This window comes from Zophobas morio, unplaced genomic scaffold (assembly GCF_036711695.1).
Source record: "Zophobas morio isolate AGI-343-1 ecotype UQ-CSIRO unplaced genomic scaffold, CSIRO_AGI_Zmor_V1 ptg000030l, whole genome shotgun sequence".
NCBI classification, from domain to species: Eukaryota; Metazoa; Arthropoda; class Insecta; order Coleoptera; family Tenebrionidae; genus Zophobas; species Zophobas morio.
The window spans coordinates 14,954,186-15,015,133 of NW_026972135.1; the positions used below are offsets into that span (position 1 = coordinate 14,954,186).

A 60,948-nucleotide genomic window follows, 5' to 3' on the forward strand; every position below is an offset into this window, starting at 1 on the left:
CGAACGACCGGAGTCGCTAAATACGATAAAAAAGTGAATGCAAGGTAAGAAAGACATTAGTGAACAAATTACTTAAACAATTAGAACAAAATTGCCTTTAGCAATTTGTAAGGAACTATTAGTTATTACCCAAATTACAGGAAGGTAAACTATTTATATCACACCTTTCTATTCGTTAAAAAACGTTATTATAGTTTGTCGCAATGAGTGACATAAACAACGAAAATTTACTCCCTAACAGAATTGTTGATCTTTTTGGTAAAAAGACAATTCTGGTAACGGGAGGTTCAGGATTTGTAGGGAAAGTACTCATCGAGAAATTATTACGATCTTGTACGAGCCTCGAAAAAATATACGTGATTATTCGTCCTAAGAAAGGAAAAACTGCCGAAGAACGGTTGCAGACGGTTCTTAACGGATCGGTAAGTATGCAGTTTTAATTTGCTTAATTTTTCAATAATTATCTTTAAGCTCTTTGATTGCGTGAAAAAACGGTATGGTCCTGATATCGTCAAAAAAGTCCAAGCTGTTCCAGGAGACGTAAGTACTCCCAATTTAGGACTCTCTCTTGTAAACAGAAGAAAAGTAACTGAAGAGACTGAAATTATTTACCATTCTGCGGCAACTGTCAAGTTTGAAGAACCTTTAAAATCTACCGTTTTACTGAACGTTAGAGGAACGAAGTTGATGTTAGAGTTGGCGAAGGAATGCAAAAAGTTAATGGTAAGCTAAGAAATATACTTTTTTTTGCAAGCTTGGTAGTTATGAAAACTACATTTTTTAAAGGTTTTTTCTTATATATCGACTGCATATTGTCATGAAGATCAGGATATTGTTTTTGAAAAAATATATACACCACCAGCAGACCCCCATCAAATCATTGCTTTATGTGAATGGCTAGACGACGAAAGCTTAAGTGTTCTTACGAAACGGTAAGTAAATCTGAGATTCACGGGAGTAGATAGCAGGAATTTGATAATTTCATCATGAATGACGAAATTATTTTATAATATTTTTTGTTTTTGAAGTTTACGAGGTCGCAGTGTTAATAATTACACATTTAGTAAAGCACTCGCAGAAACTTTGGTGGCAGAGGAAATGGACAATTTGCCAGTAATTATTCAGAGACCTTCAGCAAGTAACATCTTCAAAAATTTACAAAATTAGTCAAAGTATAGTTTTTAATTTTAGTTTTACCCATCTGGAAGGAACCAATTCCTGGCTGGACTGATAATGTTAACGGCCCTGCGGGACTCTTCATAGGTGCTGGGAAAGGAGTCATCAGAACAATGTACGCACGACCTGATATTTTTATCGATTGCTTACCGGTTGATGTTGTTGCTAATGCCCTAATTCTCTCGACCGCTTGTTTCTGCATTTACAAGTAAGAAAGTTTGTTTAATAGAATTTCCCTTTCATCAATCATTTATAACCAGAAAGCAGAGAGTCTTCAACTTAACGGCGTCTGAAGAAACTGAACGCATGGGAGTTACAACCGAGAAGGTTTTAGAAATGGGAAGAGACATCATTAACAACAAGGTAGCTTTCAACACAGTTCTTTGGTATCCAAATGGATCTTTAAAACAATGTAGAATTCATCACTATTTTGACTTCTTCTTCTTCCAACTTATTCCGGCGTTAATGGTTGATGCTATTATGTTCATCATCGGATCAAGACCTTTGTATGTTTGATTATTATAGTCGTAGATTAATAGAAGGACCTTGTGAGTTTTGTGTTTTCAGTTTGTTTAAAATACAGAAGAGAATTTGGAGAGGTTATCAAGTTTTGGAATATTATGCAAATCGAAAGTGGAATTTTGATAATGAGTGTTCTAAAACCGCCAGAAATCTTTTAGAGCCGGCTGAAAAGAAAATGTTTAAAGTGGATCCAGAAGGGTTTGATAGTTATGATTATTTTATTCAATGCACCCTAGCATGTCGTCGTTACATTATGAAAGAACCAGATGAAGATATTCCAGCTGCATTAAGAAGAATGAAAATGTATGTTAACACATTTCACTTTATCCATAAATGATTTTTATAAACTAATTTCCATAATTTATTTACTATTTAAGTATTATTATTTAAATTACAAGCAAATAATTTGAACGTTTTTGATTAATCTTTGTATTTTTCAGGTTACGTTATCTTGATATGTTTTGCAAGACTATATTTATCGTTGGGCTATTTTATTATCTCTGTAGATGGGTGTTAGGGTAAAATGTTATAACACAGGCTTATGTAGATAGTGAATTTATTTTAATAGGCAGAATCGCTTTTATTCTCATGAAAAAATATTCATTTTACTTATTTTGTTAAGTTAGGGTTCAATAAATACATATTACAGGCAAATGTGGCAATACTGGTGTGCTAATTTTACTATAAAATAAAGTTTTAGTTAAAGTTAAGCAGTTTATTTATTTTCTTTATCCGTTCCTGAAATTTAATAGTAGTTAACGACGATATCTAGATGAATTCCTAGAAAAAGAGCCCAATTTTGGGTTTAGGGCATGACAATGTGTGTGTGCAAATATTGAAAAACACTGGTTTACTTTCCATCCGCCGAATGGCCACTTTCATGTTTTCTCAACGTTTCATGAGGTCTTACGTTTCCGTCTGCCTAGTGGGCCGATTGTTGTCAAATTGTGTATGTAGGTATGTTAGCAATATCATGTAGATGGTACAATTCGAACCAAAATTTGTCTAACCAACAATGTAATGACGCCACCTCAAAATTTTGCATGATAAATGCTACATCAGTTTTATCAAATTACATACTAGTGCATAAATCCGCCTTGATTTTTTACTCAAAGTATCCAGAGTTTCACAAAAAATCAAAATTGAATAACAACATTTTAGACTAATATAAGAGCATGTAGCCCTTCGCTCCCATTTAAAAGTTCTAAATATCTAAAATCAATTATTTTTGTTCCACATGCTAAAGTTTGATGGACAATCATCGAAAGTGACATTAATTACAACAATGCCACATTTTGATAACAAATCTAAACTAAAGATAAAAGAACAACCAAGCGGAAATTTTCACTGCTAGTTGTTTGCAATTAGCATACAGACAAGAACCTGTTGTTCGATACTTTATAATGTCAATGTCAACACAACCATATTTTTTTCCATTAAACTCTAAATGTTGACGAACTGCCATTACATCGAATGAAAGCGAACATACAAGTTTTCGTGTAAGCGTTGACATTTTACCGAGAGTAACGTAAAAAGTTTATCGGTGAATCCGAAAGAACCTTCAATGCGCTCACGAACGAAAAGTATTTTTTTGTATGACCATTGCTTTTTCGATCATTTACCGTACAGGTTTCCATAGTAGTAAGTTCAGTTTACGGGTTGCTACGACTAACAACCAAGAGGCGAACAGTAAGCAAATTACTTAGTGTTCAGCTGAACGGTGAGTAATCACGCATTCAAGATTTTTTAAATTTTAAATTCCATGCTTGTTCGACTTCGATATTTTCGCTTTCAGAATCACTCATGATTGATATTTTAAGCAAATAAATCACTCACTAATAGTCGCGGAACGAAAATTAACTCGAAATCAAGCCAGATCAAATCTAAATCGACAGCGGTCAAAATGGAAACTGATTTTTAAAATTGTTGTTTATATTAATCGAAACCATAGCAACAAATTTTAAATAAAAAAAAAGACCTCGTTGATGTTTGATATACATAAATTCTTTCAATTTAAGAATTTGATAAAAAGACGCAAATCTTTTGATGGTCGTACAAAAAATAGTATAAGCATCACGAACGTTAAGGGGGTTTACTGGTCTCAGACAAATTGGAGACGTCGCTTCGCTCCGTCTCCAAACTTTTGTCTTCGACCAGTAAACACCCCTTACCGTTCTTAATACTTAATATACTATTTTGATTACACTAACGTTAGAGCGCATTGTATTTGCCTCATAAATTACGAATAACTTACTCTTTCAAAATAGCTGAAACATATAGTAGGCATGGAATTTGGCTGCAAAACACGTTTCTTAATGAATGTCTGTCAAAGCAACTTTCTTAAAAATGCCTTACGCATAAAATTATTCTTCCACTATTGCTATTAACATAAACTAATATATATATCGCTTTTATTCATTATAAGCAAGCTTATGATTCTGTGCTTTTCTCAATTATTGAATGGAATTTTGGAAACCCACCCTTCAAGTAACCTTAAATAATCAAACGATTCCATTAAATCCAATAATGATCAAAAGAGGAATTTTTCAAGGCGATTCCCCGTTTAGCAATAAATCCCCTTTCCGACATCTTGAAGAACTGCAGTTATAATAACAAATCTAATGAATCTAACAGAACAGTTTTCCGGTGATATTGGAATGAGCTTCGGTGTTGAGAAATGTAGGACTCAAACAACCAGAAGAGGTGTTCAACAACAAATACTAAGTATATACAGCACAGAATATCGAAATAATCGAACAAATATCTGGAATTTCATCAGTCTTCCCATACTGATCATACCAAAATTAAAACAAAACCCAAAGTTAGACAGAAAGAATTTAATGAAAGCAGTAAATACACACTGTGTTCCACTGCTAATATATTTTTTTGGAATAATTAAATGATCAAAAACTGATTTGGAAAATTTAAACACCTCAACCAGAAAATCATTCATACAATATATGTAGAGGACATCAACCGAAGTCATCAGTTGAGAGATTTTCATTACCGAGACAGAATGGAGGAAGGGGATTCCAGAACTTTGAAAATTTAAACAAGAGATAAGTTTCGGAATTGAAAAAATATTTCCTGAGATGCGAAGAAAGAAATGAAGTATTTCGCACCATAGGAAGAGCAGACTTGCACCACACACCCTTAAATACATCCAATAATGAAAAAATCCCCACACTCCACAAACAACATAATAAGTAGGCTAAAACAAAAACAACAGCTTGGAAAATTTTTCAAAGAGCTAGACGAAATTCAAATCAACAAGGAAATGTCATTGATTCGGGTCGAAAAATCAAGTGTATATACCTAGTGTCGCCCATTTCCGGGTCAGTGGTGATTTTATGCTTATACATATTAATTAATAATTATATTTATTTAAAAAACCTCTTTTTAATTTTACTTTATATATTAATCTTCTTGCAGGTCATTTAGGCCCATAGCTTTGAGATGCGTCTCCATTCCCTTCGGTCTTTTATGTTCTTCCTCCAGCCCTGCATTTATTTTTCTCCTAGGTCTTCCTCTATCGCTATTTTCACTTCTTCCTTGGTGTGCCTCTTTTCCTTTTGCCCTCCTGAATTTTCCACGCCATCATCTTAACTTCTCTTTCTTGGGTCATTCTTTCTAGGTGTCCTAACCATTGCAATCTTTTTATTTTTATGAAATTGCTTACAACTTACTGTGTCATTATATAAATTATATATTTTTACTTCCCGAGCGTAAGCAAAGGAAGTATTGTAATCGAGTCCGTCGGCCGACTCTCTACTTTTACGTTTTCTCGATCTTTCATGACCCCTAGAAGACGAAGAAATAGGTCTCCCATTTCCGTCTGTCTGTCCGTCTGTCCGTCTGTCCGTCCGTCTGTCCGTCCGTCTGTCCGTCTGTCCGTCTGCCCCCGGATTTTTATTAGACAGATAATCTCCGAAAGTACTCGACCGATTGTTGTGAAATTTTGTACTTATATTAAGAATATCACGTAGATGGTAAAACGCTAACCAAAATTTGTCTAATCATCCCCACCACTAATGCGATGACGTCACTTCAAAATTGTACATAGTAAATGGGTTTTCAATTGTATAAAATAACATAGTCCTACACATGTAGTTTACAACTCTGAATCGACTTTTCACCCGAAACGTCCAGATTTTTGGAAAAAAAATCAAAATTATAAAACAACATTTTGAAATTTAATTTTTAATCTGCTAACCAGAATGATTTGAAATGTTGCAGATGTTTTAAGGCTATAAAGAGCATCATAAATCTTTAGTCAAAAAATATTTGCTTATCCCCTCCAAAAACTTGATGACGTCAGCTCAAAAGTTTGTGGAATAAATCATATCTAAAATGTACAAAATATGATGAGTCTGTACTTGTGATCTATCACTCCATTCATATTTTTTGGATTTGCATATACAGGGTGACTCAAAAAAATTAATGAATGCGTAAATTTATTTTACTGATTTACTCAGAAAGTACAAAACCGAATGCTTTGAAATCTTGCAGATGTTTTAAGCTTATAAAGAGCATAATAAATGTTTGGTCAAAATATATTTGCTTATCCCCTCCAAAAACTTGATGACGTTAGCTCGAAAGTTTGCCGAATAAATCATATCTAAAATGTACAAAATATGATGAGTATGTACTTGTCATTTATCACTCCATTCATATTTTTTGGATTTGCATATACAGGGTGATTCAAGAAAATAAATGAAAGCGTAAATTTATTTTACTGATTTACTCAGGAACTACAAAACCGAATGCTTCGAAATCTTGAAGATATTTTAAAATTATCATAAGCATGGTAAATGTTTGATCAAAATGTATTTGGTCGTCCCCCCTAAAAAATTTATGACGTCACCACAAAATTTTGCTGAATAAATCCTATCTAAAATGCAAAAAATATTTGTATTTGTACTTGTGATTTATCATTCCATTCATATTTTTTAGATTTTCTTAAGAGGTGGTTCAAAAAAATTAATGAAGTCAATTTATTTTATAGATTAAATTAAAGGCAACACTTATTATTAGTATTACACCCCAACCAACCCAATTTGGTAAACACAAAATTTGTTAAAGGAAAAACTCGGTTGAAACATAAGGGTAGCACGCTTATTTACATCGACTTTAACATTACAGACCTGCATTTGTTTTATGCGTTCACTTGGTTCCGCGAATGTGAAATATACATGTTTATAATCAACCAATTGTGAATTTCACCGTCAAGAATTAAAATAAAACCCAATGTTTTATATAATAAGCGGAAGTCGAAGCAATAAAACCGATGGTCGTTTTGTTTACAGTTTCTCTGTTTGACTCTCACGTATGCTGTTACGCCTGTCATCTTAAATTAAGAATGTTTATACATACACGATTTTCAGTTGCCTCTGATACGTATACGTGAGTAAATTGTTTCGTTATTTTATTGATTATTACAAATCAATATTCAAAACGACCCAATTCATTTTCCCGAAAATTTGAGAATATAATAATTTGATTCTTAGTATTGCACTACATCTATCCCAACTGATATACGTGTCCTTGCAAAAATGTTGATGACGTCATCGCATTTTTTTTTAAATTCCCACTACAAAAATGTAATGAGAAAAAAAACACAATAGGCATGCAGTCGTCAAGTTTCCGACAGCGAGGGAAGTACTGTCTAAACTCTTTAGACCAATTTTTTCATTAGTTCTTCTTTCCCATCCTCCTTTTGTAAATCTTATATATTATATTATATATTATATATTATATATCTTCCTTTTCCAAATTTCCAGTCTTTGTTTCATTTTATTTGTCATAATCCATGTCTCGGACACGTATGTTAGGGTTGGTCTCACTATGGTTTTATATATTTTTAGTTTTGTTAGCCTTAATATTTCTTCAATTTTCATAATTTTTCTTAATCCTCCTGCACAGTTGTTACTTTTAGCAATTCTCAGTTATATTTCTTTGTCTTCTTGGCATTTGCTGGTTATCAACACCCTTAAGTACATCTTCAAATTCTACTTTTATTCCTTCTTGTCTGTATATTTGTAGATTGTTTTTGTTTCCATTCCCACAATTATTCTTTAGTTTCATATATTTTGTTTTTTGTTTAAATTCTAAGCCTACCTCTTCTGCCTGTCTCATTAGCTTTGCTGTTATCCTTTCTAATTCCTTTCTGTTCCTAGCTAGTAGGACTAAATCGTCTGCATAGGCTAGACATCGATGGCTTCTGTTAAATAGTAGACCCTTGCTGTTTACATCACTTTTCCTTATAATACTTCCTGGTATCATGCATTATAATGATTACACATTATCAACACCTGAAACTATTGTTGATAGCTTTATAATCAGTACTTTTGTAGTGTATTTACTGACTCGAATAGCACAGGTTTAAACTCTGTGTCTGCCGATTGTAACGTCAATTTCTCAATAGATATAGATCATATTTCTAGAGACGAAATTCTGGTCACCTTAAATCATTGTAAACATTTATTTACCGCAGGAAGTGCGGCATCCCTAGCTTTTTCCTGAAAGATACTGGCTCAGTATTAGTTGAACCGCTATTTTGTATATTCAATCTTATCCTTAAAACATCATCTTTCCCTTCTATCTGGAAAAAATCCATTATTTGTTCCATATTTCAAAAAGGAGACGTTAGGTTGATTTAAAATTATCGTCCAATATCTCTTCTGAAACCATTTTATATAAACGGATATATACCTCTGTTAGGCAGTCAATTTCGCCCTTTCATCATGTCTTTATGGAAAAAAGGTCAATAACAACTAACCTTACGTGTTTTACGCAAGATGTCTCTGAAATATTGAATGATAATGGTCAAGTGGACGTAACTTTTACTGATTTTCAGAACGTCTTCGATAAAATTGATCACTTCATTTTACTAAAAAAATTGCGCTTGATGGGATTTTCTAACTCTATGGTACAATTATTTTCTTCTTATTTGATTGGTCGTGAGCAGCGTGTACGGTGCCAACATCTGGGGTTCCACAAAAATTTAATTTGGGTCCGTTATTATTTTTAACATTTGCCTAATGTATTACTAAATCGAAAATTACTATTCGCTGATGACTTAAAGATTTACCCCAAAATCACAAGCATTGATGATTGTCTTCAACTCCAAAAAAATACCAATATATTAATTAACTGGTGCTTAAGGAATCGACTCACTCTTAGTATTCTAAAGTATATTGTCATGTCCTTCACACGAAAATTAAAACCTATCGTCTTCACATACGCTATGGGAACTTCGGAGCTTAAAAGAACAGATATCTATAAGGATCTCGGTGTCGTATACGATATGAAACTTAGCTTTGTAAACCATATACAGGATACCGTTGCCAAAGCATTCAAAACCTATTGATTCATCCATAGAAATTGCAAAGAGTTCACGAGTTTAAGTTATATTGTTGATGGGACATATCCCCCAGGTGGCACTGATCATGCCTTGTTACTTCAAAGATTTCAGTTCACATCACTCAAAATCCGTAGAATACCATGCGGCATATTGTTTTTACGGAAACTTTTGAACAAGCATCATGCTCGTCAAGTTTTTAAGTCACCATTGAGTGTAATATGCAATAATTTCAATAAACCTTAAACCTGCGACATCCATCACGACGTTATTACAAAAATTAGACACCACATCGTAGCTTATTTGGACAATGGAGGTTAACTTAATTTATGTTTTTTTTTCTCTTGTTTTTATTTTTATTTTAAATAATTTCAACGTGTTATTTACCTAGAATGAATAATGCATATTTTCTGTAATTGGGTTTATTTATTTATTTAGAACCGCATTGAATAGTGTTGTTGACATCGGATCACCTTGTCTGAGTCCTTATTGTTTAACATTGAAACTAGTTTTTGCTTTTATTTTTATTCTGCTGATTGTGTTTTTCAATATCATTTTTATTAGTATTTATTAGTTTTTCTTGTTTTCTTTTTTATTGTTTATTAACTTCGTCCTGTTCACAGTATCGTAAGCTCTTTTGAAGTCCACGAAGAGTAAATGAGTTGGAATTCCATATTCGTAGTTTCCTACCATGATTTGCTTCAACATAAATATTTGATCGATTGTCCCTCTTTCTTTTCTAAAAGCCTCCTTGATATTCTCCTAGAGCTTTTTATTATCGATGCCAGTAGTTTGTATGTAACGTCTAATATCCGGCGTTTCTTTCATTTCCCAAATTTGCTTTATTACCGGCTGGATATCGTCTTTCAGTTTTTAACCATATCTTAAGTTTTCTTTTGTAATTCCATTTCTCCCTCGGCTTTTGTTGTTCCTTGTTGTTGTTTACGAAATGTCTTTGTTACTTGAGAGGTTTTCAATTATCAGTATTTCCGATAAACACAAAATTTCTACTATAGTATTCCTAAAATTTTAAATTCTAAAATTTACTTTCCTGAATTATTATGTCAAATTAATTTCAATATTAGTAAGTGTCTTATTTTACCCAGAAATCAACAATTCTTTTATGTGCACATATATATTTTTTAGCCTTTTCACCATTGTATAAGATTCTAAAATTTGGTAACACAGCACAAAAAGGTTGATTTATTTAGTTCAAATTCCAAAGTGATAATATTAATAAATTGATGTGCGTGATTTATAAAACAAGTTTCTGAAGAATTACTAGCATGTACGCATGTTCCGTAATTGGGTTCTCACCTGTGGAACATCGCAACTTATAACAATAATAATAATAATAATAATTCATCATCTGGTTTATGATCTCCTCTATCTCTTCTCTTGTTGACACTGCTATATTTTCATTATTTAAAGTTCTTTTTTTTGGTACTTGTTTTTGCTCTTCTCTCTGACTTCCTCTGATTTCGCTGATTAATATTTGTGCGAAATACTCTTTCCATCTTAATTTTCCTTCATCGTCGCCTATTAAGCTACCTTCTATATCTTTTAAATATTGCGTAGATTCGTGTTTTGTTGACTTTACGTTTTGTATGTCTTTATAAAAGTTTCTTACCTATTTCTTCTGATATGCTTCCTCTATAGTCTTTATTTCTCTCGTTTCTTCTCTGCAGCATTTTTATTCTGAGACTAAATATTCTTTCCTTTCTCTTGCTTTTCTTTTACTCACATATCTTTTTGTCGCTTCTGTAACTATTCGTGATTCCTCTTGTGTTCTTTGTCTTCCCCTTTCCATTGCTTTAGCTTTGCTTTAACCAAAAAGTGGTCTGAATCTGCGTCGATCCCTCGACAGGTTTTCACTGATGTTATTAATCTAGAGTGTTTTTCTTGGATCAGCACGTGATCAATCTGGTTTGTTTCTTGTCTTCCTGGAATTATCCATGTTCCCCTGTGTATATCTTTTCGTCGGAATTGCGTACTTACTATTTTCATATTTCTTTCTAGAGCAAATTCGATTAATCTTAGACCATTGTTGTTTGATTCTCCATGCTTGCTGTGCTACTATTTCTTTATATACTTCTTCTCCCCCTAATTTCGCATTTACGTCTGCCATTATAATTATGATATCTCTTTTTGGTATTTTGTCGATAACTCTTCATCATTTTCTTTTTCTTCTGTCGGTGCGTGTGTATTTAGAACGAATCGATTTTGTTTTGTCCTTTTACCCTTATCCCACAGATCCCATCTGATATCTGCATAAAGTCTATTATTTTTACTTCCCGAGCTTAAGCAAAGGAAGTATTGTAATCGAGTCCGTCGGTCGACTCTCTACTTTTACGTTTTCTCGATCTTTCATGACCCCTAGAAGACGAAGAAATAGGTCTCTCATTTCCGTCTCTCTGTCCGTCTGTCCGTCTGTCCGTCTGTCCGTCCGTCTGTGCGTCTGTCTGCCGTCCCAGATTTTTATTAGACAGATAATCTCTAAGTACTGGACCAATTGTTGTGAAATTTTGTACTTATATTAGGAATATCATATAGATGGTAAAACGCTAACCAAAATTTGTCTAATCATCCCCACCACTAATGCGATGACGTCACTTCAAAATTGTACATAGTAAATGGGTCTTAAATTGTATAAAATAACATAGCCCTACACATGTAGTTTACGACTCCGAATTGAGTTTTTACCCGAAACGTCCAGATTTTTGGAACAAAATCAAAATTATAAAACAACATTTTGCAATTTAATTTTGAATCTGCTAACCTGAATGTTTTGAAATGTTGCAGATGTTTCCAGGCTGTAAAGAGCATCATAAATCTTTAGTCAAAATATATTTGGTTATCCCCTCCAAAAACTTGATGATGTCAGCTCAAAAGTTTGCCGAATAAATCCTATCTAAAATGTACAAAATATAATGCTTCTGTACTTGTGATATATCACTCCATTCATATTTTTTGGATTTGCATATACAGGGTGACTCAAAAAAATTAATGAATGCGCAAAATTTATTTTACTGATTTACTAAGGAACTACAAAACTGAATGCTTCGAAATCTTGAAGATGTTTTAAAATTATTATGAGCATGGTAAATTTTTGATCAAAATGTATTTGGTCGTCCCCTCCAAAAAAATTTATGACGTCACCACAAAATTTTGCTGAATAAATCCTATCTAAAATGTACAAAATATGGTGAGTCTCTTGTTGTGATTTATCATTCCATTCAAATTTTTTCGATTTGCATATACAGGGTGACTCAAAAAAATTAATGAATGCGTCAATTTATTTTATTGATTTAATCAGGAATTACAGAACCGAATGCTTTGAAATCTTGGAGATGTTTTAAAGTTATCATAAGCATGGTAAATTTTTTATCAAAATGTATTTGCTCATCCCCCCTAAAAAATTGATGACGCCACTCCAAAATTTTGCGGAATAAATCCTATCTAAAATGTACAAAATATGATGAGTCTGTACTTGTGATTTATCATTCCATTCAAATTTTTTCGATTTGCATATACAGAGTGACTCAAAAAATTAATGAATGCGTGAATTTATTTTATTGAGTTAATCAGGAACTACAAAACCGAATGCTTTGAAACATAGGAGATGTATTAAAGTTATCATAAGCACGCTAACTTTTTTATCAAAATGTATTTGCTAATCCCCCCTCAAAAAATTTGATGACGTCAGCTCGAAAGTTTGCCGACTAAATCCTATCTAAAGCGTAAAAATATGATGAGTCTGTACTTGTGATTTATCACTTCATTCATATTTTTTAGATTTTCTTAAGATGTGGCTCAAAAAAATTAATGAAGTCAATTTATTTTATTGATTAAATTAAAGGCAACACTTATTATTAGTATTACATTGGACCAACCCAATTTGGTAGACACAAAATTTTTTAAAGTAAAAACTCGGTTGAAACATAAGGGTAGCACGCTTATTTACGTCGACTTTAACATTACAGACGTGTGCGCTGTCTAGGTTCCGCGAATGTGGAATAGACATGTTTATAATCCACCAATTGTGAATTCCACCGTCAAAAATTAAAATAAAACGCAATGTTTTATATAATAAGCGGAAGTCGAAGCAATAAAACCGATGGTCGTTTTGTTTACAGTTTCTCTGTTTGACTCTCACGTATGCTGTTACGCTTGTCATCTTAAATTAAGAATGTTTATACATAAACGATTTTCAGTTGCCTCTCATATTACTAGACAGCGGATTTCTGTCGGGCTACGTCACGATTATAGGTGGGGACGCGCCGGATCGCCGGGACTCAATAGCGGGTGATAGATAATCACTGAATTTAATCGGTACTAATTCCATAAATATAATTAACGATTTATTAATCAAACGGCTAAGTAAATGAGAACGGGAATTAACAGCAGAGTGCAACGAAACAGCGTTATTCTAATCTCAAATAAACGAAGTGCAGTCCGTAACCGCAATGAATTCGCATCCCGTACGAGCCGTACCGAGTTTGGCCTTGCCTAGCCTGACAGAAATCCCAACTGATATACTTGTCCTTGCAAAAATGTTGATGACGTCATCGCATTTTTTTTTTAAATTCCCACTACAAAAATGTAATGAGAAAAAAACACAATAGGCATGCAGTCGTCAAGTTTCCGACAGCGAGGGAAGTACTGTCTAAACTCTTTAGACCAATTTTTTTTTTTTATTTCAGTGTTACCCATGCTTTGTATCGTTTTCATTAACTCTTCTATGTTATCTTCTAGTTTACGTTGATTCCTTAATGGCGATTTCCCCGGACATCCACAGTTAAATAATAATAATTAAATAATGACATGCAGTTAAAAAATAAAAAAAAAAAGTAATAATAAAAGTACCAACTGTTAAAAGCCGGCCACACACACAGAGGGAAGACTGTGCAGTTAAAAGTGTGCACGCTTGTCGTAAGTTAAACCCGTACTCTCTAATTGCACACACACACAGAGGGAAGACTGCGCAATCAAAAGTGTGCACGCTTGTCGTAAGTTATTACAGTGGCGTGCATTTGTATTATATAAAAAAAAAAAATTGTAAAATAAGTCAGACGTCATTTAAAAATACGACGCTAATGAATTAAAACTCAAGCGTGCAGCGACTTGTCTCCACACACAGTGCGTTTTCCCCGCGCAGTTATAACTGTGCACGCTAGTAACAGACTTGAATGCACATGCCAGATTCTTCCCCACACACTAGGAGTTTTAACTGTACCCCGTGGCACGTACATTCAAGTCTTGACTCTTCCCTCTGTGTGTGTGGCTGGCTTTAACCATTTTCATTTACATTTAATTTGTTTTAAATGTATATGGCAAATTGTCAAATAAATTAATTGAATAATTATTGAATTAAAATTAAAATGATTTAAAACATTAAATTCATTTCTGAAATATCTGAAAACGCTTAGATGCTAAATTACACAAAAAACGCATTTATATTGTAGCAAAGTTATGTACGAAGAATACAATTTTTGATAATTTAATGTAATTTTTTTCGTTTATTATTCATACACAGGAAAATGTATTAAATCAACAATTATTATTTAAAAAAAAAAATAGTTAGCACTGAAGAACATCGAAGCCGTTATTGTTTTGTAATTTTGTTAGCTATATTAATAAGCGTTTTAAAAACTAAATCGCATTGCTGGGTACGGCGAAGGACGATCTCGCCGGACCTGGCGCAACATACGTTCCGCTGGTAAACAGTGTAGTAGACAAAGAGAACGATGAAACCGTAAGCTGCTACTAAGTCAAAACATCGAGCATTATGCGTTCCTGGATACGGCGTGCCGAAATCTCGCCGGCAAAGCGTGTTTATCAGCATTTAAAATTAGCAACAAATGCTTTATTTTGTACCTATAATATAATAAAATATATTTTTTAATATATATGTTCTATCCTAACGTACATTCAAACTTCATTTCTTTTTTCGTGGTTCTTAATGTTGTTTGAGTTGAAGGCCCTTTCCGTGTATTCTCTCTCACTTTACTAACACGACTATGTTTACCGATTGTTTTACTTGCTCATAATTTTCCATAAATTTGAAATTTTTTACTACTGTTTACCAACAGGATTTACTAAAGCTTATTCATAAGATTGAGTTACCAAATAATCCAAATTATTTGGTAACTCAATAGTAGTATCTTGTATAAATACAGAGTTAGTCACGAGAGAATTACTTCTGAAAATTATTTTTACGCAACCCAAAATACTAATACCCTGTATCACTTGATATTATCTAAATTTAAAATGAAATGCCTAATCCATGATTGCTTTGACTTTGGCAGTGTCACTTTGACGTTAATTAATTTTTAACATTTTTTTTCATCGTTGACTCGCCTCTAGAGCCCCATTGGATCGACGACATACAGTCAGATCAATCTGGGCTATACTGAAGCCGTAAGTGCTCTACCAATGTTGTTCGCCGCTAATGTGCATGTGTTAATTCGCCATCTCTGCGTCACCTAGAGCCTCTTTGAAGTGCAAATCTGCAACCTCTGGATTTCTTCAGCCATCCAATAACAAAAAAGCCGTAGCATCCCCCCAAAATGCCCAACATTTTCAACAGATTAGTAGTTAAATTATTTACTTACTTGTTTGAGTTTGTGTTGTAACCTTTGCATAAAATGCCGTAAACGGAATTTTTAGAAATAATGTTCTCGTGATTAATCGGTTGTAAAAGATCAAGAGGCACACTAACAAATTTATTAGCGGCACCGGAGGAGATTTCCGACTGGCTGCGGTACCACCGTGGACACTCGCGTACCCTCATTTTCCACAATTGTTAAAATGAGATTGCCAAACTCAAAGCAATCATGGATTAAGCATTTCATTTTAAATTGAGTTAGTATCAAATGGTACATGGTATTATTATTTTGAGTTGCGTAAAAATAATTTTCAGAAGTAATTCTCTCGTGACTAACCCTGTATATAAATAAAAAATAGTCACAATACAAAAAATCTTTGTACATCAGGCGATTTAAATTTTCAACAAGCAAACAAAATAAATGTTTTCTAATATTCACCTATAACAATAAAGTAGCTTTCTATTTGGTATTTACAGTGGCCTTCTTGTAATATAGAGCAAAAATTGTACAACAATATTTGTAGTGACAACAAAGTAAAACTATTAATTTTAGTACAGTCCGCCGTAATGTTGCTACGACATTTTGTTGAAACATATTTGCTACTTTCCCCTACATGTCTGTCTACAAAGGTGCAGCAGTTTTACAAGAAACTGCATTTACATTTCTGGGAGTCAAAAAAAACATTCGATGCAAGAAGGAAGGGTATAACACTGCAATACCGAAACCGAGATCAGTTCTTGTCCAACATGTTGCACCCAAGCAAAAACCTCTTTCCTAACAGAGTCGCCGAGTTATTTCAAGACAAAACAATTCTTATAACTGGTGGCACAGGATTTTTAGGAAAAGTGCTCATCGAAAAGTTACTGCGGACGTGCTCTTCACTCAAAAAAATTTACGTAATCATACGGGAGAAAAATGAAAAAAATGCTACCAAGCGTTTACAGGAAATTTGTGACGGACCAGTGAGTGCTCTTTTTTTTACATTAATAATGGTGGTAAATTCTATGACCACTATTCACAGCTTTTTGAAAAACTTCGCCAACAAAAAGGAGCAACTATATTTGATAAAATCGAGGCGATTGATGGTGATGTAATTGCACCAGATTTGGGTCTATCAGAAACCGATAGACAGAAGTTGATCCAAGAAACGGAAATTATTTATCACTCAGCTGCTTCGATTAAATTCGATGAGCCGCTAAAGTCCGCAGTTTTGCTCAACGTTAGAGGAACCAAATCGATGCTGGAACTAGCTGAAGAATGCAAAAATCTTGTGGTGAGTTTTAGAAAATTTTCTCTTTTATTATTTTAATTATAATTGTTTGGATTAAATTTAGAGGTATTCACGTAATATCGTGTGTCAGAAAACGGTGAAAGCGACTACGTTCTAATTACAAATAGTTTATAATTATAACTAATATTATTAAAATTAATTTTGGTGCACATTTTTTAAAACACGAATGCACGCAAGCACGCGTGAAGAATTTTTAAGAGTTGAGCGGGAAAATTTCATAAAAGTTTACACTTTCTCTTTTAGGTCTTTTGTCACTTATCCACTGCCTATTGTCACGAAAAGCAAGAAGTCCTTCTGGACACTTTGTATCCACCACCGGCGGATCCTCACTGCATGATAAAATTATGCGAATGTATGAATGAAGAAACATTAAGTGCCATTGACAGCACGTGAGTTTTGATTTTCTGAATGAAGACACAAATAATTAACAAAAAAGTCCGTTAAAATATTTAACAACTGTTTAGCATTCGCAACGACAAAATATGTTTTTGTATTTTCTAATTAATTTATTTTGAGTGCAAATTCTAACTGATTATTGCAAAAGTGCAACGATGCAATAGATTGTTACGTAAAATAACGTGAAAACACAATTTTAGATATATCTTGAAGCTGTAAAGCAATATTCAGAAAATAATTGCGTGTTAACCTATAATTGGTTGCTAAACATAATGGTTCCATCTACATAAATAACTGCATTGCGTTACTTTTTGTTATAGATGTGGTTATTCATGTGCAATTCCAATTAGTGTCGTATTATTAACATTTAGTAGTAAAATTTATGTTAAAAACTCAATAGATTGGTTTTAATTAAGAAAAAATATAAAACTTTTCTGTATTTTGATTTCGCATTACCAGTATCTGAGAATTTATTGAACGAATCATCGACTTGGACGTTTCATAATATTTTCTCCTACGGTGGTACAGGATACTGGCGATTGGACGTGTGTCGAAATACTAACTAGAAAATATCTAGTAAACCACTCTCACGTAATACATACCCATGTCTTAGATTCATAAATTGTAACATTCGTTTTTGGTTCATGCCCCAAACTTTCATATCTGTCGCTACTCAAAATGAGTCCTTCACCATTGAGTAATAGTAAATTATACCGTTATAGTTAATATCATTTTTGTAAAAAACCGGAATTATATACACAAAGCTTTTTAGATTTATTTTGAAGTTTTGTTGCTAGATATGTTAATCCATCAAGAATTTTCGATTCGATGATATCTGAGGGTAAAAGTTCCATAATATATTATAATCACAATTTTTTTACGAGTGTTTGGAAAATTTCTACGTTCCTAGGTAACACTATTAGCACGCAACCTAGGAGAGGCCAGAGTACTCCTACGCTGGGTAACCGGTAATAAAAGCAACACACACACACACACACACACACACACACACACACTATTTTACTAGAGCGGCAAAAATATTTCCTCACTAAAAATTTTAAAATTTTTTAATATTTTTTGGATTTGCATGTACAGGGTGACTCAAAAAATTAATGAATGTGTGAATTTATTTTATTGATTTAATCAAGAACTGCAAAACCGAATGTTTTGAAGTCTTGGAGATGTTTTAAAGTTATCATAAGCAAGGTAAATTATTACTGATGACGCCACCCCAAAATTTTGCTGAAAAAAATCCTGTCTAAAATGTACAAAATAGGATGAGTCTGTGGTCTGTATCTATGATTTATCATTGCATTTATATTTTGTAGATTTGCTCATACAGGATGACTCAAAAAATTAACGAATCAATCAATTTATTATTGATCAAATTAAGAACGAACCACCCCATTTTCTGGAAAATGTGAGAAGACGCTGGTTTTTATAACAATAAAATCATCTGTTTCGAGGCGATAAACTCATTCAAATCAAACAAATGTCTACGTGACATTCTTCCGATGTATAAACATAACATTTTTAATACTAGGCATATTGCGCAGGTAGCTTTAGTCCCGTTGATAATGTGGTGTAAATAAATTTTTTGCACTCATGACCTTGGCGCATTCACCAGTATGCGGGAAGTCGAACTTGCCGCACACGTGATTTTTCTTTTCCGTAACGTAAATAGGGCGGAAACGTCAAATTACTAAGTGTTTACGGTACCGTCAACGTCGCTGTTTATAAATAAAGCTGGGTGGTCGAAATTTATTCATCCTCACTACCCGTCAGCAGTGCCGGTGCAACCTTGCCTTACTCGCTTCTCGCTTTCCAACTATGCATTATTTTTGATAATTTATACGAATAGTTTTATTTTCAGCGAGACCGACACTTGAAAATTATTAAATATATTAAGGAGAACATACGCAGCACATAAATTCCAACTGCCTAGCCCTATAATTATAAATAACAAGACGTTCGTGAAGCCTGCTTCTCATTTAGATTTGTTCAAACAAGTAGCTCAAAAAAAATTAATGAATGAGACAATTTATTTTATCCATTAAATCAGGAACGGCTCACTCGATTTTCCTAGAAAAATTTCGGAATACAGTACTGTTATTTTTAGTATTAGACTGCACCAATCCAAGTTGATATACGTGTCCTTGCAAAAATGTTGATGACGTCATCACAAAATTGTGTAAAGCAAAAACTTAACTCGAAAATGTTGGATATGTGTCATTGTACGTCAGGAGCGAGGGAAGTTCTGTCGAAACAACTTTTACATTAAAATCACGAGAGGGTTATTTTTAACCTAAGTGTTATAATATAATATTTCATGTAGAAATAAACAAAGCTGCATTGTGGTACATATTTATTAAAAACTTTAAAACATTACAATTTTCAAGTATCGATATTTCAGTTTTTTAAATCTTTCTTTCAATTTATCTTTAATTTCAAATATTTTTTTCCAGACATTGGTGCCACTTAGGAACTATTGTGTTCTGTGCATCACAGGTTTAAAACTCAATAACAAGACGTCAGATTATTGTAGGTTTATTCCGCCGCCATGATGCCACCGTCTGTGCATGTGTGTGGTGGGGTTATGCAACCTCTTATACACAAATGCTTACACATATGCTACATATCTCCTCCCTTATGTTCGAAACTAATTCTAAATATCCTTGTTAATACAAAATAAGAATAATAACCTTAACTAACAATAAAAATCAATAAATACAACTATACATATGAATATTCGATACTAGCGCTCGTCCATAACAAAGTCTGTGAATTTGTTAGGCAGTTTTACAATTCTGATAGGTCTATTATGATTTGTTCTCGGATTGCTGGCTGGCTCAACGTGTGCATCCGGCAAACTTCGATCTGGAACATGGTGTGAAATTTCAGGCTCTATTCCAGATTCTGCAGAGGGACCCGGAGAGGCTGAGCTACCTGGAGGAATATCAGGAGTGGTGGGAATTGGTGAAGGATTATGGTACTTTATTGGAATACCGACCCTGGTCGTTGGTGCATTTGTTTTGATACTGACGTTTTCGTCCGCTTTATTGCTGACTGCCTCTATCCTCCCTTTAATTTGATTTGGGTGTCTTTTCCAAATCATTCCAATCTTAGTTTTGCACATATACGTCGCATTTGCTATCTTCTTAACTATCGTAGCTTCCATCCATTTATTTGTTGACCTGTAGTCTCTAACGATTACTTTATCATTGACCTTGTAACTCCGTACTGCGCGCTCGGCCCGTGTTTTGTTAGTGTTTGTCAAATAGGGTTTCTTCTCTTTCAACATGCTCACTCTGGTGTGCAACTTTCTACCAAACATGGCTTCAGCTGGCGAAATGCCTGTTGTCGTATGTGGAGTATTTCTGTTAATCATTAGAAATCGTGCCAACAATGTAGATATTGGCACGTCTTTATTTTTTTCGTCTACTAGTGCGGCCTTTAATTTGTTTTTCACGGTTTTTACAGCATTTTCTGCGAGACCATTGCTTTGTGGATTATAGGGTGAGATTGTCAAATGCTTGATGCCGTTTCTATGAAAGAACACTTCAACTTCTTCAGACACGAAGGTTGGACCGTTATCTGATACTATTGTTCGTGGTAGTCCGAACCTCGAAAAACAATCGCGTAACATTTCGACGGTAGTTTTGGAGGTTATGTTTTTCATTGAGTAAACCTCAATCCATTTTGTACAGCTGTCAATAATTACCAAATAATCCCTTGCTTTGAATGAGAAGAAATCTATGTGTACAACTGAAAATGGGATGCTAGCTTCAGGCCATGGAATGTTTGTTTTTGGGGGATGTGCTGCTACAGACAAGCATGGTGCACATGCTTTGCACATAGTCTCTATTCGCTTATCTATACCTGGGAACCACAAGTAAGATCTAGCCATTGACTTCGTCCGCACTATCCCTTCGTGCGTGGCGTGTAGCTCTGTTAATACTATGTCTTGCATGCTGGATGGTATTACAATGCGGTCACCATAATACAAACAATCATTTTCCACATACAAATCTAACTTACGATTGTGATATGCCTTTATTTCCTCATCAATTCTATTAGGCCACTGTGTTTGAACGAAACGTGCTATCTTTTTTAGGACAGGGTCGTTTATAGTTTCTTCACGAACCATCATGTTATCTAGAGGTACTTCAAGATTCGCAAAATAAATATTACTATCGATATGCTCTTCATGGTCCACAACTTCCTGTAATGGCAATCGTGACAGGCAGTCTGCCACTACGTTATCGCTTCCTTTTATATGTTCAATTACGAAGTCGAAATTGGAGAAATACAAAGCATATCTTTTGATTCGATTTGCATAAGTTTGGTTGATTTCTTTCCGCTTGCCAAAGAGGGAAATTAACGATTTTTGGTCACTTCTTAACACGAATTTATGCCCAAATAGGTATTCTTGGAACTTCGATACCGCAAAATAACATGCTAAACTTTCCTTATGGACGGTCGAGTAATTTTGTTCAGATTTGCTGTAAGTTCTCGAGATACAACAAACTGTTCTTTCTGTGTTGTCAGGCATTTTGTGGGAAAGAACTCCAGCTATGCCCCTCTCTGATGCGTCGCATGTCACAATTATCGGAAGGTCAGGATTAAAGTAGGTCAAAACTTCTTCTGACGCAATAATCAGTTTAATCTGTTCGAACGTGCTTTCGCATTCTTGATTCCACACAAACTTTACTCCTTTCTTGAGTAAATTGTACAGCGGTGACAATTTGTCCGCTAGATTATTCACAAATTTGCTGTAATAGTTTACCATACCGATGAACGACTTCAATTCGGTGACTGTGGTGGGTCTCGGAGCTGCCACTATCGCCTTCACCTTGTCTTTACTTTTGCTAAGTCCATCTTCGGATAAATCATACCCCAAATATGATACTTTACTCTGTAGAAACTGGCACTTCTGGAGATTGACGGTAAGACCCGCCTTTTTCAATATGGACATTACGTTTCTTAGGGTATTTAGATGGTCTTCTCCACGTTTGTGTCCAACTAAAATGTTGTCTTGAAAGGTAAATACATTATCTATACCCTGAAATAATTGGTCTATGTGCTTCTGAAAGTAGAAACTAGCGCATTTAATTCCGAATGGCATTCTATTGACTGTGAATAAACCTTTGTGCGTTGAAATAGTTACTAATTTCTTTGATTCATCATCCAATTCAAATTGCATATATGCATCACTGAGATCGATTTTTGAAAAGAGATAGTTACCATTCAAACTGGCATAAATTTGTTCAATGCGTGGTAATGGATAAAAGACGTCAATTAAGTTCTTGTTCAGACTTACATAGCTTCCACAGATACGTATCGTTCCGTTTTTTCTCATTACTGGAACTATATATGAACTCCAATCGGTTGTTATTGTGGGCGTTATAATTCCCCGTTGTTGCATTCTTTCGAGTTCATATTCGACTTTTGCTTTTAAGGCTAAAGGTACGGGTTTGGGTGGATGATGTGTAGGAATAGCATTAGGTTTCAACTTTAACGAAATTTTCCCGTGTTGGTAGCATCCCAAGGTCTCACTGCAAACCTCTGGGAATTCTGCCTGTAATGTTGCCTTCACATCCATTGAGTCCACCGCGTTTATTCCTGCTGGAGTGAAAATAATGTTAAAATTATTGATGAAATCCCTGCCTAACAATCCTGTCATAGCATTTTCAATTACAAATAGTTTTAACTCACTTGCCATATCTCCATATTCTACTATAACATTTATGAATCCTAATGGTACAATTGATTCACCTGTGTAACCTTTAAACGACATTACTGTTGGATGAATTTGGTAAGTGTTCAATTTATTTACATAAAACTTGTTGCTTATTGCAGATATGCCGGAACCTGAATCTAACTGCATGCAATATTTTTTGCCATCTATTAACACGGAGAGTTCGATTGGCTTAAGAGTGTTGTTAATGTTATATATAGAGTTTAGATAATGTCCTTCGTCATATATACTAACCTCGCTTCCGCTTCCTTGTTCACTTTGTAGGGTCTCCACTGCGTTGATCTGCCTTGCCCTGCAGACACTCTGTAAGTGTCCCTTTTTGCCACATGCATTGCAGGTATAATTCTGGAACTTGCACGTTCCAGCATGTGTTTTGCCACAGCACTTACATTTCACAGTGGTTCTGCTTTGGTTCTTCACTCTTCCCATGTCATAACTTTCTTTATACTCTTCATTTGCATCTGGTTTTCTGGGTTTGTGTTGGTTTCTTCCCCGGAAGTTGCCTAGTTTACTGTGACCACTGTATACTGCCTGAATTCTGTCCTCGCTTCCTTTACCAGTGGTGTATGCTAACGCCAACTCCTTGCTGTTGGCAATTTCGATTAACTTCTCGAGACTTTGACTGACTGGTTCTTCCACTAGTCGGTCCATAACGGGTCCCTCTCGCATTCCCGACACGAACCGATCAACCAGTGTCTCTTGGAGGTGCTCAAACTTACAGTTGACCGCGAGATTTTTTAATCTTGCATACCATTCATTAGAACTTTCTTCGGTGGTTTGGTGGGCTCGGAAGAACTGAATTCGTTCCCTAAACACGTTTACTTTTGGACTGAAATGCTTTTGGAGCTCCTTTTTCAGCTCTTCTAAAGACTTGTCCTTGGGTGGAATTGGAAATGATAAATCGCGAAGTATCTTGTATACATCCGTTTCCATCTGACTTAGCAACAGGGCAACTTTGCATTTTTCGTCCACGATTTTGTTAACGAGGCAGAACTGTTCGAACCTTTCTTCGAAAATCGTGAAGTCACTGTCCGGTGTGAACGTAGGGATAATGCCGATGTAACTAGCCATGCTTGAGAGTGCTTTTCAGAACGGTTAGACTTTCTCACCTTTTCCTCCCGTTCTTGCGTTGAACGTTACTCCCTTGTATTCATAATTTGCTCGTCGCCATATATTGTGTTCTGTGCATCACAGGTTTAAAACTCAATAACAAGACGTCAGATTATTGTAGGTTTATTCCGCCGCCATGATGCCACCGTCTGTGCATGTGTGTGGTGGGGTTATGCAACCTCTTATACACAAATGCTTACACATATGCTACAGGAACGTGAAATTTACATAGAACCATAAACTTATTGTGAGCTGTTCCTCATTTTTTTTGTACATGTTTCGCAATTACCCTGTATAATTTTAAAGTAAATGTGCAACTCGTATGTTTCAAATGAGTTTTTACTTTATAGTTTCTCCAGTTCTAATTCGGTTTTATGTTAGTACTCCATTGTGTAAAAATTAACTTGCTTAATAATAGATTACTACTGCCGGTGCTGGAAGAATCATAAATAAGGGTTTAACCATAGCGTTACCATTATACTGTATAATGGTTAAATCCTTAATTATGACTGTCCCATCACTGGCAGTCGTAATCTGTTGTTAAGGAAGTTAACTTTCACACATCGTAAAACCGAATTAGAACTTGGGAAACTATACACAATTTTGTGATGACATCATCAACATTTTCACAAGGACATCTATATCAATTTGGATTATCGCAGTATAACACTAATAATAACAGTATCTTATTTCCAAATTTTGAGCAGATCGAATGAGCCGCTCCTGATTAATCAATAAAATAAATTAACTCATTCATTAATGTTTTGAGCCACCTGTATAAGCCAATCTAAAAAAATATGAATGCAATGATAAATCACACATTTTGGGTAGAATTTATTTTACAAAATTTTGAGATGACGTCATCAATTTTTTGGGTGGAATAAACAGACACATTTTGATTAAAAAGTTACCATGTTTATAATAACTTCAAAACATGTCCAAGATTTCAAAGCATTCGGTTTTGCAGTTCCTAATTAAATCAATAAAATTAATTCACGCAATGGAAAATCACAAGTATAGACTCATGATATTTTGGACATTTTAGATAGGTTTTATGCGGCAAAATTTTGAGCTGATGTCATCATTTTTTTGAAGGGGATAAGCAATATATTTTGATTAAAAAATTATTATGCTTATCACAATGTATTTTTTTCCAGAATTCGAGGCTGGAGTGCTAATAACTACACTTTCAGTAAAGCTCTGACTGAAGCTTTAGTCGAAGAAAAAATGGACAAACTTCCCGTCGTCATCCAGCGACCAACTGCAAGTATTTTGCTTTGAATAAGTATCGAACACTAACACTTTTTTAGTTATTCCTACGTGGAAAGAGCCAATTCCTGGATGGACTGATAACATAAATGGACCCATGGGACTTCTAATTGGTGCAGGAAAAGGAGTGATAAGAACAATGTACGCAAAAGACGACGCCATTCTGGACTGTTTACCCGTGGATAGTGTGATAAATCTTCTAATCTGCAGTACTTACGATTACGTCACTTACAGGTAAAAACATAATGAATAGATGACATTATGTTAAACTTACGTCACAAGAAGTTGTTAATAATTATAAATTATAATTATGAGAATATAATTCATGGATCACATGACCCCATTTCTTCCAATAGAACCGAAGCAGCACATTCAACTCGTGCTTCGCACTCGTTGAATCTGCAGCTCGGTTTCACTCGAAATATTATCGATAATAATCATATCACTTGTTATATTATAATTGAGAATATAATTCATGTATCACATGACCTCATTTCGTCCAATAGAATTTGTTAATGCCCTTAGTTACATGTCTATCACAGCCATAATAATTTTTTTCACTAGCAGCCATGAAGCATGCAAATGTCGACTCATTTAGAGGTAGCAAATTCAACTTTTGCGACCACGGGTTAAAAAAGAAGATTGAGGTTATGTACGCAATACTTGATGTGATTATTTCTTAAAAAATGAATAAATGTGTGCTACTAACATTACTTGAGTATACGCATGGTAGTTGCAGACGGTAGAAGATAAAATGATTAATTCAGCGACAAGTGTAAACGGTTTACTCTGTGTTGAAGATTTAGATTAAGTTTGATTAGAAATCCAAACAAAATCATGTTGCGTCAAAAAATTGAACGTTTATTTTTTCAATTTATTGTCTTATGGTTTCTACTAGTGAAAAAAATAGTACATTACCCACGGTTACAAAGCCGACGCTGCGCGTCTCGGGTTCTAATTTGCGCTCGGTCTAGAATGCTTGGCTTTGCAACCTTGGCTAATAATATACTATTATTGCCTTATTGTGGTCTGTTGCTACCTAAATTTAAAAACTGTCAAAGTTGACAAACTTTGGAATTTCATAATTTTTTTTGTCTATTATGGCTTGCCAACGTTGGGGGCAAGCCCAAAACGACGAAATCAATTCTGTTATCAAAAAATGTGTTCATTTATTATATTCTCATGTTGAATATAACTCGTGATATGATTAATAATCGAAGATATGGCTCGTGAAACCGAAGCAGCACATTCAACTCATGCTTCGCACTCGTTGAATCTGCAGCTCGGTTTCACTCGAAATATTATCGATAATAATCATATCACTTGTTATATTATAATTGATAATATCGCGAGACACGACCGTGAATTTTTTATACCGACTGGCGTAATCTTGAAAGAATGCAATACAATTATAGGTAATAGAACTCATTTATTTCCTTTCGCCAGAATTTCGACTAGACGCTTTCAGTACACCGAACTTATTTAACTTGTTTTTTTTGTGTGTATGTAATTGAGATCTTTAACGTCAGCAGAGATCAGTTTAAATTATTAGCAAACGCCACAGTAACAGTTTGCGGTAAATAAAAATGTCAGACGGTGAAAGTTTTATTGCTAAAACATTTCGATAATTTTTCCAACCTCAAAAGTTTTTAATACACTTTACATAAGGCAGCTTAAAATTAATCATAAAAACGCGTACATTCTTAGCAACTTTTATATTCACAATAATTTCTGTTCTAGAAGTCGCAGAGTGTACAATCTAACCATTTCCAGAGAAGTCAAAGTAACAGCCAACAAACTTTTGGAAACAGGCAGACAAGTTATAAACACAAAAATACCTTTCGATATGGTTATTTGGTATCCAAATGGGTCTTTGAAAAGTTCTCGTCTGTCACACTATATCCATTTCTTGTTGTTTCAGTTATTACCCGCATTCTTTATCGACGCAATTTTTTTACTAATCGGTGTAAAACCCTTGTAAGTCGCCATAAAATAATGTTTTCCCAATGACCTAAATTTGTCTTTTTTAGCTTGATTAGAGTTCAAAAAAAAGTTTTGAAAGGCTACCAAATTTTTGAATACTACGTTAACAGAGAATGGGATTTTCGACACGATAATATGAGCATTTTTAGAGATTACTTAAATCCGAGGGAAAGAGAAGAATTTATAATGGATCCCGAAGGTTTTGATTTTCACACATACATAACAGATTGTATGTTGGGAGCTAGACGTTATATACTGAAAGAACCAGACGATGGTATTTCATCAGCTCTGAAACGAATGAAAATGTGAGTATTGTGTAACAGTAATAGTCAATAACCTCTCAACACATACTTAGTACAAATTTTCACAAAACTTTACAAACGCAATTTTTCTTTGTGTTTAATATTTTATTATTTTTTACTATCATCAGTATTAAATCAAAGCGATCGAGCAGAGGTAAAACCTGTTATGTCCACCCTATAGCAATTGACTTTGAATTCCACTTGTCAATAATTCTGTGTTCACGCAACCCAAAATACACGTTTCACAGTTAACTCGACAATTTTCATGTGTGTTAAACAATTTTGAATCAAAGTATGCTTTACAAAAAAAATTAAACGTTAACATTGACATTTTCTTGTAGGATTTGTATGCATGTCTTTTTTTCTGTTTCAGGTTGTGGCTCTTGGATAAAGTTTGTAAAATCGTTTTTACTACAGGAATTTTGTATTATATGTGCAAATTTTTTCTATTTATATATTCCAACAAGGTTAATTAATTTTCTATTCAACACAATTTTAGATGGTATATACTCTGTCCACTTCACTTGTACCTCATAAAATTATCTAGAGGTTTGAAAATTTCATTCTACCCTATAAAATGTTATGGCAATAAGGAGACGGACAGTAGTACAATAGCAAGAGATATTTACATAAAGTTGTCGCTTGCCGGTAATCCCCAGATGTTAGAAACAGAATAATTCATGTCCGGACAGCGCCCATCGTTACTCATGAGTACAACTACCTTACCATTGTACCATTGTCCATCTCGTTATCGTCAATAAAATTTTATAAGGTAGAATGATAAACGTTGAATTTGAATGAGGTGAAGACGTCAGTCATAAAAATGTGTAACTTTAAAATTAAATTTGCATCATTTTTTGTACCATATTAGCTTCACAACCAGAGCATTATCAACTATAAAATTTTATAAGCAACAAATAAAATGGACAGAATATACATAGTTAACAATAAACGTAAAATAGCAAAATATGTAACGTATTTCCCACAATAAAATATGTGTAACTATTTTCTTAAAATTGTTTTTTCAGTACTTACCTTATTAATTACATTAAAGGAGACAACAACATAACAAAGTACCCGAATTTCTTGTAGTATAATAACTATAAAAACATATGTACAGTCGGGTTTTATTTCTCTTTATCTACTTACAATACAAATATTTGACTAACCAATTTCACCAATTCTATACTACATAAAGTTACATATAGAATTACCCCTGTATACAGAGTGCCCAAAAGATTATGTCGATTTGTGTAATTTACTAAAACATAATTAGATACATTTCTAGAAAACTCCTTTAGGTTTATAATCTAAAATTATGTTTTACTATGCATGGTGTTGCATCTATAACCTAGACATCAAATTTTACATTTTTTAAATAAAACGCTTATATTATTGCACACCACCAAGGAAAAAATGAAAATTTGACCTTCGTAACTTCAGTGTTATTAAAAAAATGTTAGTACTCTATTGGATGAGTACTTTTCAGTGACAATTTTTTTGACTAAATTATGAAAAATTGGATACATTCTCTACCGGTAGTACACTCTTATAAAATGTTGGCGAAACTGGATTAAAATATTACTCCAAAGAAGGTATGTTTCACAAGTGCAGTGACTAATATTAAAACTAGCCAACAATAATAATGAACAACAATAAGTTAACCTAACAACTTTTCACCTGCATTTTTCTAGATTTACGTATATTTACATTTCCTAATATCAAACAGGCTTTAAACGAAGGGCATTATAAACATTTTAAATAACACATACAATATTCCAGCCACTAATATACATTTATACATTTTATCAATGGCCCACAGTCTAAAAGCAAAACACAATATAAATACTTCTCAAAAATCGTAAAATGATCAAATACTTACACTTTCAGGCGTCTTTTTGCCACAGGAATGTTTTCATCCTTTTCTTTCAGGAGATACCTGCGCGACCCCAGAATGCACGTATAAATATAATCGCGAAGAACGAATCCTTCAGGATCTATCTTAAAAATCTGATTTTCTTTTTTGTTCATTAAACTTCGTGTAACCGCTATGTTATCTTTTCTAAAGTCCCATTTTCTATTAGAGTAATATTCGAATATTTTATATCCTCGTAAAATTTTCTTTTGGACTCGTACCATGCTATAGTATAATTTTCTTTGAAAGAGTAGTTAAGTATGCAATCACTACTTACATAGGTTTGAATCCAAAAACAAAAAGGATAGCGTCTATAAATATAGCTGGAACTAACTGGAAGAAAAAAAATACCAATGCATGGCGAATTCTACTGTGTGTGATGCCTCCTCCTGGATACCACAAGGTCCAATCAAATGGTAGTTCATTAGTCACGATTCGTCGACCAACATCTATAAGTTCCTTAAATGTTACCTTTACTTCGTCTGATGCAGTAAAGTTGTAAACACGTCGTTTTCTGAAATTAAAAGTTCAGCATTCCAAAAATTTCATTAGGGCAAAATAAGTACTTACTTGTATGTTGCGTAATCATAAGTGGAGCAAATTAAACAATTGGCAGTGCTATCTACGGGGCAATAATCAGCAAAATAATCACTTCGACCGTACATTGTTCTTATGACGCCTTTTCCAGCCCCAAGTAAAAGACCAGTAGGTCCATTCAAATTGTCTGTCCATCCAGGAAGTGGTTCAATCCATATAGGTATCACTACAACCGTGTAAAAATCGTGATTGTATAGAAAAGCAAATTGTGGATAAATCTTAAAAGTTTGTTATGATCTGATTTTGACATTTTGAAAATAATTTTTCCGGTGATCGTTTATTAATAAATAATGCATGATTTTATGTAACCAGATATACAAGTCTGTACATGAAATTTCATGTTTCTGAGTGTCAAAAATTTCCCAAATCAACATTCAAAATGGAAAATTACATAGAAATGGATTCTTTAACTCTTCCGGAAGTAGAAAACGCAAGTGTGGGGTCACTAAATTTACTTTCAGAAAGAAGCAAAATGCTTTACCAAAAAACCTACGATGAGTCTGTTGCTTGGTGCGCCGAAAAGCTGGTTGTAAGGTATTCGGAATCCGTATTACTTGCATCCTTCTCCGAAATTTCCCAAAAAGGCTCAATAACACGCTTGTGGCCAAAGTATTATATGCTTCGATCCACTTTATACATTCGTCATGATTTCGACATGTCCAACTAATGTTTATTCATAAATATGTTCACTTGTATGTTTGGTTGCATAACTCATATTTTGAATTTTCAGTAATTTTTTTTAAATTACGGTCACCGGAAAAGTATTGTAACTACCTTGACTGTTCAGCGCGCGTTAAAATATCTCGATTATTAATCGCCTTTATTAACAAACTTGTTCGTTAAATAGCTATTAATGTATGGTGTTCAGAAAACGTACAACCTTGATCTTCATCTTTTTTGTTTTTATTTCTAGTAATATGTAATTAATCAGATATAGAAGAGCCCGCTCTTGGTGACTCACTGTATACATATATTTTTTTAAAGCATTTATTTATTAACAAAAATTAAATTTTTACTTCATTTGACACTATTTAAAAAAATTAATTATGATTAAATGACGATAATAAGTTTAAAATAGGGATAAAATATGTACTAAAAAAATTATTCAATTTGATTTTTCCACATTTTATCTGTGATACTCTCTATACATAAAAATATGGATAATATCAGTAACAGTATAAGAAAAAACATTTTCTCAATATGCATGCGTAACTTCAACTGTTTATGTTTATATTGCGTTGAAACGAAAGGAAATTGATTTTGTCTCCACACAGCAGAGTGGTAATTAATTAAGTTGTATTCTTATATTTTCGAGACAATGTGGTGAACGCGGACCTTGGATCTGTGAAGCTAGTGGGCTACCCATGAGTCACACTAGCTATTATATTGCTTCGTACAATGTATCTTAAGAAAGACGGATTAAACAATACACAAATATGATAATAAAAATAAAACAAAATCAAGGTAGATTCGTAAACGACAAGTATAGGAGTATTATTTCATAAAATTTATATAATGTTAAATATGCAATGTAATGAGCGGACGTCATTGAATTGTTGACAAGGATGATTAGCCAAATGTTGGTTAGCATTTTATTATCTACATGATATTCCGAATATACATGCAATGTTTAACAACAATCTGTCTAATAGAGACATACGACATACAGACGAAAACAGGAGACCACTTTTTCTTATTCTGGTGGTCATGAAACGCCGAGAAAACACGAAAATAGCAAGTCGCCGACTACACTACTTTATTCGCTTACGCCTGTGAGGTAAAAATGCTTTGACAAAAAAAAACTGAATAAGAAACTTTGCTAAATTTCATATTCAAAGTAAACAAGGTAGTTACCATACTTTACAAAATAAAAACGTTCTTTTCTAAGAAACCCGAACATATTCTTATATAATATTTTATTTTTTTATAATTTGAAGTGAAATAAGAGGATATGAGAAATTTGGTTTACGAATTTTAATAACTAGTATAATGGTATATGTATTGTAGACTTAAAATATAGATAAAGAAGCATGTTATTCAGTGGCATAAATAAAATCCCCACAGTCACTGCGTCAGGAAGTGCGCACTCCGCACAGGCACCGAGAATATTAAATATATTTAAGGCAGATAACCAACGATAAAAAATATTATCAATACATGCTTAACTTCGAATGTTTATGTTTATGTTGAAGAATTTAAATTATTTTCGCTTCTCAGAACAGAGGGGGCGACTAAAATCATTAATTGTGATAAATAAATACAATATTTTGTTATTATTATTCTTGCTATGATCAGTTGTTTCGACTGAACTTCTCTCGCTCCGGAAGTACAAGTACAGCATTTTCGAATGGGCGCATCCTCAGAGGAGTCCGTCATCGTTTCTCTGCCGTCGTGATTTTTTCTATCTGCGATGGATGGGTACCTGTACCTGTTTAGATCATTGCCTAGTAGATTCATCCGCATTCGCGCTAGCGTGTTAACCAGTTCACTTAAGTTTATGTTTCCGCGTGTTATTGTTTGCAATTTAAAAAAATAAATTTAAAAACCACCCCCTTCTGAAGTGTGCATGTTACGCTACTGACGGACAGTCCGTTGTCAAATTCTGATGACTCACCATGTTGAAGTTAAAATAATCCAGCTCTTAAGAACCCTTGACCTTCAACACTAGGGAATAGCGATCTGACACTCAAGTGTTTATTTATGTTTATACATTGAAAGAATGTCACGTAGAAACTAGTTTGATTTGAATGAGTTTGTTTTGTCAAAATACAGGACTAAAATTACTTATTAATTAAACCAGAATCGAACAAAATGTTCTGAATATTATAATTCTTATTATATCATTATTATATAAAGACATTTTCGAGAAAATGGACTCGTTCGTAATTTGACCAATAAAAAATTGTGACGACGTTATCAACATGGATACTACTAGTCACAGCGCAAGAGAAAAGTAAAAATAACAGTATTGTTTTTCCAAAATTTTCAGAGAAAATGGAGTGAGCCGTTTCTGAATTAATTAATAAAATAAATTGACTCATTCATTAATTTTTTTGACCCATCCGTTTAAGCAAAACCAAAAAATACGAACACAATGATAAATCACAAGTAAAAACTCTTTTTGGGGGGAATAAACAGATATGTTTTGATTAATAATTTACCAGACTTACAATCAAAGTATTGATTTATTCAATAAAATAAGTTGACTGATTCATTAATTTTTTTTGAGTCAACCTGTATAAGCAAGTGTAAAAAATATGAATGCCGTGATAAATTACAAGTACAGACTGATCATATTTTGCAATTTTACCACTTTTTTCGTACTCTGGGGGTCATGAAACGTCCAGAAAACACGGAAGTAACAACATGGACTCGATTACAGTACTTTCCCCGCCTACGCCTGTGAAATCAAAATGCTTTTGATGAAAAAAAAACTGAATAAGAAACGTTGCCAAATTCCATGTTTAATGTTAACATGTCTCAGAGGTAGTACCATACTCTATGAAGTAAAAACGTTCTTTGCTAAGAAAGCCGAACATATTTTTCGTCTTCCTGGTTTAGTAATGTCTTATTTTCTCTAAAATTTCCAAAAATAATATTTTATTATGGTTTACAATTATTTTATGAATTTAATTTTGCGAATTTTAATAACTAAAAGTAAGATATGTGTGGACTGTTAAAAGTAGAGTAAAGTTTAAAGTAGTGTACCATTTGAAATGAGACATATTTAAAAAGAAATTGGTTCAAAATTATTTTATTAATTAATTTTGCGAATTTTAATAACTAAAATAATGATATGTGTAGACTGTTAAAATATAGATAAAGAACCGTGTTATGCAGTGGCATAAATAAGCGACGATAAAAAGTATTATCAGTACATGCTTAGCTTCGAATGTTTATGTTTATACATCGAAAGAATGCAACCATTAAGCACGTATCAAGCTGTCTGACTAGAACATGAGGAAGAATTTAAATAATTTTCGCAGAACAGAGGAGGCGATAAAATTATCAATTGTGATAGATAAATAAATACATAATTTTATTATTATTAAATATAGGCGGGCGCAACATTGCTGTATTCTCAAATTTTCGAGAAAAAAGAATGAATCATTCTTGCTATAATCAGTTAGAAAAATTGTGAGTCAATTGAATCATCGATCTTTTCGTTAGTAATTCAATATTTTTAAAGAGTTCTCCACGTCATTGTTCTGAAACAATTTGGATTTTTTTTAGAATAATTTAGATGCCAAAGATAAAAATTCAAGGCGGATTCATAAACCGTAAGTATAGGAACATATTATTTAATAAAATTTACTGAAAAAAAACTGAAGGATTTTTTCAATTTTTAATAGACGCACGAAAATATCAAAAGGAATAAAATAAAAATCCGAGTAAAATGCAATAGTAAGGTACACAGTATTCTACTGAGATATGTATATGACTATTTGAAAATTACAATATTTTACATTTTTGTTCCTATATATAAAATATTGCAACACAGATGGAGTGGTAAAAATATCAGGTCATATGCAAGGTATAGGGTGTTTCATTAAAAAAGCAATTTTAATTTATTCTGTCGCTACGGCCCTGCAGGTTTGGTCCTTGACTTCTTAGTCCTCTCATAACTAATGGGATATATATAATTGTGAGCGCCTAATAACTCAAGCTGTATATATATCTAGTGGACAGTATTTTTTGTCTTCTATTTTATATAAACAGAATATCATTTTAAAAAAACTAATTATAATGTAATTAAAAAAATTTATATTATTTTTCTGTGGTGTTTGAAAATAACAAATTCCAAATTTAATATGTTATAATAGTGTTCTTAGATCATTTCCATGTTTCATGTAATTTCCATTCATTTAAATATTTAAATCTAAGTTTTTATCTTGTAAACATTTTTTTGCGACCATTCAATCAGTTAAAATCTATTGCCTATAATTAGCATAGACGGAACAACAATAATCCAGCTAAATCGTCATTCTAAAATTTTATAGAATTACATTTATTACAATAATAAATACGAAGGACTGTAGACATTGTGAGGTATCGATCCAGAACTAATAACATTTCATTGTGGAACATGTAACAATAAATTGAATGTGACTTGCATTTGATTATATGTTGCACACTTGTCAATGTCGTTCAAATGCAATTCGCAATTACAGCAATAATTTTTTCTGTATAATGTACGTTAATGAACATTGTATCTGAACCTGAACACCGAAAAAGTTAAGGTAACGATAAAGCTACTACTGCTACGTTAAATAAAACCAAAAGTTTTATGTACATTGAGCTTCAGACATCACACTCACACTTTATAACAGCAGTCGCAGAATGAATATGTAACAAAAAATGAGATTTCGCAAAAAAAGTCCGAAAATCTTTTTTTTCTCGTTAGCAGAATGTGAAAGATACTTTGGTGTCTGTTTTCCTTCATTTAGATAAAAGTCACACGATTTATGCATGTAATTTAATTTTAAGACATTTCGAAACTTGTAACAGTTGTAAAACAACTTTAACACGAGAAAAAAAAATAAACGAATACTTGTCAGTTGCTCAATTTGAAAGTGAATGTAACGTACGGGTAATTAAGGGCATAAAATTTTGTATATCGTTGGTACTAGGGTTCAGATTGGTATGATAATGACCACTTTTATTTTTATGTCGTAATAGGGCTATTCTGAGAGTAAATAATTTTTCCACGAGAGTCGATCATCATTTATACAATTTTTTGCTTAAAGCACCCCTTGAAAGGAGAATATGAATTTAGTAAAATAGTAATTTTGCTAGTTGTACATAGTCCGATATTGTAATTTTTTTTTGCTAAAATTACTTAAGTATGTAGGATAACTTTCACGTTTCTTTTATCAATTACCTAAGATTACAATTAACATAGCAGAGAACAACGATTTCCATTTGTAAGCAATAAAAATTACTTATACTCAAAATTCCAACGCATTAAGTTGTTTACCAAAACGCTTATATGTTTTTTGCTTTAAGGTTTTTTTTAATACAATTTACCATATTTTATAACATTTTTTTTTATTTGAATTTTTGGTTATTTTAGAAACTGTTGCCTTCAGGCTAAGGCAAGAGAATGTCGAATTATTTTGTTATATAGACATTTTTTTCTGAGAGAAGTCAATTAATAGTCTATGTCCATAATTAATTTATAATGTGATTTCTAATAATTGGTGCCACGTTATTAGCTTACTGGGTTTAGTAGATGATGAGACAGACATTTTGACTGTACGGCCATTTTGTTCATCGCTTAATGAGCTACAACGGAAATGAAAAAAAAAGTTATTTATTAGACTTAACTTTCCTGGTCCCAAAACTACAACCAATTCTGCAGTCATATTTTAAGACAAACTGTGCTTTACCATTCTACAACTTTTATTATTAAAAGCCAGATAAAATAAGCTGTCACGATTATATTTCAAACAAGTTTTTCCAATCAAAATTTTGGGATGACGTCATTAGATTTTTGATGAGGAAATATAAAAAAAAATCATAAAGTACAAAATTTTACAAAAATCAGTGGTGGTGATTTTTATAAAATTTTCATATTAAACAAGCATGTTTAAGTTCAAAGATTCAATGTCGAAACGAAAGTGATCGTTATGTTGATAAACACAAATTTAGAATGTTCTTACTAGAACAGTGAAGCTGCGTAAAAAAAAAAACAAAAAAAGATGTGGTTTTTGAAAACCAGTATCTGAACACGAAATTACTACTGGAGTAGTAGTTTCTTTTAAAAATAAACATGAAACTAGGTTACTAAAAAGTTACGTTAACAAATTATTTTCTTTTTTTTTATTATTATTATCTTCTCAGTTGATAAAGTGCTAGTTCCTATTGATCTTTCATTCTACGCCGTCCACCCATCGTCGTTTACCAACTTTCATCAAATATTAAATAGAAAAGGGACGACAATTATATAATTCAGTTGCCAAATATTTATGCTGACGATGTAATTTCAGTGCTCAAGTTAAAGAATGAGTTGTTGGACGCATTATGAAACGCATGTAAGGTGCAGCTAAAAACTGACCTTAACATAAATAGCAGAAATAATTATATAATTGTATGAAATAACAGAAAACACAAAAATATAGATGTTAAGTTCAAAACTGACTCACAAATGGACTAAAGACTAATCTTCAGTATGGCGAAATTGGACGAACACAGCAGGGGAACGGACATGCAGCACCGAAAAAGTCGATGTTTTGCATAGATTACAAAAAACTGGAAGCATCACATCTCTTATGTAAATTGCATTAAAATGCAATCTTTCAACTCGTTATAATGTTAAAATTTACCTTGATCTCCAGCACAAAAATGCAGTTCACCAAATTTATTGCCTTGCATAGAATGAAATGCGACATTGACTTGATTTTTTTTAAATAGCGCTACCGTATAATTAATGCAGTTTTGAATAGAGCTTTTTTTTCTGAATTCATTGATCTATCACAATTATACTTTCCTTCCGATTGAAATGACACAATACATTATTTTAAATAAGAATAAATAAAAAAGAAAGATGACATAGTTACCTTCGTAAGTAATTTGAATTTGAATTTTGTTTTCTGACGAACCTACGTTTTGTTTAAATGGTCATGTGGTCTGACCCAAATCCATGTTGGATACAGCAGATCCACACATAGCGTCCAGAAAAATTGAATGTTTGATGAGGTATTATTGGTTACCATGTAATTGGTCCTTTTTTTTATTAATGAGAATTTAAATTCTCAGGGATACTTAAGGCTGTTGCGGGAATGTATAGTAGTATAATGTAGGACTTACAGAATTGTTTCCCAATTGCCATAATCCGTAGCTACCAGCAGAGACTATTTGGTTTCAACAAGACGGTACTACAATTATGACGCATTCACGATTTTTTTAGACCGCAGCAAGCATGGAAATCTGGTACCTTGGATGGTATACAACATTAGTTAGTTAATGTTTCTGGGTTGATACCTATTTAAACTTATGAGTTGTGTCAGAAACCTAACCATTGTTCGATAATTTTCTAGTCTAATTTTCTAATTCCAAAAATTATGTGCTTGTTATGGCAGGATTTACAAGACCCCACACCATTTCTATAGAGGTGTATTGAAAGTGGTATGGGAGTAATTTAGGGATCTCATGACCACTTTCCCGTAATGTCTCGTCTGTCAAAAATTATTTTTTCCGATTGGTTCTAAAAGATTGAATTAAATTCCACAGTTGTATTTTCGAAAAATTTTGATTAAATTCAGAATTATGACTAGCTAACCACTCTTACTTATGCTAAAATTTTTAACAAATTTGGTAAAACGCCAACCAAAATCCCCGCCAAAAATGTGATTAAAAATTAACTTAAAAAGAACTTCAAAAACAAAATGCAAGGGGTCCTCGAGATTCTTTCAAATTACTTCAAAGACGAGACAAAAGGAGTCCTCAAAATTATTTCAAAGCACTTCAAAATCAAGACAAGCAATCTCCGAAATTCTTTCAAACTACTTCAAAAATAAAATCAAAAGGATCCCCGAGATTCTTTCAAACTGTTTCATAAATCAGGCACAAAGGATTCCCAAGAGCTTTCAAACTACTTCAAAAATAAAACAAAACGGGTCCCCGAAATTCTATCAAACTACTTAAAAAACCAGACACAAGAAGCCTCCAAATTGCTATCAGACTTCTACAAAACGACAACAAAAGGAATTCCCGAGGTTCTTTAACTAATTCAAAAACTAGAGATAAAGGATCACCGAAATTTTTTCAAACTAATTAAAAAACCAGGCATAAGTAGTCCTCGAGAGTGTTTCAAACTGTTTCAAAAATCACACACAAGGGTTTCCCAAGAGCTTTTAAACTACTTCAAAAACCAGACACAAGAGGTTCGGTAGATTCGTTCCGACTACTTCAAAAATAAAACAAAAAGGGTCCCCAAAATTCTTTCAAACTACTTAAAAAACCGGACACAAGTCCCTGAGGTTCTGTCACACTACTTCAAAACTAAAACAAAAGGAGTCCCCAAGGTTCTTTCAAACTACTTCTAAAACCAGTGATAAGGGGTCCTCGAAATTTTTTCAAACTATTTCAAAAAGTAGATATAAGTAGTGGCCGACATTTTTTCAAACTACTTCATAAATGAGACAAGTGATCCCCAAAATTCTTTCAAAGCACTTCAAAAACAAAACACGAGGGATCCTCAAGAATCTTTCAAACTGTTTTACAAACAAAACAAACGAAGTTAACGAGATTCTTTCGAACTGCTTCATAAGCAACAAAGGGGTTCCCCAAAATTCTTTCAAATTACTTTCAAAACAAAATGCAAGGGGTCCTCGAGAATCTTTCAAATTACTTCAAAGACAAGACAACAGGCATCCAGAAATTATTTCAAACTATTTTAAAAACCAAACACAAGTGGTTCCTTAGATTCGTTCCAAGTACTTCAAAAATAAAACAAAAAGGGTCCCCGAAATTCTTTCAAACAACTTAAAAAACCAGATACAAGAAGTCCCCGAGGTTCTATTACACTACTGCAAAACCAAAACAAGAGAAGTCCCCGAGAGTCTTTCAAACTACTTCAAAAACCAGAGATAAGGGGTCACCGAAATTTTTTCAAACTATTTCAAAAACCAGACATAAGTAGTCCCCGAGATTTTTTCAAACTACTTCATAAATGAAACAAAAGGGGTCCCCAAAATTCTCTCAAAGCACTTCGAAAACAAAACACAAGGGATCCCTGAGATTGTTTTAAATTACTTAAAAAACAAGACAAGGGATCCCTAAGAATCTTTCAGACCACTTCACAAAAAGAAAACAAAAGTGGTTCCCGAGACTCTTTCGAACTACTTCATAAACAACACAAGGGGTCCTCAACATTATTTCAAACCACTTCAAAAACCATACACATGTGGTCTCCAAGATTCTTTCAAATTACTTCAAACACAAGAGAAAAGGAATCCCCAAAATTCTTTCAAAGCACTTCAAAAACAAAACACCAGGAGTCCCCGAGATTCTTTCAAATTACTTCAAAAACAGAACAAGGGATCCCCAACAATCTTTCAAACTACTTCACAATCAAAATAAATGAGGTCCCTGAGATTCTTTCGAACTACTCTATAAACAACAAAAGGGGTGCCCAAAATTCTTTCAAACACTTTAAAAACCTTACACAAGTGGCCCCCAGATTCTTTAAAACAACTTCAAAACAAAATGCAAGGGCTCCTCGAGATTCTTTCAAATTACTTCAAAGACAAGACAAAAGGAGTCCTCAAAATTATTTCACAGCATTTCAAAAACAAAACACGAGTGATCCCCGAGATTATTTCAAATTACTTCAAAAACAAGAAAAGGGATCCCAAGAATCTTTAAAACAACTTCAAAAGCAAAATGCAAAGGGTACTCGAGATTCTTTCAAATTACATCAAACATAAGACAAAAGGGGTCCTCAAAATTATTTCAAACCACTTCAAAAACCTTACACAAATGGTCCTCGAGATTATTTCAAATTACTTCAAAGACAAGACAAAAGGATTCCTCAAAATTCTTTCAAAGCACTTGAAAAAAAAAACACAAGTGATCCCCGAGATTCTTTAAAACTACTTCACAAACAAGACGAACGAGGTTCCCGAGATTCTTTCGAACTACTTCATAAGCAAAAACGGGGTTCCCCAAAATTCTTTTAGATTACTTTCAAAACAAAATGCAAGGGGTCCTCGAGAGTCTTTCAAATTACTTCAAAGACAAGAAAACAGGCGTCCAGAAATTATTTCAAACTATTTTAAAAACCAAATACAAGAGGTTCCCTAGATTCGTTCCAACTACTTCAAAAATAAAACAAAAAGGGTCCCCGAAATGCTTTCAAACAACTTAAAAAACCAGATACAAGAGGTCCCCGAGTTTCTATTACACTACTGCAAAACCAAAACAAGAGAAGTCCCCGAGAGTTTTTCAAACTACTTCAAAAATCAGAGATAGTCACCGAAATTTTTTCAAACTATTTAAAAAACCAGACATAAGTAGTCTCCGAGATTTTTTCAAACTACTTCATAAATGAAACAAAAGGGGTCCCCAAAATTCTTTCAAAGCACTTCAAAAACAAAACACCAGAGGTCCGCGAGATTTTTTCAAATTACTTCAAAAACATGACAAGGGATCTCCAAGAATCTTTCAACCTACTTCACAAACAAAACAAACGGTGTTCATGAGATTCTTTCGAACTCATTGATAAATAACAAAAGGGGTCCTCAAAATTATGTCAAACCACTTCAAATACCTTACACAAGTGGTCCCCAAGATTCTTTTAAATTATTTCAAAGACAGGACAAAAGGAGTCATTAAAATTCATTCAAAGCACTTCAAGAAGAAAACACCAGGGTTCCCCGAGATTATTCCAAATTACTTCAAAAACAAAACAAGGGATCCACAAGCATCTTTCAAACTACTTCACAAACAAAACAAACGAGGTTCCCGAGATTCTTTCGAACTAGTTCATAAACAACAAAAGGGGTCCTCACAATTATTTCAAACTACTTTAAAAACTTTACACAAGTGGTCCTCGAGATTCTTTAGAACTATTTCAAAAACAAAGTGCAAGGGGTTATCGAGATTATTTCAAATTCTTCAAAGACAATACAAACGGAGTCCCCAAAATTATTTCAAAGCACTTCAAAAACAAAACACAAGAGGTTCAAGAACTAGACACATGGAGTCCTCGAGATTCTTTCTAATTACTTCAAAAACAAGACAAGCAATCTCTAAAATTCTTTCACACTGTTTCGGAATTCAGGTACAAGGAATTCCCAAGAACTTTCAAACTACTTCAAAAACCAAACAAAAGAGGTTGCCTAGATTCGTCCTAACTGCTTCAAAAATATAACAAAAAGGATCCCCGAAATTCTTTCAAACTACTTATTAAACCAGACACAAAAATTCCCCGAGTTTCTATCACACTTCTTCAAAACCAAAACAAATGGAGTCCTCAAGGTTCTTTCAAACTACTTCTAAAACCAGAGATAAAGGGTCGCCGAAATTTTTCAAACTATTTCAAAAATCAGACATAAGTAGTCCCCGAGATTCTTTCAAACTACTTCATAAACGACAAAAAGGGTCCTCAAAATTATTTCAAACCACTTCAAAAACCTTACACAAGTGATCCCCGAAATTTATTCAAATTACTTCAAAGACAAGACAAAAGGAGTCCCCAAAATTATTTCAAAGCACTTCAAAAACAAAACACAAGGGGTTCAAAATCTAGACACATGGAGTCCTCGAGATTCTTTCTATTACTTCAAAAACAAGACAAGCAATCTCCGAAATTCTTTCAAACTACTTCAAAAATAATACCAAAAGGCTCCCCAAGATTCTTTCAAACTGTTTCACAAAACAAGCACAAGGGATTCCCAAGAGCTTTCAAACTACTTCAAAAACCAAACACAAGAGGTTGCCAAGATTCGTCCTAACTGCTTCAAAAATAGAACAAAAATGTTCCCCGAAATTCTTTCAAACTACTTAAAAAAACCAAACACAAAAAGTCCCCGAGTTTCTATTACACTTCTTCAAAACCAAAACAAAAGGAGTCCCCAAGGTTCTTTCAAACTATTTCTAAAACCAGAGATAAAGGGCCACCGAAATTTTTTCACACTATTTCAAAAACCAGACATAAGTAGTCCCCGAGATTCTTTCAAACTACTTCATAAACGACAAAAGGGGTCCTCAAAATTATTTCAAACCACTTCAAAAACCTTACACAAGTGGTCCCCGAGATTTATTCAAATTACTTCAAAGACAAGACAAAAGGAGTTTCCAAAATTATTTCAAAGTACTTCAAAAACAAAACACAAGGGGTTCAAAAACTAGACACATAGAGTCCTCGAGATTATTTCTAATTACTTCAAAAACAAGACAAGCAATCTCCGAAATTCTTTCAAACTACTTCAAAAATAATACCAAAAGGATCCCCGAGATTCTTTCAAACTGTTTCAGAAAGCAGGGACAAGGGATTCCTAAGAGCTTTCAAACTACTTCAGAAACCAAACACAAGAGGTTGCCTAGATTCGTTCCAAGTGCTTCAAAAATAAAACAAAACGGATCCCCGAAATTTTTCCAAACTACTTAAAAAAGCAGACACAAAAAGTCCCCGAGTTTCTATCACACTTCTTCAAAACCAAAACAAAAGGAGTCCCCAAGGTTCTTTCAAACCACTTCTAAAACCAAAGATGAAGGGTCACCGAAATGTTTTCAAACTATTTCAAAAACCAGACATAAGTAGTCCCCGAGATTCTTTCAAACTACTTCATAAACGACAAAAGATGTCCTCAAAATTATTTCAAACCACTTCAAAAACCTTACACAAGTGGTCTCCGCGATTTATTCAAATTACTTCAAAGACAAGACAAAAGGAGTCCCCAAAATTATTTCAAAGCACTGCAAAAACAAAACATAAGGGGTCTCCGAGATTTTTTCAGATTACTTCAAAAACAAGACAAGCAATCCCCGAAATTCTTTCAAACTATTTAAAAAAACAAACACAAGAAGTCCCCGAGGTTCTTTCAAACTGCTTCTAAAACCAGAGCTAAGAGGTCCTCGAAATTTTTTCAAAGTATTTCAAAAACGAGACATAAGTAGTCCGCGAGATTCTTTCAAACTACGTACCTCATAAACAACAAAAGGGGTCCTCAAAGTTCTTTCAAACTACTTTAAAAAGCTTACAGAAGTGGTCCCCGAGATTCTTTAAAACTACTTCATAAACAAAATACAAGGGGTCCCCGAGATTCTTTCAAATTACTTCAAAAACAAGATAAGGGATCCCCAAGAATCTTTAAAACTCATTCATAAACAAAACAAAGGGATTCTCCGTGATTCTTTCGAACTACTTCATAAACAACAAAAGGGGTTCTCAAAATTTTTTCAAACTATTTCAAAAACCTTATACAAGTGAAGCGCGAGATTCTTTTAAACTACTTACTTCATACACAAAACGTAAAGGTTTCTCGAGATTCTTTCAAATTACTTCAAAGACAAGACATCACGAACAGGGGCGGATTCGGCCATCTGGAAATCGGGAATTTTCCAGAGGTCAAAGTAGCCGTGGTACACTAGAGCGCTCGTGTTCGAATTAAAATTTTTTTGTACTTTTAAATAAAGTAAAATTTCGGTCTTTCAGGCGCCAGTCTAAATTTTTCCCACTCTGGTTAAGCAGTTTTATTATTAGCACTAGCTATATCCGCGGCTTCGTTCGCATTTAAGTCATTAAATACATATATAAAAATGATAGACAAAAATAAAAATAAATATAGAAAAATTCCAAGCAGCTGAAACTATAGTCAGTTGGAAACTATAGTAAAAAATACATTTTTTTTAATAAAAAGTATCCTCCAAAAATATGTGTACAAAGTTTCATGATGATCAGTTAAGTAATTCTTGCGTGAAAACGTAACAAACAAACTCACATTCACATTTATATAGTAGGGATGACACTGCACGTGTAGGAAATGACATACGTGTTCTTGCTGAAATGTTGATCGGAACATTTTCAAATTGGAAGACCTACTAGGGTGCCAAAAGGAATATAGTCATTTAGGTTCTTTATTTGTTTTAAAGTCTAAAGGTTATCACAATTAAAGATTTTCAAATCAAATTTTATAATTTTTTAAGGATTGTACTTTAGGGACGAGTCTTGTCAAAATAACCTTCCACCCATTTTTAAGAATATGTTTTGATTTTAAACTCATTTGGAACAATAAACATTTTAATTTGTATTTCGAAAATATAAGTATTTTAAATTTAATATTTGTTACTCGCTATAGATAATTTGCTGACATGTGTAAAATCACAAGAAACTTAAAAAACATAGTTATTTCCACAGAACTTCTCTCGCTCCTGCCAAATACCCTTTTTCGAAAAATTATAAGACTTGATTTTGCGAATTTTATTTTTTAGATAACCCTTCTAAGTTAAAATAAAATGGAGTGAATCATTCTTGATTTAATTAATAAAATAAATTGCCTCCTTCATTAATTTTTTTGAGTCACCCTGTATAAGTATGTAAAAACTATGAGCGCATTGAACAACCACAGCCAAAGAGTCATAAAGGATTTATTAGGCAAAATTTTGAAATGACGTCATCAATTTTATGAGAGGGGATAAACGAATAAATTATGATTAACCATTTACCATGATTACGATAACTTTAAAACGTTTGCAAAGTCAAATTGCAAAATGTTCTTAAACAATTTTGATCTTTTCAAAAATCTGGATGTCTGTGAAACCTCAACAGGGATTCATACATCACAAGTGCAACAGTAAATATTTTACGAAATTAAAAAAATATATATTATTATTGCAAAATTTTTTCCTAATATATATTATATGTATACATGAAACGTCAAAAAAATATGAAAGAGGCAAGTCGCCCGATGGACTTGGCTTACGCTCAGGAAGTAAAAAAAATATCAAACACAAAAATTTTTGATCGCTAGCTGTTATTAAAAATACGTGAAAATCCGAAATGACTTTAAATTACATAATGATAATAATTTGTTGAATAAAAATAAAAGAAATAAACATGTTTGCACTTACCAGCAGAAGGCCTCTGTATGATCACCGGAAGGTTATCCATTTGCTCTGCAACTAGTGCTTCTCCCAGGGCCTTAGTAAAAGTGTAAGTATTCGCATGAGACCCTCTAATCCTAAAAACCCAAACCACTAACTTCGAGTTTTAATTTTTCACAACACTCACTTTTGTGCAATACTATCTAAAGTTGTGTCGCTCATCCATTCACACATTTCGATAACACGATGAGGATCAGCTGGTGGAGGATAACACTTCTCATACAGTACTTCCTCTTGTTCTTGACAGTACGCAGTAGATAAGTGGCAATAAGCCTAAAACCAAGTCCTAAGTACAAAAACACAATAAGAACTTTTAACCTACGACAAGATTCTTGCATTCTTTGGCTAATGCCAGCAGAAGCTTGGCACCTCTAACATTTAAAAGTATGGACTTTCTGAAATCTTCATCGAACTGGACGGTAGCTGCTGAGTGGTAGATGATTTCAACCTCTTCGGTTAGTTTTTTTCGATCTTCGGCAGAAAAACCCAAATCTTGCGCTTCTATATCACCGATTATGACTTCCACTTTGTCAAAAATGTCCTTCCCGTGCTGCTTTTTCAGCAAGTCGTAGAGCTTAAGGTGGAAAAATTGGCAATAAAGTGTAAAATTTTAAGTAAAAACTTACTGGTCCGTCGAATATTTGGTGGAGGCGTTCGGTGGCGGTTCTGCCCTTTTTTGGACGCATGAGGACGTAGAGCTTTTTGAGTTGAGTGCATGATCTTAGAAGCTTCTCGATGAGAACTTTTCCCAAGAAACCACTACCACCGGTAATAAAAATAGTTTTGTTGGCGAAAAAATCGGCAACTCTGTTTGGTTCCGAGTTATCATGAATTTGCACCATTTCACTAAATTCTACAAAAGAAATGGGTTCGATGGAGCCGCGCTGGTATTTATGTTGCCCCCTCTTTTCACTCCACCAATTATCAACTTTTACCAAAATAAAACTATAGCATTTTGAACATACAAGAAAATGTATTCGGAACTCATCTTTAATTAATTTTCGAAGTACAAGAAATTTTAAAATTTAATAATGCACAGTTAGACAGTGGAACGAACGATTTAACTAACGTTAACCGGTCGAACTCAAAGTCCCTTTTTCGTCGTGATGTAAAAGTAAAAGTGGTCAATGAAAAATCTCGCCACACAGGTTCTTGCGTTAAATTTTGTATATTCAAAAGTCGGACGTTTATCGGTACAAATGCTGGGATTACATAAGAGGAAAGTGAAGATTGCTACGGGGTACTTATGTGGAAATTAATAGAATACGGAAATTAAGAAGCGTAAAAAATATAGCGAAGAATAATTTTTCGCATTGCGTTTTACTAATGGCCGGACGATATAATCAACTATGGAAAAAATTGCGAATTAGAAAGTGTATTGTTTTACGAGTGCAGCGGTCAGATGATTTCATAAAAACGGTAAATGCACGTGTAATGACTAATGAAATGTCAACGCTAAATGAAATTACACTTAATAATGTCAAAGTTAATGTCACCGCATTTAACTAAAAATCAGGAAAATTTTCTGCGTGTATCCTTAATCGTGTTTACTTATTTGAATTTGATGTCTCAACGTGTGCTTACATGGAACCAGTTTTTCGCTAAACTAGATTATGAAATTATGTTAGCGAAAGTTATTTCGTTGCCACGAGATTTAAAAAAAATATTGCATTTTTGTGAACTTTATAATTTTTCCCAACCAAGTTGAAGGTGGGACAAGATATAAAATTTGTTAACAGTGCAACACTCTTTTATTATTATTAAAATCTATTTTTTAGGCCACCATTACAAATCTAGTTGTTTTATGTACCCAATCACGTCCATAAAGTGTCACTTTTTTGTACTCAGATGTCAAAAATTTACTTTTGCGTTCTTGGACTCGTGCTTTTGACCAACATTTTGTCAACTGAAAAAGCTAGAAGCGCCGTTGGCACTTGAACTCGACCTTTCTGAATATCGTTATGAAACCTAACGGCACCAATTTATTTTAACTTTGGTTTTTAAGTCAGCAGGACTTTTCCGCCTACAACGAAAGATATTTTCTAACCTTAAAATCACTTACATAACACAACAAATAACTTTTAGTCGCCTAAAAACGTTATGGGTACCTCGGCCAAAAAGAGCTTTTTCGGCCTCCAACAAAAAGTTCTTCTTTATGGCTTGATACACAAATTATTGGTGATTTTGTTAAGTTCTTCCTTTTATTTTAATCAGGAGGTGCTGCGATTTAAATTATTTTGCTTACTTTTTAGTAGTAGGTGGTTACTATTTTGTTTTGTCTGCTCCGTCGAATCTTAAAAACGCCGGAAGAAACGGTTTTCACAAAAAATGTATATTTCCCAATTTAGAGAAATAGGAATAATAGGGCATTTTAAAGTTTCCGTTCAAACTGGACAAAAAAATAAACTTTGAATTCGCTAAAAATCACAAAACCTTGCAAAATGTTTAATTAACTTTAAATAGATGGTTGGTGCATTGTTAATTATTAATTGTAAAAACGAATAGATAATTATGGCTCGATTAGTTTTTAATTTCAATTAGCTTTGTTAATAATTCAAGGAAACTTGTTTTACTCTTAAATTACAATAATAATAATAAAACTTTATGTTGAACCCTTATATTATATGATCTAAGGTTTTAAGGGTCAATTTTTGCTCATTCCAGTATTTACTTTTACATGGAATCCGACGAGCAGCTTTTTTGGAGGGCTATAGATTTTTTTGTATTGAATCGAAAAAAAGTCCCCTAGTAAGTTGTCACGAAGTTCAGCAATGTGTTCCTGGTGCGGTTTGCAGCATGGTAAATCGTTAATCAAAATAAATCTGTTTATTCTCTCCGAAAATAATAAATTCTACCCAAAATGTGCAAAATATGATGAGTTTTTACTTGTGATTCATATTTATTATAGATCAAATTATGAACGAGTCACCTCAGTTTCCCGAAATTGTGAAAATACAAACGCTTTTATTTAATAAGAATTGTAATAATGATTTTCAGAACATTTTGTCGATTGTAACAGACTACTTAATAGTTTTGATCCTGTGTTTTGAGGGGACGAACTCATTCAAATCAAACTAGTTTCTACGTGACATTCTGCCGATGTATAAACATAAACATTTTCAAGTTGATTTTCTTATCGAGGATAACCTAAGGACATAGAGTAATGGAGTGCGTCGGGCAAATTGGTACTTTCATATTTTCTCGATCTTTCATAACCCCTAGACAAGGCCGTGCTTAGTGGGAGGCTAGAGGATGATCAAATCTAGGCAAGTTATAATTAACCAAATATGAATTACAACATCGAAAATCAAAATAAAATGTAGTGTTTTATTCAATTAGCGGAAGTCAGAGCAATAAAAAAGTCTGAACCGTCGACATCAACAGAAATTGCATGATGGAACACCACCACATTTGGGTAGGCCAGTAACTGAATTGTGAAATAACCATTTTCCTAACCAGAAGTCGGTAGAAATGACCCAGTAGCTTGGCGTCCGCGTTCACCCGATCTCAATCCGTGTGATTTTTGTTAGTCGGGTTGGATGAAACAGTTAGTTAGTTTGTGGAAATCAACCAGCAACTATCGAAAAGCTTCAACAATGAGTGAAAGTGGCAGCTGCTACAGTTCGTGGAACTCCCGGGGTTTTCTACGTATCCGTGCTGAACCCTCTGTTGCTAGTCAAGGACAACATTTTCAACATTTATTGTAAAAACTTTTGTCGCGTTTAACACTTGTACTAAAAATTCCGCTTACACTTTTATAAAAAGGAGACCCTCATAGATAAAACGTTGTAAGACGCACGTGTGAAAAGTCTCTTTATGACATTCGTGGCTTTTAAACACTCGTAAAGTCAAAATTACCAAATAAACTTATTCAAAATATTCGCAGCTGATTTCTCTTTAAAATATGACGCTGTGGCACTTATTACCAAATTATAATTCTCAATTAGTCGAAAGCTATAATCCACCAATAAAAAAAATAGTTGCACAAAATTACTAAAAATTTCTGATTACGAGTTTAGCAGAAAAAAATATTCTTGGCTAATTTTTGTAGGTGAAAACTGCGCTGTCAATTGTATCACACTTTCAACTTTTCGCAATTTTTTAGTGGCTAATAAATGATAAGAATGAATAGGTCAAAATATTTAATTTTATAAACGGACCATAAACTGCACACCGAAGTCGTATATGAGATGAACTCGCGCATTTTTCGACCATTTAGAGGTATCAATGAAAGATATTTGTCTATGTTAGTTTATAACATTTACCTTGCCCTTGTTTGCCAGCGGCTATAACGCATGCAACGTAAAAATTCCTTTCTCTTGAGATGTAGCGGTCGGAGTGGTTGCACAACTGTGAAAGATATCTTATTCGATAAGACAATCTTGCGTTACGAAGTTATGCGTTTTACAGAAAGTAACCATTAAAATTATATAACCTTACGCAGTCTGGAATTTTGAATTATTCATCAACGCGGCTAACACTGAGCATAGTGCACATAACCGGAAGTAACGATTATTTATTGTAATAGTGTAATACTTAACACAATAGTGGAAAACATCTAATAGTTTGAGTATACATATTACAACAATAACGATTATGTTTTTGTTTCTATTTTTTGTAACATTATTTAAACGATCGTTTAGAACATCGTTACTATTTATTAACGCAGGAATCACGTGAACATTTGACTTTGTTTATTATGGGAAATTAACAATACTGGATTCTGCAGAAAAGAAAGTGTTGCTTCAATGGAAAGTTATTCATCGGCTTCTTCGCTAAAACGCACAGGATGTAGGTACATATAACCACACCTGTAACTTATTATTTTTCTTTCTTTGTTTTTTCTGAGAATCTTGATCAATACGATTCATCTATTTGTTCCATCCAATAAAATTGACAACGTCATCTCAAATTTTTGTTAAGTAAATCTTGCTTGAAATGCATAAGGCGAGATGTTTCTGTAATTAAATAACGAATCTTTAACAATACGTGTACGTTTATGCAAATAAATAAAGTTGTAAAAGTAAATCTTATTAGTTTGCATGATCTTTTAGAATCTACAAAACCAATATTTGAAATTTTAGCAAAACACTAGTAGTATTTCAGTTAACAATTTACTAGTTCCGAAAATTTATAAACCTAATAACATAAGAAAAAGACAACTTTGATTACATATCAAACAAAACTTTTTTAGTATCATGTGATATGCGCTTAAATTTCCAAAATTAATTAATGGGTGGTAACAGATTAAAATAGTACAGTTTGCAGCTACGGGTCTGACAATAGTCAAGTTTTGAGGTATAATAGGGTGATTATTATAATAACGGGATTCTGACTAATTTTCAATGCAACACAACATTCATCGACCAGTTATTGCTAGATTCCAAAATAAACACATACGTTTTTAGGATCAACGTAGGTACTCTCCTTACTAAGTAGTTGTCACTGTTTCCGAAAGACGTCAATCAACCTTTTCATCGTTCGTGTATTTAAACCCACATCTTATTGCGAAGACTAAAAACTTATCGGGGCTTAACATTGCCAAATAGAATTATTGCGAAAGTATATAAGATATAAGAAATCATTATGCCTTACTGTAAACAGTCTATATGCTTGTGTTCGTTTATTTATTTATTTATTTATTTATTTATTTATTTATTTATTTATTTATTTATTTATTTTGCTAGTATGTCGTTCCGTAAATGGGCTATAGCCTGTGGAAGAGCTTATCAATAATATTATTAATACCATTAATAATAATTAGTACCCGTAATGATAGAAGTCTTGCCTGAATGCCGATCATTTCCGGGTCAGTGGTGGGTCTTAATAATAATAAAAGCAATAGTCCTACGATAAGAAAGACTCTGCAAGTTAAAGCTTCTGAGGAGTTCATCATTTGGAATTTCTCTAAGTGGGTAGGTAAGTACCATCCTCGCAGAGATGTGAAATTGATATACCTATACGACTAAATAACGTGCGATCAAAAAAAATAAAACACCCCTAGTTATTACTCGATGCGTAGATGTTTTTTGAACATATGGCGTAGCTAACATCCTACATTTTACAATTGTCAGTGTCAAACTCGTTCTCTCTCTATCTATAATTGCTCTCATCTCTCATGGCCAACTACACTAACGTGGATGCATATTGATGGAGTTGGCCATGCATCTGTAGACTATCTGTCATTATTATCGATCTAACCTCAAATTATTGTTACGGCCATAGCTACGTCATACGTTCAGAAAACATTTGAACATCGAGAAGTAACTAGAGGTGTTTTTTTGTTTGATCGCTCGTTGTAATGGAACAATGCTCAAGTCGAGATCGGACATACGCAAAATAAAGGGGTTTTAAGACGTTTTTGCTCTGTAAGGCACCTGAGTTTCGAATGACGGGACCAAGTGACTTATAAGCAGATGACGCGATTTTTTCAATATGTTCATCAAATTTGTATCATAAGTGACACCAAGATCGTAGATATGGTCAGGCCTTTCTAATATTGAATTATCAATTGCATAGTCATAAACTATTGGATTAAGTTTTCTGTAGAAAGATTTTACAAAGCATTAATTTCTCCTTCTTTAGCAAAAGCTGATTGTTAATTGACCAATTCCACATCCATGTTGATGACGTTATCACAAATTTTTTATTGATCAAATTAAGAACGAGTCACCCCAATTTCTCGAAAATATGAAGAATACGCACCTCTTTATATAATAGTGATAAAGTAAGAATTATAATATTCAGACCATTTTATTCGAATGTGGCTTAAATAATAATTTTGGTCGTGTTTTGGGAAGACAAACTCATCAAATCAAACTCATTTCTACGTGACATTCTTTCGATGTATAAACATTAATAAACACTTGAGCTTCAGATAGTTATTAACTACTGCTGGAGGAGAAAGGTTGTTATTTATGCCTCTGGTTTTGACTTTACAGCGGTTTTCACAAAACGAAAATCGTAAAATCAAATTTTATATATATTTTTTAAGAGCTGGATTTTGTCGGATTATACTTACAGCCGTAAAATTCTAAGAATACTGCTATTTTTAGTATTAGGTACACTGCATCAATCCAAGTTGACATACGTGTCCTTGCAAAAATGTTGATGACGTCACCACAAACTTCTGTAAAGAAAAACTCAACTAGAAAAGGCTGGATATGTTTCATTGTTCTTTAGGTTTAGGTGCGAGAGAAGTTCTGTCGAAACAACTTTCGACCATTTTTTTTAATGTGAAACCTTCTCGAGTCTCCAACCTGTCTTTTTTAAAAATATAAAACCTTCTCGAGGGGGGCAAATGTTTTCTTGAAAACCTTCTCAGGAGTTTGAACTGTCTTTTTTAAAAATGTGAAACGTTCTCGGGGGCCCCAAATGTCTTTTTTTTTTAATGTGAAACCTTCTCGGGGTCGCATCTGTCTTTTTTGAAAATATAAAACCTTGTCGAGGGCGTCAAATGTTTTTTTTTAGAATGTGAAACCTTTTCGGGAGTTATAATTGTCTTTTTCAAAAATGTAAAACCTTCTCAGGGGCCCCAAATATTTTCTTTTTAATGTGAAACCTTCTCGGGGGTCCCAATTGTCTTTTTTAAAAATGTAAAACCTTGTCGGGGGCTCCAAATATTCTTGTTTTAATGTGAAACCTTCTCGAGGGTCCCAACTGTCTTAAAAATGTAAAACTTTCTCGAGGTCGTCAAATGTTTTTTGTTTTTTTTTAGAGTGGGAAACCTTCTCGGGAGTCCAGGCTATCTTTTTTAAAAATGTGAAACCTTCTCGGGGGTCCCAAGTGTCTTTTTTTAAGAATATTAAATCTTCTCTGGGCTCCCAAATGTCTTTTTTTAAGAAGATGAAACCTTTTTTTCTAATACACTGTGACTAGTACCTTCTATATTGTTTTTACTCCATAAAGGTTATTACAAAAAACTAAAATTCCGCAAAATTAAATTTTATAATTTTTCATAGAATCAGTATTTGTTGGACTGTACTCAAGAAGCGAGAGAAGTTCTGTCGAAATAACTTTGGACCAATTTTTTTTTATATCAGTTAGGGGAGGGTGGGAACAATTAGGTATATTTTGAATAAAATCTTAAAAAAATGTACACGTTTTTATACTTGCTTCCAAAATAAGAGAGTAAAACTACCTGCAAAACTGACTTGACTTTTAGGGTTTGCCAACCCTAAGCGGTAGATAGGCCATACGCTTAATCCTTTATACCTGGTAAAAGTCAATCATTCCAGGGTCAAACTCAGTTTAATTTGTTCGAAATTATATTGTGTACTTATTTATTCCTAGTTTTACCTATTTTTACTTGAAAATAAATAAGGTAATAATTTATTTTTGGATTTATTTATCATAAAAATTGTAAGTATAGTTACATATTTTGTGAAATTTCTTAAACATTAAACCTCCATTTCGCTCGAATCACCCTCATCTCTAACTTCGTCAAGAGCACGACAAACACCAGCATCACACCGTACTTTTCGCGGCGTAACGTCCCTTCGTACAATTTTTTGCACTGTTGAATATGCAACTTTTGTCAAGTTTACTGTTTGCATTACAAAGCCTCTCTCACTGTTCCCGCTGGCTTTTAGTGACTCGAAAAAGTTTTTTACAATTTGTTTGGCATCATCACTCAAAAAAGTTTTGTGATGTATTTTTTCTTCGCTAGTGATAATTTGCTCTTCAATGTCACTCCAATTTTCGACATCAATGTCACTTTCTTCCAATCTCTCCTCTCCTCCGGACCATGGACGCGACATTTTGCGACTTAGTTATGTTTTACAACGATTGTAAAAAAGACAACCTAAAAAAATATTTTTTTGTACTCGCTCCCAAAAATGGTTATTTTAGGGATTCAAAAGTGTCCGTAAAATGAGTCTTTTTCGTACTAGTACGAAAAAGTTGCCATGGCAACTTTTTGGGACTGAATAGTACAAACTATAAAAACAATAATTAAATAACGACATTTATTCTAAAGGAGTAGATACAACAATACAATATTTATTTCTCAAAATGAAAATGGAATGAACAGTTTTGAGCTCCCTGAAAACAGTTGTGTCCAAACGAAATACCTGAGGAGCTTGAAGGTATCAGGCTGATGTCTCTTGATGTCGTGGAAGTAGCTTCAGTAGTAACTAATAGTGTGTTAGTCGATGGTTCGTTTTGCTTTTCTCCCAATAACTGTCTGCATATCTTCTTCCTTTCAACAGATTCTTCTATATATGATTCTGCGACAGAAGACGACCTAAAGTTTGTTACTATTTAAAAGAAAACAATAATTATATTGCAAAAAAATTACTTCCATCCTCCTAGCCGTTTCAGGGAGATTAAATCAACATCACTATCAGCCGCCAGAGATGCAGAACTTCGTCGGAAGCAATGCCCTGTATATTCCTTGGGATTGGGCAGGTTAAGAAATTCAGCAACAACTGAGGGCATTTTCGCAAAAGAATGAATTCCTACACGTTGGACAGTGCATTTTCCATTACGATAACAAATGAAAAAATAATCGTGTTGAACTGTCTCGGGCCGTAATCGTAAAAACTTCTAGTATAATTCCAGGCCATTGACAGCTTTGCCTTTAGCTATCACTGGAAAGACTCTCTTAATGTTGCTCTTAGTATCAGGAATTGTTATAGACATTCTTCGTCTTTTTGGACAATATCTTGAATTTTTAGTGAATGTAGCTCCTCACGCCTACATGCACCACACACACCAAAAAGAAGGGCAACCTACAAAATGAAAAATAAATCTATCTGATACATAGAATATTTTTTAAACTTACCTTTATTAATAAATATTTCATATAGTCTGCATTCGTCAAAAATGTGTCAATTTCTTGACGTGTCAAAACTTTTGACTTCGTGGGCTCGTATCCTACTGAATTTCTCTTTAAAAACGCAATGACTCTGGAAAACTTGTTTATTTCAATATTTTCTTTGACAGACGAAACAGCTTTAAACATTGAATATTTTGACCAGAGAGTAGATTGTTTTACTTCTTGTGACTGTAACAAAATACGGAAATTATCACGATAATCACGATGTGTAAGGCTTATAAATATTGAACATAAAGGCGGCACTTACCTTTTCATGAAGATAATTTAACATTACATGTTCATCTACTACTACAATTTTTTTTTTCTTCTTTCCATCGTAGGAATATTTGATATTCCTTTTCGTACATCGCTGGAAGTAAATCCAGTACGATTTCTTTTGCTTTTTCCGTAATATGTGCGGGATTCTGCATCATAGCAATCATAGCAATCACAGAAGAAAAATGACAAATATGTCAATGACAAATAATGACAAAATTGAAAAAATTATTACTCAATTTATTAATGGATCAGATTACAACGAAAACGAATTTATAATAAATGTTCAAAATGCCTGCCCCCACTGTCTTTACAAAATCCTATCCTAAGTTCAAAATTTCTACGAACTTTATCAAACATGTCGGGAGTTATAGATCTGCATAACGCTATTATCCTTTCACGTAAGTGGTTTTCATTTTCGATTGGGACACCATAAACGTCATTTTTCACCTTCCCCCAAAGAAAAAAATCTAATTATGTGGCTTCATCCGTAAACAAAACGTTAAATAAAAAATCTTCATTGTCTCGTAATTGAGCCCTCACGAATTCGCAAAGCACTAACCGTCGGATAAAATCGCGTTCTGTTAAATGTTGGACAGTTGTCACATGGTATGGATGAAATCGGTTTGCCTTTAAGATGTTGAAAACCGAACCCAAACTAATCTCCATTTGTCTTGCAATCGGTTTTTGACTCACGTAGGGATTTTCTGCTACAATTTCAATTAGAGCAGCTTCATTATCCGGCGTTGTTACAGTTCGATTTCTAACTTTATTTTTTTTAATTTCAATAATTTAATACTTGATTTAAGAGAGTTCTTCTATTGGGATATTGTCTGGTGTAGAGACGAACAGAAGCATCAAAATTTTTGTGACACTTTTCCAATATTAATAGCATGCCTGTTTTTTCAGAATTCGAAAACATTGTAAAGCAAAAGAAACTTGAATATATTTGGCTGATAGAAATAATTTGTCATAATTTTGATTCTGATCATTGATATCTATGCGTTCATTATTATTTAAAAATAAAAATTAATCAAAGATGTTTATAAAACGTAAAATGGGTTGCCTATGTACAAATATTCAGGCGTAAACTTACATATAAAAAAAATAAAAATCATAAGTTTTATCTACTTCAGAGGAGAGGAGAACTTTGTTTAAATAATTTTAGGCCAATTTTTTCTCATCAAGTACCTAGTTGACATTATTTGATATTCCATTCATATATATTAATACTTGAGGTTCCGGAAATATGAAAACTTACAGTCTTGATTACAGAAGTGTCGGCAATGTAATCAAAAACCGCGAATGTTGAAATAATTATTTTCCTAAAAAGTAAAACACTATGTTTTAACCGCCGACGCCGTGTTTATCCAATTTTCTCTCCAATAAATTATTCAACATTATATTTGAAATTTAATTTAGTACATGTCATTTACTTCCTGAAAGTATATTAAAAAAAAACAACAATGCACGGCTGTATAGTTTATCTTCCTCTTTATTAATAGTATAGACATTTTTTGTATAATCATATCAGTTCACTTATTTTTTTACGTTAACAGTGAAGGTTTAAGTTAAAGGAAAAATTAGTAGGTACTGATTTTAACGAATGTTTTTAAAACTTTTCGCAGCTCAATTATTTCACAAAATCTGTCGAGTGAAGGTTAGTGAAGGTTTGTTCCATAATTTTTTTGTCATTTATGTATGTAGGCTGTAGGCTTGACAAAAATAGTTCAAACTTTTACTGTATAAATAAGAACTTGGTTCTAAAGCCAGTTTGTATATAAAAAAATAGCACTCTGCTTTCGATAGGTATATTGCAAAACACTACGTTAACATGGCAAAAAATAAACCGATAGTAATAACGAGCTATTTCTGCATAATTTCGGTGGAATTTAGCAGGCTTAACATAAATATATCGAAACTTTTTTGGGTAGTGAGATGTGGTTTCCAAACCAGAAGTAAAAAGACACAACGTTACGACAACGTTATGTAACTTACAAACCAAGATTATATCACTTCACCCACTTTTAATATAGGTAAAGTTCAACATGAATCACAGTAAGATTGTAGCCCAAACGTGGTAATTACCCTTCATAAAATTTCATGGTTCAAAGTGCTGTAAATTGTTATCTATCATTTTCGAAGACATTATACAGAATCGTAGTACTTCCACTTAGTTTTTCTTTCAATAAAATATAGGTATTTAAAAAACTAACTATAAGAATTTATTACATAAACGTGACTTATCTTTACATTTTCTTCTACCGCGTGATCAGAAATGACTGAGTCTGTTGACAGCACTTTTTAAACAAAATGTGAACTTGCGTTTATGTTGGCATAACTGAAGTAATTCTGGGGCTGATATATGGAAATTATAGAAAACATCATGATACCAATCTCGTTTAAAAATCCAGGATTGCCAACAGGCTCAGTCCGATATTTTTCATTTTTCGCATAATACAACGCAACAAATTATAATTGTACTTTTTTGACTTAGTCGTTTGAGAAAAAACACTTAATACATTGTTAAAAAAAACGTAATGCTACATTTATATATACTTTTATTCATATGATCAATGCAGTGGAATGTGGATTTGTAATCAATGCAATTACTCATTCTCCTCTATACCTTACAATATTATTCTCTGTCTCATAAATCTCAACTTCATACAACAGTTCAGGACTCGTCATAATATCTTTCATTTGCTTCCAAATAAAAATTGTAAGGTTCTCAGTTGTACTAGGTCGGCTCTTGAAATATTCGACATCTTTATCTAAATTTTTATGGTCCATAGGTTTCATTATAGCTTGCTCCATGTACCATTTCAGTTCTGTCATATTGAGTATCATCCCTGTTTTAGGGTCAATTTCCCCAAAGAGGGTTACTTTCACTAGAAGAAAAGTGAATTTATTTATTTATTTTTTTTAAGGAGAGAATACAAACCTATGTAATTGTGTCCATGGCCATTTATATGGTTGCACTTTCCATAAACTTTTTCATTTTCTGCATCATCTAAAAAAGGGCTGAAACAGTATTTTTGTGTTATTTCTACAAAAAAAGTGTTACACCTACCTGTGTAGTCGATGACATGCAGAAAACGTAATTCTTCTAGTCTGGTAGGCTTTTGGGTTCTTTCTATCAACCATTATTCTACTACAACAACAACCACCTGTAGATATGTATTAGTTCATTTTATCAGTTTTTGTGGTTACTATGACATATTTGCACACCAGAAAATGGAAATTGTGAAGGATAGAGGGTGTCAACTCTTCTTTGTGCGGTGTATTACTGGTTACCTATACTAATACAGTCTCAGAACTCTTTTATCTTTATCTGACCGGTACATATTCATAGGAATAATAATAATACTGAAATTCAGTCTAGGGGTAAATCACTCTTTTTTTTTGTACTTAAGACTACGTGTTTAATTTTCTTAAAATTCACGAACATATCGACCTCCTTCTTCCATCTGTCTGTCTGTTCGTTTTGATTACTCTGAAATTTTAGGTGTACCTACTTTAAGATTATCTTGTATTTACGTTAATTAAAATGTATTTGTCCATTCCGATCAACAATTTGATAACGTCATCACAAAATTTTATGAAACAAATTTTACTTGCCCTTTATTTATATCTAGTTTTTCCTAAAAAACTATTGTGGGACTTTAAACATCTTGCCAAAATGAAATAAAAAATTCAAAACTTTGTCAAGAAAATGAAACCCCACGTTATTGTGTTTCTTCCTCAGGAGGGCAAAGCTGTAAACCTTTGGGGACTTATTTTCCTGCAAAAACCTCCTCAGTTTTCAAAAATCAAATGTTATAAATCGATTCAAATATTTTAACATCTCAAATTTAAATACAGACAGAAAGAGTGAAACCTTAATGAAAGTAACTGGATGGTAGCACTCAAGTTGTTACGATAGTGTGGTGGCCACTGGCCAATTTAAATATGAACAAGAGACACTAGCACACTTCACTGTGAGAGTGTTCAAGAATAAATGTCCAAAATTCAAGTCGTAGAAAACATAATTAATAACGCAAAATAAGCATTAAATATCTCTTCCCTGTTCGAATCCATGGTGACATAACAGTGTACTCCATAAGAGAAGAATAAGGACACCTACTACTTTGACTCATTTGATCATTATTTATCATGGGAGAAACTACATTTGTATCAAGATTAGCACTCAAATGGTTCTTTGAATGAAATAATTGTTATGTGATCAAGCTGCATTCCGCGTAATATCAGAAGCAAAATTCTTTGGATGGTACAAAATGACTTCAAAACTTCTTCAGTTCTGATGACTGCTTTTCTTTTTGTTCTATTTATTTTGGACATGAAGGAATTCTCCAAAATCTTCACTGGTAGAGGCACCAATATAGAAAATTTCCCGTATTTGCCTATTGCACCGAAAGGGGCTATTTTGCTAATTCTAGGAATTTTCACCACAGAAATCATCAATGATTCACATGTTTTGGTGTAAAATTTCCTGATAAGCTTATTTCCATAAATAACAAAGCGCAGAACCGTCTAGTGTTTCAGTCGTCACCTGGTTTGTTAACTGCAAAATTAATTCATGAGTACCTAGAATAAAGCAGTTTGGTTATGTAATTTTAAGTAGTGGGTCTGATTCTATTTTGTTAGTATACCTAACCTAACCTAAACATGGGACCGATAAGGTCTCCTAAAATTTATATTCGTCGATTACTTCAGCTAAAAAAATATAAGATTCGAGTGGATTGTGCAGTTCAAAAAATAAACGGTGAAATTTTCAAAATTTTTTCTGATCTTGGATCATTTAAAAATTGCTACTAATTACTACCATTAATTGGTTAATTCGTCTCACCTCCTTGCTATTTATCTGACCCATAAAATTCCAATTTATATGAGTTGTTGACCAGATTCGACGAACCGGACCACCGTTAATGTACTTTGATTTTTGTGGTAACTTATGTA

General features: G+C 33.3%; 3 protein-coding genes across 3 annotated transcripts; 1 reads left to right on the top strand and 2 right to left on the bottom strand.

The window, feature by feature from the left end:
* The first annotated feature begins 16,184 nt into the window (after window positions 1-16,184).
* Window positions 16,185-28,755, top strand: LOC135138111 (fatty acyl-CoA reductase 1-like). The gene is made up of 8 exons (XM_064067978.1): window positions 16,185-16,628; window positions 16,688-16,939; window positions 17,201-17,346; window positions 25,379-25,488; window positions 25,532-25,724; window positions 27,231-27,467; window positions 27,521-27,778; window positions 28,149-28,755. Exons 1-8 carry the CDS (start codon window positions 16,233-16,235, stop codon window positions 28,249-28,251), a joined length of 1,695 nt encoding a protein of 564 aa, XP_063924048.1. The 5' UTR covers window positions 16,185-16,232; the 3' UTR covers window positions 28,252-28,755.
* Window positions 28,756-28,981: 226 nt separating this feature from the next.
* LOC135138797 (putative fatty acyl-CoA reductase CG5065) lies at window positions 28,982-46,738 on the bottom strand. Its single transcript, XM_064068818.1, has 8 exons — window positions 46,523-46,738; window positions 46,219-46,470; window positions 46,024-46,169; window positions 45,864-45,973; window positions 30,261-30,453; window positions 29,968-30,204; window positions 29,658-29,915; window positions 28,982-29,598 (listed from the first exon to the last, which is right to left on the bottom strand). The coding sequence occupies exons 1-8, from the start codon at window positions 46,736-46,738 to the stop codon at window positions 29,508-29,510; spliced, it is 1,503 nt and encodes a 500-aa protein (XP_063924888.1). The 3' UTR covers window positions 28,982-29,507.
* An 11,795-nt stretch (window positions 46,739-58,533) lies between these two features.
* Window positions 58,534-59,231, bottom strand: LOC135138194 (6-pyruvoyl tetrahydrobiopterin synthase-like). The gene is made up of 3 exons (XM_064068108.1): window positions 59,063-59,231; window positions 58,934-59,013; window positions 58,534-58,880 (listed from the first exon to the last, which is right to left on the bottom strand). The coding sequence occupies exons 1-3, from the start codon at window positions 59,134-59,136 to the stop codon at window positions 58,603-58,605; spliced, it is 432 nt and encodes a 143-aa protein (XP_063924178.1). The 5' UTR covers window positions 59,137-59,231; the 3' UTR covers window positions 58,534-58,602.
* Window positions 59,232-60,948: the final 1,717 nt, after the last annotated feature.

Excerpts from the sequence above, each read along its gene's own strand:
- LOC135138111 (XM_064067978.1), top strand. The coding sequence starts at position 16,233 with ATGTTGCTACGACATTTTGTTGAAACATATTTGCTACTTTCCCCTACA. Across the intron at positions 16,629-16,687 it reads AGGAAATTTGTGACGGACCA|CTTTTTGAAAAACTTCGCCA; the intron begins GTGAGTGCTCTT and ends CACTATTCACAG. Across the intron at positions 25,725-27,230 it reads TACGATTACGTCACTTACAG|AAGTCGCAGAGTGTACAATC; the intron begins GTAAAAACATAA and ends TTTCTGTTCTAG.
- LOC135138797 (XM_064068818.1), bottom strand. The coding sequence starts at position 46,738 with ATGGTGCAAATTCATGATAACTCGGAACCAAACAGAGTTGCCGATTTT. Across the intron at positions 45,974-46,023 it reads TTAGATAGTATTGCACAAAA|GATTAGAGGGTCTCATGCGA; the intron begins GTGAGTGTTGTG and ends TTGGGTTTTTAG. Across the intron at positions 29,916-29,967 it reads GTTTTTGGATTCAAACCTAT|CATGGTACGAGTCCAAAAGA; the intron begins GTAAGTAGTGAT and ends ATTATACTATAG.
- LOC135138194 (XM_064068108.1), bottom strand. The coding sequence starts at position 59,136 with ATGGTTGATAGAAAGAACCCAAAAGCCTACCAGACTAGAAGAATTACG. Across the intron at positions 59,014-59,062 it reads GCATGTCATCGACTACACAG|CCCTTTTTTAGATGATGCAG; the intron begins GTAGGTGTAACA and ends ATACTGTTTCAG. Across the intron at positions 58,881-58,933 it reads CCATGGACACAATTACATAG|TGAAAGTAACCCTCTTTGGG; the intron begins GTTTGTATTCTC and ends CTTTTCTTCTAG.